This window comes from Lathyrus oleraceus, chromosome 4 (genome assembly GCF_024323335.1).
Source record: "Lathyrus oleraceus cultivar Zhongwan6 chromosome 4, CAAS_Psat_ZW6_1.0, whole genome shotgun sequence".
Lineage (NCBI taxonomy): Eukaryota > Viridiplantae > Streptophyta > Magnoliopsida > Fabales > Fabaceae > Lathyrus > Lathyrus oleraceus.
Genome location: NC_066582.1, coordinates 76,644,015 through 76,716,103, shown reverse-complemented (window position 1 = coordinate 76,716,103; position 72,089 = coordinate 76,644,015). Strand labels below are relative to the sequence as shown.

At 37.4% G+C, this 72,089-nt stretch overlaps 1 protein-coding gene and 1 pseudogene across 4 annotated transcripts; one reads left to right on the top strand and one right to left on the bottom strand.

The window, feature by feature from the left end:
- Positions 1-43,187: 43,187 nt before the first annotated feature.
- Positions 43,188-47,440, top strand: LOC127073515 (zinc finger BED domain-containing protein DAYSLEEPER). Of its 4 annotated transcripts, none has more exons than XM_051014678.1 (2): positions 43,188-43,353; positions 44,246-47,440. In XM_051014678.1, exon 2 carries the CDS (start codon positions 44,267-44,269, stop codon positions 47,261-47,263), a length of 2,997 nt encoding a protein of 998 aa, XP_050870635.1. In that variant the 5' UTR covers positions 43,188-43,353; positions 44,246-44,266; the 3' UTR covers positions 47,264-47,440. The 4 variants fall into 4 exon arrangements, with proteins under 4 accessions (XP_050870635.1, XP_050870637.1, XP_050870638.1 ...); XM_051014680.1 differs by lacking the exon at positions 43,188-43,353 and adding an exon at positions 43,384-43,465; XM_051014681.1 differs by lacking the exon at positions 43,188-43,353 and adding an exon at positions 43,410-43,427.
- Positions 47,441-48,618: 1,178 nt separating this feature from the next.
- LOC127136106 (chaperonin CPN60-like 2, mitochondrial) lies at positions 48,619-50,849 on the bottom strand (annotated as a pseudogene).
- Between the last annotated feature and the right edge of the window lie 21,240 nt (positions 50,850-72,089).

The following is a 72,089-nucleotide window of genomic DNA, read 5'->3' as shown; positions in this document are numbered from 1 at the left end:
TTCTGGCATTGAGAAATTAGGGTTCATGTGACCTTCATCGTGTTCATCATCATCATGAACTTTTTTTCACAAAAATCAACAAACGATGCATCAATAGATTCGTCTTAGCATGCACATCAACAATCCAAACATGATTCATCCTAATTCATACTAACAAATCCAGATCGAGCAAGGAAAGTTTTGTCAACCAAACTTAAAATCCAGATATCTCATTCAATTCTCAATGAAATTCAATTCTACAAAGTTCAGTGTACTCATGGATAGAAGATCTACATAAGCCATAGCATAATTTCATGAAACGCGAGGATCGAATTCTGACCTGAGTTGGAATGCAGAGTTGGATTTGTGATTTTCTGGCCTTGTGAGGTTCAAACAGAAGCTCTAGAGTGATTAGGAAGATGAATGAATGGAGATTCGAAGCTCAATGGTGCTTGATCTTGCTCAAATATACAGCTGCCATGGATGATGTTCAATGTAACAGTTCCAAATTTGGCTCGAATTTGCTGAATCCTTGCTTGCAACACCTTCAATCTTGCTTGTGGATGATGGCACAATGAAGAACTAGGCAAGGTTTATGGAAATTTTTGCAGAAAAATGAAATGAAAAATTGAGAGAATTTGGGATTTTTTGATCTAGATCTGTTTGAATGAATTGTTCCTTACAAATTCAGTTAGAATTATCTATTTATATGTGCTGCTAATCAATTCCTTAATCCCAATTAGCCAAAACCAAAGTGATTAAGTAAAATGCAATTTTAGGCAAAATGGCCAAAGTGACCTTGCATGCATGAAATGCTGCTACAGTGCACGAAAAATTAGCCAAACACCCTCCAAATGTTGTTTTAGATCAAATTCAAGTGATTGGAAGTGTGGCAAATGCATATTTTTGAAATGGACTTTTTCCCTCCCTTTTTTAAATTCAAATCCAATGAAAAATGCCATTTTTGTGTGATGATTTTTGATGAAATGTGATGAATGATTTGGATAGATCATGTCAAAAGGAGATTGTAGCAAAAAACCCCACATGATTTGGCTAAATGGTGTGAAAGTTATCCCACTTTGAAGTTCAAAATTTCTTGACAATGATTTGATCATAACTTACCAACCACAAATGAGAAATGGATGTTCTTGGACTTTTTGGAAAGGTGAGCACAAGATCTTCAACTTTCATGTTGGACAAAATTTCATTTGAAGCTTGTATGATGATGTAAATTTGAGGAGAAGACCTTTCCATTTTTGGCAGTTTGAAATTACAGGTCACTTACTATTTTTGGAAACTTTTCATCTGACCTCAAATTCTTCAATCTTGATCTTTGACATGTCAAATGAGACTTGTATGGACATGAATGAAGCCTTTCAAACCATCTCCCACCTTCAAATCCATGATTTCAGACACAGTTGACCACAGTTGACTTTCTAGGGTTTCAGATGAAATTCAGCTTGACTGTTGAGCTTTGATCATCCAATCCTTGGCCAAATCACTCCAAAATGATCCCTAGATCATATGAACTTGTTGAACCAACCCTAGGGCTTTGCTTCAATAGATAATGCACTTGCTTGCTTGCACAACTGGATCTCCTAACCAATCTTGACTGATGATCTTGCACTTGGGCAAATGGACAATGCAATGTTATGCAATGGACAATGTTATGTTAATGACCTAATATGAAAATTAATGTACAAAATGGGAGGTGCAAATTTGAGGTGCTACACCACCTCTGGGCATACTCTTTGAACGTTTCCTTGTCCTTTTAGGACATGGCCCTCAATTGATCCCTATCGGGAGCTATATCCACATTATTTTTGTATTGCTTGACGAAGGCCTCGCCAAGGTCATTTAAAGATCGGATGTTCGCACTGTCCAAACCCATATACCAACATAGGGCAGCACCGGACAAACTGTCCTGAAAGTAGTGGATGAGTAGTTGGTTGTTGTCGGTCTGAGTCGACATTTTCCTGGCATACATGACCAGGTGGCTGAGAGGGCAAGTATTTCCCTTGTATTTTTCAAAGTCAGGGACATTGAATTTCACGGGGATCTTCACATTAGGAACCAAGCAGAGTTCGGCAACAGACTTGCCAAAAAGATCCTTTCCTCGAAGGGTTTTCAATTCCTTGCGGAGCTCAAGAAATTGATCGTTCATAGCATCCATCTTCTCATAGACATTTGGGCCCTCAGACGGCTCAGAATGATAAATGGTGTCGTCTACTCTTGGCATAGTATGCACGACAGGAGGAGGAACAGCAAGGACCGGGCTAGATGCCTGCAGAGAAGCAAAAGTGGGTGCGAGACCCTTAGGCATGAAATTGGGAGGCATCCCCCACGGAAATCCGGCTGGCATGGCCGTTGGAGCAAAGTGTGCGCTGGCCGAAAGCATAGTTGAAGAGACAATCTCAGAGATGACTGTCCTCTGGGGAGGAGTTGAAGGTGTCGGAGAAGACTGGCTCTGGGCAGCCATGAATGACTCCATCAGGGCAGTCAATCTGGCCACTACCTCCTTCAGCTCGTGGTTCTCTTGTTCCAAATGATCCATCAGTCTTGAAATGTTGGCTCTGGTGTAGTACCGGTGAGTCAGCTTGTCTTCAAAATAAATGAAGAACACAGAGTTAGACCATAGAATAAGAAGCGTGGAGCAAAACCTGCTGATGCACATGATGCATGCAATGCATATGATTTAATTTTTATATCAGAGGAACTTTAGAGTCCTATTTGCAAATATTGGAAGTATTAAACATTTATCATATATGGAAATATCATATCAATAATATCTGGAAAATATTTTTACACCAAAGAAGTACAGTTTTGGTAACCAAATACAATAAAAGAGAGAAGGAAGATGAACATCCTATGGAACCCTAGAAGCAGTCATCTAAAGCTCTGGACACAGGAAGATAAGATGCACAAAGCCTCTTCACCTCCTTCTCGTAGGCTGCCTCCATATCTGCCTTCTCCTTGGCTAGTCGATCGTACTTTCTTTTCCAAAACTTGGAAGGCTGAGGAAGTAGAGAAGTCCATGCATCATCAGGATCATCTATAACCTGATGCTCGAGGAACTCTATCAAAGCATCCTTCTCCTTGATCTGCTGAAGCAACTCTTCTCGTTCACGGATCCAAGCACGTGAACGGTCTTCGTCTCTCAACTCCTCTACTCCTTGGTCAGGGAGGGTTGAAGGCTTAACCACAACCAATGGTGTAGGTCTTGGATACTCGTAAGGCATGAGGTACTCAGAAGCTCTCCTCCTAACCCAAGAAGTATAAGGCTCCAAAGCGATGCAATTCTTCGGACCTAGCTCCTTCCTTCCTTTCCTATGGATCTTGCGCCAAGCGCGGACCATCCTGCCCTTCAAGCCTTGGGGATCTTTACCCTCCTGAAAGAACACACCCTCTAATAGAATGTTATTGGGTTTATCCTTTAAGGGGAACCCAAGCTGACGACGTGCCAAAAGAGGGTTGTAGTTAATCCCACCGCATGTACCGAGAAGAGGCACATTGGAGAATTCACCACAAGAGTTGATAATCTGCACACCATCATACACACGGTTGTACCAAAAGATATCATCATTAGTGAGAGACATAAGTCTCGTGGACCACCGTAGACATGCTTTGTTCTCCTTGAAGGCGACCGTCTGCGGCAAGTGCGAAATAAACCACTTGTACAGCAGAGGCAAACAATACACAATGGTACCACCACCCTTTGCATTCCTCATATGCAAAGAAAAGTAAGTGTCACCCAACAGAGTCGGAACGGGATTAAGAGTAGAGAAAATCCTAATAGCGTTCACGTCCACAAACTTGTCGATGTTGGGGAATAACACTAGCCCATAGATGAGAAGTACAAATATGGCCTCGAAGGCGTTCTCACTCATGGCCTTCCCATACATAGTAGCTTGGGAAATGAGGAACTCAGAAGGGAGACCTTGAATTCCACCTTTGGTAGTCATATGAGCACCAACCAGAGATTCATCTATATACAGCATAGCAACTATCTCTTGAGAAGTAGGAATACTCTCTAAGCCACTGAATGGCAACTGGTCTAGAATAGGTATACCCACAAGGTAAGCATACTCCTCAAGTGTGGGCAAAAGCTGAAAATCCAGAAATGTGAAGCAACGGTACAAGGGATCATAAAACTGCACCAGTACACTCATCAATCCTTCGTCCACTTGAGTAGTCAGAACAGATAGAAGCTTCCCAAAACGAGCCTTGAAACCCAAGGGATCTACTACATAGGATGTCAAATTCCTTAGCTCTTTCAAGTCGGGTTGTTTGAAACTGTACTTCTTTGTATTCCTTCTTTGTCTTTCCATGTCTGAAAATTTGCAAATAGACCTCTTAAGTTCCTTGAAAATTTTCTCATTCTTGATGATATGGATGCAAATGGGTGCATGAATGCATGAATGCAACAATCACACTCAAGGATCAGGCAAAGCACACCAAACAAAGGTCATGGGATGGATCATGTTATCCTTAATATCAATCATCCATTTTGGTGGATTATGATTTACACCTTATCAACACCCAAGTTCCATTGATATTAAGGATACATGAACGGATCAACCATGAATCAAGGGTTTGTTGCAAGTCACGAGCATGGGGTCTCGGTTAAGAACCACCCAAAGGGAGTGTACTAGGGTTTAAACCTGCCAAACATGTTCTACAAGAGGTTCCCATAGTCATCATTCCATCTTTCGGATATTATCGGATAAACGACTACTCGTATTCCAAAAATATTCTCAAGAGAGACTCTTATGAGTGTAGTATCGCGTAACAATCGTATCAAATCTTACACTTGAACGACTTTCGCACTACATCCTAAGAAATAGGTCAAGATGGGCTTGGTAAACTAAGGTCCTTGGCTTCTAAGGTCTATATTGGAAAGAGTAATGTCTAACCACAACTACTTATGTGACATTATTGATCCCAACATGACCTCCACCAAGTGAATGGGATTGCAAGTCAACTTGCTAAGGAATAACTCCACACAAGTCAATAAGACTATGCCATTCTCCTATCCTAAGTGCACTCGAGTTCGGGTATAGAACTCATCTCACAAAGATCACCAAGCATACAAGGAATTAATATTCAAGCAATTCAATCATTACATACAATACAGTAATCCCAAATTGCACAAAAATATGTCACAAAACAATATACAATATGTAACACCCCAAAATTTGTCCTCCTCATTCATGCATTCATTTAGAATTTCATATTGCATTTCATCATGTCAATCAGAATTAGATCCGAAAAAAAAAATTACAAAAAAAATAATAATAATAATAATTTTTTACAAAAAAATAAATAAATAAATAAAATATAATAAAATTTTTTGGACTTTGACCTTTCTCAAAAGCCCACTAAGCTACCAATATTAACCTATAAATACTAGAGTTTCATTGAAACAAAGGCCACACAGAAGAGGAGAAGAAGGAAGAGAAGCAAAATACTCTGAGGTTTCCTTGGAACAAAACCCTGAGGAAAAAGATAGTGAGAGAAGACCTAACGGAGTTCAGAGCAGCCTCCAAACCCCGAAGGGAACTCAACTACACAGAATCACCTCTGCCTCACATAAACCATGAAGATTGTTTTGTAAACCTCACGGGTGCAACTCAATTTCAATCAAGCTCTCCAATCAGGTTTGCCTTTATTCCCATTACCTTTTGCTTTGAAGTTGAATACTCTGAATGTATGAGGTATGATGGATGAATTTCATTAGGTTTTTCGCCCATGGGTTTAATATGTATATGAATGTATAAACAATGCCTTGAATGTTTAACCGTTTAATTTTTGAGTGTATGCCACAGGGTTTGAGTTTTTCTGAAACCATACTGTTGATCATGAAAAAAATGCTTATGGTGTTTCACTAACCCTTTTGTTGAATTTTTGTGAGGGCTCACATGACTTTTGCAGGGATAACTTGCGTGGTTTCCCACTTTATTTGTGGGATAACCCCTGGAGGTTCATTCCGATTACCTGTACTGACTCACTTTTCTTTGATGGCATTAGCTTGGAAGGATCTCAGGGTTTCCCATTCCTCTAATTGATGTTACTTCGGATCTTTATCTGCGTGGTACTTTTACATTTTTCCCGCATTTTACTGCTTTCCTAGCTGGAAGACCTCGATAGGAGGCAACGTTTGAGCCCCTTGGTGGCATTTTACTTTGAGATACATGTTTTGTGTTTTGTATTCATATCCCTGCAGGTAGCGCGGTTCCTTCATCAAGGACTGCCTTTTTGCCCTTGAGCATCCCAAACCCTAAAACCCAAAGCAACACGTTAACTCCTTCTACTACAGGCGAGTAAGTCTCCAAAGGTCGAGCATCCGGTAGATTGCGTAGTAACGTCGTTCGTCCAAAACCCAATCCATAACCCCGTAGTTAGCCGAACTACGTTTTGCTCTGATTCTCAGGCCAGATGAGATACGTAGGCATAAGACGCGATGTCTTAGCGAGCACACACCCCAACCCATAGGTCAGCCGAGCTACGAAGACTCTGATTCTCATATTCATATGAGATACGTATGCAGTGGATGCGACATCCGCGCGAGTCATTTTCATTTAACCCTTTTTTTTGGCAAACAGCACAAGATAAACCCACACCCTTTAGACGAAAACTACAAAAGTGGATCCCGTAGAGTACTACGGATGCGTAGGGGTGCTAATACCTTCCCTTCGCATAACCGACTCCCGAACCCAAGATTTGGTTGCGAGACCCCGTCTTGTCCTTTCCTTTTTCAGGTTTACTTCGAGTGTTTCCTTTCCCTCCTTTGGGATGAATAACGCACGGTGGCGACTCTTCTATATTTTTCTTTCGCCGGTTGTTTTTTTTTTCGCACTGTATTTTTCAGGTTGCGACAGCTGGGGACTTAAGAAGTTGACCTCTTGCTGGTCCATCTTCCCTAAGCGAGTCCCTCCTAGCTTTTGTAGTTTGTTTGTTTGTTGGGTGTTCATGCTTTTGTGCAGTTATTTATTTACCTGCTTTACCTTATTGCATTGTGTATATATCATTGTTGTTTCTGTTGGCTGGCTGCTTGGTGATCTTTGTGAGATGAGTTCTATACCCAAACTCGAGTGCACTTAGGATAGGAGAATGGCATAGTCCTGTCAACTTGTGTGGAGTATTCCTTAGCGAGTTGACTTGCAAGCCCATTCACTTGGTGGAGGTCATGTTGAGATCAATAATGTCACATAAGTAAGTTGTGGTTAGACATTACTTGTTCCAATATAGACCTAAGAAGCCAAGGACCTTAGTTTACCAAACCCATCTTGGCCTATTCGTAGGACGTAGTGCGAAAGTCGTTCAAGTGTGAGATTTGATACGATTGTTACGCGATACTACACTCATAAGAGTCTCTCTTGAGAATATTGTTGGAATACGAGTAGTCGTTCCTCTGATAATATCCGAAAGATGGGATTATGACTATGGGAACCTTTTGTAGAACATGTTTGGCAGGTTTAAACCTTAGTACACTCCTTTTGGGTGGTTCTTAACCTAAACTCCATGCTCGTGACTTGCAACAAACCCTTGATTCATGGTTAATCCGATCAGGTATCCTTAATATCAATGAAACTCGGGTGTTGATAAGGTGTAAACCATAATCCACCAAAATGGGTGGTTGATATTAAGGATAACATGATTCATCCCATGACCTTTGTTTGGTGTGCTCTTAATTTCTCTCCAGACAGTGCAACCTGACAGATGTTCAAGCGGATCCATCAATTCTAATTGACATGCCTTTGCATTGCATAACATCATCTGCATATTTGCATCCAACATCTCATGCTTATTCATTTGCAGGGTATTCCCTTTCAAAACGGGGGTGCCTTAAAACTGAACAAGCAGTGCATCGCATACCATGCATATTAACCCTTGTCTGTTTTGCAGGTGTCACCGCAGTGTCTAATGTTTGTTCCCTGTATCAGGCAGTTATTAGTCCCAAGCAAGTTCACAGATACCCGACAAAGGAAAATCGTCCACGACTAGCGATGGACCAAGTACAGAAAGAGCTGGCTGATATGCGTGAAAGGATGGATCAGTTCATGACATTGATGACTGGTATGGTAGCAGGTCAGGAAAAGCTGAGGGAATTGGTTGAGCAACCGAGACACGATTCGGAGGTGGAGATACCAAATGTTGAGGGAAACCCTGGTAACCCTGGGAACGCTGATAACCCTGTGAACACTGGTAACGCGGGTATCGCAAATGCTGATGGAAACCCGGGTAATGTTGGCAACACAGGGAATGTTGGAAATGGTATTGGCGGAAGGTACAATGTGAATCAAGGAATTCAGATTAACGGGCACCCCGTTACTGAAGATTATCAGTGTGATCAATTTTCTTTGCACGACGAGGCCCTCGAGACCACTCGCCGTATGGATGAGCTTGCTGAGAAGCTCAAATCTTTGGAGTCTCAAAATTCCTTAGGCTTTGATGTCACAAATCTTGGTCTGGTTCAGGGAGTAAGGATTCCTCACAAGTTCAAACCCCCTACTTTTGAGAAATACAACGGGGCTTCTTGCCCACGCACTCATCTCCAATCTTATCTGGGAAGGTTGGGAGCTCACACGGAAGATGAAAAGCTGTGGATGTACTATTTTGAAGACAGTCTAACTGGAGCTTCTCGTGAATGGTATTCTCATTTGTCTCGTACTACCATCAAGAGCTGGAAAGACTTGGCAGAGGCTTTTGTCAAGCAATATCAATACAACTTGGACATGGCTCCAAATCGGACCTTGTTGCAAGGTATGTCTCAGACTGCCAAGGAAACCTTTAGAGAGTATGCTCAGCGTTGGAGACAGATTGCTGCGTCCGTCCAACCCCCTATGTCTGAAAGGGAGATGGCAGACATGTTCATGAACACTCTTCAAGGCAATTATATTGAGAGATTGGCTGCTTGCCCGTCAATCAGCTTTGCAGAGATAGTAATTGCTGGAGAAAGAATCGAGAGTCTGTTGAAGATGGGCCGAATTCAAGACAATAGTGCTTCCAACTCATCAGGTCCCAAGAGACCGTTTGCTGGTAACGGTCAGCGAAGAAAAGAAGGCGAGGCAAGCGTTGTGTATGCCGGCAAAGGCAGGGGTAGAGGACGCCCTAATTATTACCAAGATCAAGTGGCCGCAGTCACTATTCCAACACCTGTTCCTCAACCGCAATATCATCCGCAACAACAACCCAGGTACAACAATCAACAACAAGGAGGTAATCCGGGTCAGCAGAGACATTATCAACAACGTCCAAGGCAGACGGACCGGGTCATCGAGCCAATCCCAATGCCTTATTCAGTATTACTTCCCAAGCTGATTGACATGAATCTGGTTACATTGAGAACTCTGGCCCCACCAATCGATCCCGATAATTTGCCTAGAGGTTATGATGTCAACGCCAGATGTGCTTTTCACTCCAACGCACCTGGCCATACTACAGATAATTGCAAGGCCCTCCAGTTAAAGGTACAAGATTTGAGAGATGCCCAGGCTATCAATTTTGCTCCGGTGCCTAATGTTATCCAGAACCCGATGCCGGCTCACGGCGGGCAGGGGATTAATGCTGTCGAAGTGGTTGAAACTGGTAATGCCCAAGGCTGGGGCAAATTTGTGGAGCCAGTCATCAAAGAAGACAAGTTTGGATTGGGGTATGCTCCGGGATCTCAGAAGAATGAAACCGGTACTCTCTCCAGCGGGGGTTTGGTTTCCCCCCACATCGTCAATGCTGCAGATGAAGACAAGGCTGACAGCGACTGTGACTTAGATAGCTGGATTCGCCCGTGTGTCCCGGGAGAAAAGCTCGACAATTGGTCGTCTGAAAAAACCGTTCGGGTTACTCTACTGAAAGAGTGATTTTTATTGTTTTCCTTTATTACATGCATAATAAAGTCTTACACTTTGCCCAAGGTGTAACGACTCATTTGTAGGGCCATCCATTTAGTTACGTTTCGCAATTATTTTTATCATCAATAAAGGACGGCTTTTGCAAACAATTTTGTGTTCTCTTTCTTTCAGTTTTTTTACTTTTTACAAAAAAAATGGCAATGTTTCTTTTTTCGTTTTTTCTTTCTTTCCAAAAAAAATCTCTCATTCTAAGGTAAAGCATGATCCTCCATCATGCAGAGCCAACCACTCGGATCTCACTGCTAACGACACTGCTATGGCCAAGTATGACTTCGACAATCCTATCTATCAAGCCGAAGAAGGGGCTGAGGAAGTTTGTGAATTGCCTGAAGGGTTAGCCAGATTGTCGAAACAGGAGGACCGAGCTATTACACCTTATCAGGAGGTGATTGAGACCGTCAACATCGGTATCGAAGACGACAAGAAAGAGATCAAGATCGGGGCCAGTCTACAGGCCGAGAGGAAAGACCGTTGATCATGTACTTGACTGTGTTAGAAAGGTCAATGGATTGTGTGCTCGGTCAGCATGACGAGTCAGGTCGAAAAGAGCATGCAATATACTACCTTAGCAAAAGTTTACCGACTGTGAACAAAGATACTCATTGCTCGAGAAAACTTGCTGCGCTTTGGCATGGGCTGCTCGCCGACTAAGACAGTATATGTTGACTCACACGACTCTATTGATATCAAAAATGGATCCAGTCAAGTATATTTTTGAAAAGCCATCACTTACCGGAAAGGTTACTAGGTGACAAATGATACTGACAGAGTATGACATCCAATACACTTCACAAAAAGCCATCAAGGGAAGTGTCTTGTCAGACTATCTTGCAGAGCAACCGATTGATGATTACCAACCTATGAGGTTTGACTTTCCTGATGAGGACATCATGTTTTTCAAATCGAAAGATTGAGAGGAACCACTCCCGGAGGAGGGGCCTGACCCTGAATCCAAATGGGTTATGATGTTTGATGGGGCGGTCCACGTCAATGGTCGCGGAGTTGGTATAGTGTTGATCACACCGGAAGGGGGCGATCCAGGCAAAAGTTAGGGAATAAGCGAATGACTGTGATCTGAGTTCATCAGTGTTATATCAGCGTTTCATTCAATCCGGCAATCTTCGAAGGTTAAAGATCGATTAATCATCCACTTCAGAAAGCAAGATGAGCAGAGCATCTTGAGGACATACGAGTCATAGCAGAGTCGAAACTCAGTGGGACCCCGTTTCCACATTTGCCATTAGGATAATCCTCTTTTTATAGCGATCACCTCTTTTCAGGGATCAACTTCCTGATACCCTCGCCTATTCCTGGCACAAATTTTCTCCCCAGTAAGAGTCGAATAATTCAGTTAAAGAGCCTCTTTATTTTTCATTTATCAGTTTGTTTGCAAAAATGTCCGAATTTTTGATAAAACATATCGCATATGAACATAATGGTGGCTTTTGCAGATGATTTGCACAGGAAAACATTTAAAATTGCTTTGAATGTGCTTAATCCCGAACGGTGAATTCAAACCGAGTAATTCCCCCGAGGCATACGTGTATTTTTGGTTGCAGGTCACAGGAACCGGATGCCAAGTCATGAATCCTCATCCCCAAGCGGTTGACAAAGTCTCTCCTCAGCAGAGCATGTTCCCCAACAGAGTTGACAGTATCCAGACTGTCTATCCCCAGTAGAGTTGACAGTATCCAGACTGTCTATCCCCAGTAGAGTTGACAGTATCCAGACTGTCTATCCCCAATAGAGTTGACAGTATCCAGACTATATATCCCCAGCGGAGTTGACAGTGTCAGACTGTATCTTCCTAGCAACAGCGGAGTGGTTGCATACCCAACAGATGAGAGGGTGGTGTTCCCAGTGTTCATCTCATCCCCAGCATTATTTCTAATAGATTTGTTCTAATCCCCAGCTAGAGGACGATTAGCAAGTTCATATCCCCAGCAAAGGTCGTTTCCTACGACATTTCCCCAGGAAGTGTTTTCCCCACAGACTCTCCTCACAGAGCCTCGCCGAACAAAGTTTCCATAGTTGATACTCCCCCCGCAAGGTCAACTTTTCAAGCAGCCAATTTATTTTTGGTGGCTCATTGGTCCCGGCAGACGGATCATTCCCCACAGAGCATTCAAGGATTGATACAGTGATCTGTTCCCTACCGGAGTTTGCTTCCCCAAGCAGATTTCTTTTTACACCATGCATAACATTTGCATTTGCATGCATATCATATCAAGCATACACATAAGCTGATAAACAGGTTCTTCCAAGCAGACTGAAGAATTACTTTACAACCAAGGTCATGAGATCCAGCCAGAGGATCAAGCGTGAGGGATCCAGCCTGAGGGTCGTTTTGAAGATTCAGCCTGAGAATCGTTTTCCAGTGATCTAGCCTGAGGGTCATTTTGAAGATTCAGCCTGAGAATCGTGTTCCAGTGATCCAGCCTGAGGGTCTATTTCGAAGATTCAGCCTGAGAATCGTGTTCCAGTGATCCAGCCTGAGGGTCATTTCGAAGATTCAGCCTGAGAATCGTGTTCCAGTAAGCCAGCCTAAGGCTCAATTTGAAGATTCCCCAGTGAAGTCGCCTACAAGCTTTATTTCCCCAGCAAGCCCAAGTCTAATTGAGGAGTCGTTACAACATGTTCTAGCCCGAAGAATATGTACGAAGCCCAAAAGTGGAATATTCTCGAAGCTGCATATCTAATATGAAGGTTGGGTGTAGATTTCAAAAGAGGGTCAACCAGCGCATGCCTCAGATGCGGGATCCTAATGACGGTAATTTATCATCAAAACAATCCAGATCTAGCCAGAAGATCGAAGTAGATTCAGCCAGAGAATCGAAACAGTTCAGATCTAGCCAGAAGATCGAAGTAGATTCAGCCAGAGAATCAAAGGAAATAGATTCAGCCAGAGAATCGAAACAAAGAAGATCTAGCCAGGAGATCGAAAATCGCAACAATTCAGATCTAGCCAGAAGATCGAAGTAGATTCAGCCAGAGAATCAAAGGAAATAGATTCAGCCAGAGAATCGAAACGGAGGAGATCTAGCCAGAAGATCGAAGAAGATCTAGCCAGAAGATCAAAATCGTATCCAGCCCGAGGATCAAAATTAATATCCAACCAGAGGACTAAATTGAGTATAGGTTCAGCCAGAGGATCGACACTCCAGATTAAGCCAGAAGACTGATTCAGATCCAGCCAGAGGATCGGAAGAAAAATAAACAGCGCGGTGTATTTCCGCGTTTTTGTGGTGTTCTCGGAGCGCAAATTTTCGGTCTATCTTTGGTATTCAACCACAGCTCACCCCATTTGTCTGATAAGCTGTTCGCTTTCATCCTACTCGGGTTAGCTGATGATTGAATAGGGGCAACTGTAACACCCCAAAATTTGCCCTCCTCATTCATGCATTCATTTAGCATTTCATATTGCATTTCATCATGTCAATCAGAATTAGATCCGAAAAAAAAAATTTACAAAAAAAAAAATAATAATAATAATTTTTTACAAAAAAATAAATAAATAAAAATAATAATAAATAAATAAATAAAATATAATAAAAATTTTTGGACTTGGACCTTTCTCAAAAGCCCACTAAGCTACCAATATTAGCCTATAAATACTAGAGTTTCATTGAAACAAAGGCCACACAAAAGAGGAGAAGAAGGAAGAGAAGCAAAATACTCTGAGGTTTCCTTGGAACAAAACCCTGAGGAAAAAGATAGTGAGAGAAGACCTAACGGAGTTCAGAGCAGCCTCCAAACCCCGAAGGGAACTCAACTACACAGAATCACCTCTGCCTCACATAAACCCTGAAGATTGTTTTGTAAACCTCACGGGTGCAACTCAATTTCAATCAAGCTCTCCAATCAGGTTTGCCTTTATTCCCATTACCTTTTGCTTTGAAGTTGAATACTCTGAATGTATGAGGTATGATGGATGAATTTCATTAGGTTTTTCGCCCATGGGTTTAATATGTATATGAATGTATAAACAATGCCTTGAATGTTTAACCGTTTAATTTTTGAGTGTATGCCACAGGGTTTGAGTTTTTCTGAAACCATACTGTTGATCATGAAAAAAATGCTTATGGTGTTTCACTAACCCTTTTGTTAAATTTTTGTGAGGGCTCACATGACTTTTGCAGGGATAACTTGCGTGGTTTCCCACTTTATTTGTGGGATAACCCCTGGAGGTTCATTCCGATTACCTGTACTGACTCACTTTTCTTTGATGGCATTAGCTTGGAAGGATCTCAGGGTTTCCCATTCCTCTAATTGTTGTTACTTCGGATCTTTATCCGCGTGGTACTTTTACATTTTTCCCGCATTTTACTGCTTTCCTAGCTGGAAGACCTCGATAGGAGGCAACGTTTGAGCCCCTTGGTGGCATTTTACTTTGAGATACATGTTTTGTGTTTTGTATTCATATCCCTGCAGGTAGCGCGGTTCCTTCATCAAGGACTGCCTTTTTGCCCTTGAGCATCCCAAACCCTAAAACCCAAAGCAACACGTTAACTCCTTCTACTACAGGCGAGTAAGTCTCCAAAGGTCGAGCATCCGGTAGATTGCGTAGTAACGTCGTTCGTCCAAAACCCAATCCATAACCCCGTAGTTAGCCGAACTACGTTTTGCTCTGATTCTCAGGCCAGATGAGATACGTAGGCATAAGACGCGATGTCTTAGCGAGCACATACCCCAACCCATAGGTCAGCCGAGCTACGAAGACTCTGATTCTCATATTCAGATGAGATACGTATGCAGTGGATGCGACATCCGCGCGAGTCATTTTCATTTAACCCTTTTTTTTGGCAAACAGCACAAGATAAACCCATACCCTTTAGACGAAAACTACAAAAGTGGATCCCGTAGAGTACTACGGATGCGTAGGGGTGCTAATACCTTCCCTTCGCATAACCGACTCCCGAACCCAAGATTTGGTTGCGAGAACCCGTCTTGTCCTTTCCTTTTTCAGGTTTACTTCGAGCGTTTCCTTTCCCTCCTTTGGGATGAATAACGCACGGTGGCGACTCTTCTGTCTTTTTCTTTCGCAGGTTGTTTTTTTTTTCGCACTGTATTTTTCAGGTTGCGACACAATATAATACAACAAAGATGAAAAGTAGGCAAAACCCGCTAGGCAAATGTCCCCAGTAGAGTCGCCACTTTTCTATAGCGGGGTATTCGTTACCATTAGAGATATTGACTAAATCCAAGGTAAACCATACAAGTCGAGTCGCCACCGCACTTCTATTTATCCAAAGGAATGGTTAGAAAGCGAACAAAAACCTAAAAGTTTTATCGAATCAAAAACTAGTAAAAATGTCAGAGATCTGGGTAAGGGGGTTGGTTATGCAATGGGAAGGTTTTAAGCACCCAAAACATCCTAGGTACTCCTAGGGAGCCCTTTTCACATTTGTTGTAAGGTTGGTATTTTGTGAAAAATTTATTTGTGCAAACATGATTGAAGAGATGAGAAGAGAATGTACAAGTTATTTACATTTTGTGTTTGGATGGATAAACCCATTGCCTACGTACCATCTTAAAAAAGATTAGGATCAAAACCTCGTAGTTCGGGGTAAAAATCTCAAAATGAGTTGGTGAATTGATTGGTCCAAAAGCCTTAAGGTCTTTTGTTATCCAAGGGAGAAAACTCAACCTAAAACCTCAAATCCACCATGTGAGGATAGCTTCAACATGCTAGTGAGGGGTTAACCCTATAATAAGCATGGAAGACTCATTGTCCATCACTAAGGATATAGGTGAGTATTACATCTACGTCAAGGATAACTCAAACCTAATAGCTAAAGGTTATGAAAAATTTTGATTAAGGAAGTGGCCATTAAAACCACAAAAAGATATTTGAATGGGTTATATTTACCAATGAAAGGTATGTACAAAATATGGTCAAAGTTGATTTAAAAGTTCAATTCAAAATAAGTGTTATGAAAAGAAAGTTTGAAAATCAAAAGCATAAGGCTTAGGTTTCTAATGTTTGAAAAGAAGTGTTAAATGTTTGCACAAAGGTTTTGGCTTGGGTTAGAGTGGAGGGAAGAAGAAGAATGGCTAAAATCCTAATCATACAAGAGATAAGGGATAAGAAACAAGACCACAAATGGAGTTCCTCTCTTGAGATCATATTGATGATCCAAGTAGCTCTCATCCTTTGGAATATGCAAGCATAATAATAGTAAGCTCAAGCAATCAACACAATCAAACAAACTTCTTAGAAGATCCCCAATGTATCTTGTGTCTTTCACTTTGGATGAACATGGCAATGGTTCTTCAATTTGAGCTCTCATAGGATTCCCTAGCACAAGAGCACACACATCAAAAAGTTTTATGAAGCAAATCAAGAATGGACAAGAGTGAGTTTAGGGGTTTGGTCCTTCTAATCCATATTCACCATTTAAAGTCCTTTTACTCCAATTTGCATAGGGAAAGTCCTAGAAACTAAGTCCATTTGTCCATTTCTTTGCATTTGGTCAACAACAAACAAAACAAAACACAAGCACAATAATATATACACAATTATGTGCTCAAGTGAGCAAAAGGCAAATTGCATTATCATAAACATATGCTCAAGTGAGCAAAAGGGAAAAGCAAATGAATAATATGTACAAGAATAGTAAATTGCATAAATGTAAAGAGCAAGAAGTAAATGTTAATGGTTCATGGTTAGTGTTAGTAGTTAGTGTGCCATAAGGCAAATTTAGCGCTATGTTAAGCAATCGTAATTGGACTTATGTAGAAGTCACAACTATCTGAGGCCGGTCAATAATAATGTAGGCAACAACACAAGTTAGAGGTCTTGATTAGTGAATCAAACTCCAACAACTTGCCATGCCAAAATGAAGATGAGAAATGATCTTGTATTGATTTAGGTCATTTGCATGATTTAGAAAGCAATCTATCCTTAATGCAAAGCCATTCACTTGATCCATGATCAAGATGAATTAGATTTGAATCAAGGAAGACTAAACCTCCCTAATCAATGCTAACCACCAATCTTTAACTCATTGATCAAAAAAAGAAAAAGAAAAAGAAGAAAGAAATGAAGAATTAAAGTGCATTAAATGAAATGGAATGTACTAATCAACAAATGTTGACCAAAGATAGGGGAGATCAAGGTCAAACCATAGAAAACAGAAGCAAAATGAATATTAGAAGTCAAGAAATAAACAAAATATTCTTGACATTTTTTAATATTAAAATAAAACTTGAATTAAAATAATAAAGAAAGGTCAAACTTCAAACTCACTTCAAATCAACTTTGAAAAGTCCAAGTGAATTATCCCAAGTTCAACAAGGTCAAACAAAGTTTGACAAAAAAATTCAGCATTTTTAAAAGTCAGCAACTATTTTTATCAATTAAAAATGCATAAAAATAACCTAATTGAACTAAAATCTCAAATAAATCTCAAATCAATTCATAAATTGATGAGAATATTTTTCATAGATCTATCATCATTCAAAGAGGTTGAGAAAATATATTTGTATTTTTTGAATATCAAAAACTATTTAAAATGAATTAAAAATTACCAGAAAAGAGAAAATTACTAAAAAAAATAGCAAATGATAAAATAAAAAATATTAAAAATCATTTTTAGAAACTAGAAATTAAAAGAGAAATAATGCAATTGGTCCCATAATTTTTGGACCAATAATAAAAGAGATATGAATTTTAGAAAATGAAATGGAATTAAAAATTAAAATAGAAATTAAAATCAGAATTAAAATAAATGGAAAAGCGTGAGCCCTTGGATCTGAGCTCATTAATTGAGCTGGCAGATCCAAGCATCCACAAGCGCGCATCCAACGTGTTCCAAAGTCAATGCAACCACACGATGTATTAAAATGAGTCATAAGTTTGGACAGCTGAGATTAGATCTGGAAATAAACATGGACGGCCACGATTGGATCTGGAGACCAGACAGTGGCCAACGCCATCGTCTTCTCCGGCTAGCTCCGATGAAGATCAAAGATTGCAGGTCAAAAAATGTTAACTAAAATGTACGATCCAGATGCCATTCGAAAGGTGGAGTGATGTACATCACTCCTATGCCACTCAATTCCACTCTAGATCCCTATTAAGAGAGAAATCAGAGATGGAACTTTGGTGGTGTTCAACTGAACTTGATTGATTTCAAAAATTAAGAACACAACAATGATGCCTCTATGCAGAGGATTTCAGATCACACAAAATCAAGGCAAATGGAGCAATGTATAGGCTGTTTCGAAGCAAAATGCAGTTGAGCAAAACCTTTGAATTATGAAGAATTGAGTCACTCTCTTTGGTTCCTTTTGCAAACAGAAGCTTCAATGGATCAAATGAAGAAGGTTTAGGAACTATGGATCTTAAAAATCAATTGATGCAATTGAATTTCATATCTGAATTTTTTTGAAAGAAAATGAAAAGTTCCTTTGGTGAGGGTTGGGTTTTGAGTTCAGCAGGGGTTTAGGCGCCTTTAGGTTGAAGAATTGTGAAGCTATGGCATGGTATTTATAGCTAGAGCCATCTGAAAGTGCATGAACAAAGTGTGCATGGGAGAAGAGGGCCTCCATGCATGGGCCTGTACAGGCGCATGGAGGGCCCAATTTTGATTGGAATTGATTGTTATACATCATCAAATAAGAAATGGACGTGCAGATTGAATGTTAATGGTTCATGCAATGTGTTTGAAATGAATTTCCAAAAACTATGTAGGGTGCAAAACATGCATATGTGAAGTTTCCAAGTGCTATGTTGGAAATTAATGAAATTGGAGCTTGAAGTGTAGGGTGCAAAACATGCATATGTGAAGTTTCCAAATTTGACCAATGTTCAAGCCCCTCTGTCTCAATGATGCAAGCTCCAAATGATAAAATCTTCAACATGAAAGTTGTAGATCTTTTCAAGACAATCAATTTGGACTTAAATTTTGCATCATTTGGATTTTTAATGAAGACGTTATGGGCACTTGAAGTTGGACTTTTTCACATTTCAATGCATTTGGCACAAAGTGACCTATAATGTTTTGCATTATCACATGTATTTCTTTTGAGATTTTGCAATTTTGCTCAACATAACATTTTAAGTAGACACAAAAATATTTCAAATGCATTAAGTCTCATCCCAAAATCATGAAAAATGAATGAGTTATGTTCTTGGGAAGTTGACCTAAAATTAGGGTTTCAGTCAAAATGACCTATAATGTCTTGGAATGGATGATGACCTTCCAAGCTTCAAATCAATTTTTGATGAACATGAAAGTTGTTCATATTTTTCTTAAGAACAATTTTTATCTTGTGATCATATCCATTTGACTAACACATAAAAATTTAGGTCTCGGTGTATTTCAAAATAGTCAAATGAATTGACTGATCAACTTCTCAAGTCCACACTTCATATCTTGATGAATTGATGATTGAGGACACTCAAATAAATTCAAATATGCATGAAAAGATGAATTAAAGAAATTCCTTTTATTGTATTTGACCATGGGCTGAGGTTGCTTCATGAGCAAGGCATAGTTGATGAACAGATGAATTAGGGTTTCCTTGGGAAACACACCTCAAACCCTTTGATTTGCTTGATCAAAAATGATGAATTGAGATACTTGGGAGGCATATTTGATGGATGGGGGCTTTGGGAACCATTACCATGCTTGCTTTCATCTTCTCTTGACCATATCATTGCACAAAGGATCTCCTAGAAGCCTTAGACCTTGTGATTGCTCAAGCTACAAACAAGAAATGTTAGTGACATATTTTTGTGCTTTTGGTTAAGAAATAAATGAGAAAAGCAATAATATATAATTCAAGCATGCTTGGTGATCTCAAACCACTCACAAGAGAGATCCCACCCAAAGGTAAGGAGCCAAGATGCTTATGATCCTTGAGGCCATGCAAATGCCATGTTATGATGCCATGAGGGATCTTAGGGACAAAATTAGGGTCTTACACATAAAGTAAATGACTTGAAATTAAAAGTTAGTCAAATGTTAGTTGATTAGAAGTTAGTATTGCTTTTGCTTTTCAATTGTTTAAGTCATTCTTTGGAGAACACTCAACCATCTATTCATAAGCATGGATCCTTGAACCAAGACATCTTCCAAAGGAAGGAAAAAAAGGCCAAGTTTCCACATAATACCATGAAAGGGGGGAGACTTACAATCTCACTTACTAGAATGTTATGCTTTTGGGTCAAAATTTAGCGCTATGTTAAGCAATCGTAATTGGACTTATGTAGAAGTCAAAACTATTTGAGGTCGGGCAATAGAAATTTTAGTGTTAATGCATGTCAGAGATATGGTATTATGAACCATACTCATAAAACATACCACACTTAAAAGAAAATGGTAAAAGGGTGAACCTAATCTCATTCATACTTATATTGGTTTATGAACCAATTAGCCTTAGGATATAGAGATATCATAGGTCAAAGGAATGGATGGGATAGAAAGGGATTGAAGATGAATAGGGAGGGGAAATGAAATAAACTCAAATTGATCATGGGAGGACTTTTATCAAATTAAAATCATTCATCCATTTTGGGAGATGAAATATACATTTTCATCAATCCCCTAAATCCAATAATTTTAATCCAGCAAAGTCAAATCAACTTTGACCAAGACCCAACAACAATAGTCAAACTCAACAAGTCAACACAAATACCTCAACACAATTTATTTACAATTAAACAACTAAAAATCAATTAAAAATGCATTAAATTAAAATATGGTTGATCAAAATCCTAAAACCTCTTTAAAACACCAAATAAACGGCCAAGAGATTTATCATAGGTCAAATAAGGTCAAAGGATCTTGGAGAAAAAATTTCATAATTTTTGGAAACTTAAAAGTATTTTTAAACAATTAAAAATACGCATAAAAATAATTAAATCATGAAAAATATTAATATTGATCCAAAAAATAATTTTAATTCAAAAAATGAAATAGAAAAATATTTGAGAATTTTTGGTGAAAGTCCCATATTTTTTGGATCAATATTAAAATTAATATGAATTAATGAAAATAAGTCAATTAAAATGAAAATCAGAAATTACAAAAAAAAAGTGGACCACTTGATCTCCCTCATTAATTGAGGTGGCATATCAAGTGGCTCCAAGCACGCGTTCCATGTGTTCTAGAGTCAACAACGCTACACATGTGGTAATCAAAACCAACGCCTAAGATTAAAACAAAATGAATGGATCATGTGGTTCAGAGACACGCCAACACATCGCTGGAGCCAGAGCTCCGGTCTTCTTCTCCGATGGACCTCAACGGACTGGTCCACCTTCAACCATCACCAAAATAAAAAGGAGGACATGAATTTAAAGTAAAAATGCTCAAGAGCTCGAATCTGGCCTCAGTTTCACCTAACTCCAAGTATATAGAAAGATACAGGGAGTTGAACTTTGAGGATCATGATCCGAGTTACTTCAATTTAACCTCTAAGCAACTCAATCTTATTGCCTACATTAGTAGGACTTCAGACAACCAAAAATCAACAAGAATAGTGGAGAATTGAGTGAGAATCAAAGAGATAACAAATTCAGAAATTCACCTTCACTGCAGGTTCAGATTGGCACGATCTTGCTCTCAATTGTGCTTGGTCTTGCTTCAAATGCTTGATGGAGTGGAAATGGATCAAGAAAAGTGATGGAATCTTGGAGTTTCAATCTCAAAACAATTGAGAGATTCAAACTCGATTTTTAATGAAAATCACCAAGCTTATCCTTTGAACGTGAGGGTTTAGGGTTACTGATTCAAAGCTTGCACACCAGGGTCCATAATTCTGAGCATGAGGGGTTCTATTTATAGGTGAAGTGATTGATAATTGCACACTTCTTTCAAAATTCCAAAAATAGAAATATCCTTTGCATGGATGTATGGGTGTGTGATAGGCCCATGTAATGATGCATTTAGGTCCAAAAATGAGTGTAAGCAATGCTGAAGTCATGTGGAAAGGCCATGCATTCGTGTGTGAGAAATGGAACTTCAAATCTTCCAAATGGTCCTTCAACTTTAAGCCATGCACAGGTCATTCATTCTTTATCCAAATGGGATGAATTTGGACTTTTTGGAAAGGTTAGATCAAGAGGAACAACTTTCATGTTGAACACTTTTTCATTTGAAGCTTGGATCATGATGAATTTTGATGTGGAAGTTTGGAAAATCAAACATATCAAATAAATTCTAAGTACCAAGCCATATGTTCACTTCTTCCACCTTGAGTAACTTTTTCTATGGACTTCAAATGAGAAAGGTTCCTTCATAAACGTTGTATCTCTCTCAGAGTCCTTCAAATTAGTCACAAATTTGACCTCATTTGGATTTAACATGAAGGAGTTATGCATTTTAGAAGTTAAGGAAATTCACTTGTTCAATGGTATTAGCCCAAAATTACCTATAATGTTTCCTCATATCACATGCATTTAAAAGTTGAATTTGCACTTCCTCCAAACATAAAAGTTTAAATAGACATGTTGAATTTGATCATGAACCTTTAATAGCTTTCATATCATAAAAATTGATCAAGTTATGGTCTTGGGAAGTTGACCTCCAAATTAGGGTTTAGACAAAATGACCTATAATCTTTAACACAAAAAAATTACTTTCCAATAAAAACTAGATCTTGACATCAACATGAAAGTTGTTTGTAATGTCATCTAGAGTAACGTTTCTCTTGGAATCATTTTTATATGATAAAAAATGTAGGAGATAGGGTCTAGGGAACCCCAGTTTTGACCAGTTGAATTCCTCTGGTCAACCACCATGAACCAACTTGCTAGCTTGATATTCTCTTGACTTTTGGGGCTCATGGAGGATCATATATGCATAAGATGATGAAATTTGAAGTACCCCTTGAAATATTTGACCAATTGGTGAATAAACTTGTTGAAAAAGTCACATAAGATACCCAGATGAATTAGGGTTTCCAAGGCAAACTAACTCCAAACTCTTGATGATTTATTGATAAAAATAACATGTGAAGATCATGGGGATCCATATATGATACTTAGAGCCATAGTAAACCACTTATTTATTGAGATCCTTGCAATGAGGGTCTTAAACCCTAGATAGAGCATAGGTGGGCATGTGCACTACCTACAAAAGAGTTAAACTATACAATGACATACTTTTGGTATTTTGGTTAGTAAATGATAAAAAAAACAAAGTATGATACAATCAAATATGCTTTGTGATCTCTCCCAATGCAAACCCAATTAAAGAGGGGTAAGGAGGATACCAAGGTGTGATCCCAATGCTAATACATATGATGAGAATAACATGAGGGATCTTAGGATCAAAATTGGGGTCTTGCAAAGTGCAACATGGTGTAATTGCTTACCAGCAGATGCTAACCAGTTACCAGAAAGCTGTAACCAGTTATAACTTCAAAATTTCCAATTCTGAAGAAAGTGGAAGAGAAGAACAACCTATCGTCGAAGCCCGAAATGAAGCAAATGTTAGAAGGTCAACAAGGAAAATGGATTTGCCTCAAGGACTTCAAGATTGTGAGTTGTTCCAAGACAACAAAGTCATGATGATAGTGTTTTTATCCATTTTGCACTTACGGGCGAATCCAAACATGTTAATACGAAAGAGGCCTTAAGTGATCCAAAATGGATTTATGCTATGAAGGAGGAGATGGAATCCATTGAGAAAAATAGTATTTGGGAGTTGGTTGATCTCTCGAAAATAAAGAAACCAATTGGTGTGAAGTGGGTGTTCAAAGTGAAAGCAAATCCCAAGGGTGAGATAATCAAGCATAAGGCTCGATTGGTGGCTAAGGGATTTTTGCAAAGAGGATGCATGGACTTTGAGGAGGTATTTGCACCTGTTGTTGGGATTGAAACCATTAGGTTTGTTGTTAGAATTGCAACTAACCATAATTGGCCTATCTACCAAATGAACATCAAATCCACTTTTTGAATGGACCGCTTGAAGATGAGGTATATGTAAGACAACCCCCTGGTTTTATTGTGAAGGACCAAGAGCTGAAGTTTTACAAGTTGAAGAAAATGTCATATGGTTTGAAGCAAGCTCCAAGAGCTTGGAATAAAAGAACTGATGGTTTCCTATAGGATGTTGGCTTCAATAAATGTGTATCCAAGCATGGAGTGTATGACGGATACAAATGAAGGAGTAATTATCCTTTATCTATATGTAAATGACTTATTGATCACAGGTAGCAACAGAAAGTGCATTTCAAAGTTCAAGAGTGAACTTATGAAAGAGTTTGAGATGACCGACCTTAGCCTCATGACATACTTCCTTGGTATTGAGTTCCACAAGTCCAAAAGGGGACTGCTCATACACCAAAGAAGATATGCTCTTGATATATTGAAGAAGTTTGAAATAGAGCATTATAATGCTGCCATTTATCCAACTAAACTAAGGTTGCAGTTGTCTAAGAATGAGGATGAGCAATATGTTGATCCAAATCATTATAGGAGGTTGATTGGATCCTTGTGTTACTTGTGTAATACACGACCGAACTTGGTGTTTAGTTTTGGTATTGTGAGTAGATTCATGGGAAGACTGAAGGTGTCTCACTTGGCAGCAGTCAAGAGGATCCTACGATACGTCAAAGGTTATGTTGGCTGTAGAATTCTCTTTCCCGTAGAAGATACAGGAAGAAAATGTAATTTGCTCGGTTTTACCGATTCCAATTGGTGCAAAGATAAAGATAATCAAAAGTCTACAGCTGGATACATCTTTATGTTCGGTGTGACACCAATATTATGGTGTTCAAAAAAGGAATAGATATTTGCACTCTCATCTTGTGAGGCTGAGTACAGTGCCACTTTGTTATGTGCATGCCAAGCCATGTGACTTATGCATCTATTGGAGGAGATGGGCAGTAGTAAGGGTGAGGTTGTCACACTCCTAGTTGACAATATTTGTAGATCTTCTGAAGGATTTTCCTGAAAAGGAACTTGGATCCCACCATGCTTTAATACCATCTTGATATGAACTTCCTCAGTATTTGAATCCTGGGAAAGTGTGCCCCTGGTTGATTAACTTTTAGAGTGATCGACTTCACCATGTTATTGAGGTGTCTTGCCCTAGTATGAGATTCTTGAATGGTCTTCCCCTTGTCATGAAGGTGATGTCTGGAGAGGGACTTGGATCCCACCATGTTGTGATACGGCCTTGATATGGACTGCCCTAGTAGTTAAATCTTTGAAACATATGCCATTGACTAACCAAATCTCAAAGTGATTGGCTTCATTGTGCTCTTTAGGTGGCCTGCCCCAGTACGAGCTTCTTGAGAGGTCTTCCCCTTATCATTAGGGTTATGGAGGTGATTCAACATCAGTGGGTCAAATCTTGAATTTTTTTTGCCCTTAATCAGTAGGATCTTCATACTATCTACTTATGATTGTAAGGATTCCTAGGTGATTTACCCATAGTCAAGAGTTTTCTTGAAGTAGTATGCCCCTATCATACCTTTTTTATTTGAAATTTCTTCAATGCTAAGTATTGATTTACGAGTAAAATATTACTTTTGGAAAGTAATTCTAACGCAATGCATATGTAAGTTTTTGAAGTCGAGAAATGTTATGAAAAAGGGATATGGTGTATACAAAAGATATCTCGTCATGAGGGTGACACAAATGAAGATGTGAAAATGCGGTTAGCAATGATTTAATAAACATTCCAAGTCAGTTTAATAACGATTTTTTCGAGTATGATTTCATAGTGAACTTACCTTCAATTAGGACTTTTAAAGGTTATAACGTGACCTGGTTCACGGTTTTAGGAAACAAAAGGATTATAAGGCTCAAATTTTGATTAGGACCCACCCCTTATCAAGATCTCCCATAGTAAGTTGAGGGAGGCCCTTCCCAAGATGGCGTTGTAAGGGGACAAGGTATCTACCATGAGATACTTCAATTTAATTATATTGGCTCATGTCTATGAGATGAGTATCATTTTAAGTGTTATATTGCCCATTACTTGTACTTGTTCGCCTGAAAAGCCAGCTAAAGAATCTTGGAATGCCCCGATGATGTTGAGGTCGGGTTGGACCCTTTGGAATGTGTAGCGGTAAATTCATGATCATCAAGCTATGGATAAGCAAGACATCAAATAACAAGAGTCGCCAGTGCGCTTTTATTATTTCCAAGGGGAAAGGGAAAAGTACGAACAAAACCCAAAAATAAGAAGTTTTCAAATCAAAACTAATAAAATGCCAGAGATTACAGGTAAGGGGGTTGGTTACACAGAGGGAAGGTGTTAGCACCCAAAGTGTCCTAGGTACTCCTAGGGAGCCCTTTCTTGTGTGCATATGTATTTTGTACAAAGTGATGTTTTCAAACAAATAGAATGGGGGGATGAGAAACAAATTCATTAATTATATTTTTGTGTTTTACAAGACCTTCGGACTTGTGGCTACGTACCAACATAAAAATGAGGGATCAAAACCTCATAGTTCGTGATACAAATTTCAAAGTGGATGCATTGCTTTTAATCAAAAATTAAGTTTGAAAGGAATGAGGGCCTAGAAAATGGTTTGAATGAGTTAGTTCTTTTTTGCTTTTGAAAATTTTAAGTCAAGTATAGTTAAATTTATTTACAAATTTGATTTAAGAAAAGAATTTTGAAAATGCAATGGCATAAGGCCAAAGTTTCTAATTTGCAAAGGGTCTAAGTTAAAAAAAAGACAAGCACAAGCAAAGAAGTTTTTTAAAAGGAGGGAGAGATTTTGAAATTAAAGAGATGGTGAGGAGATGAAGAGACTAATCCTAAGCATAACTTTAAAAGTTAAGAGTTGAAAAGATATGACCAATGGGCTGCAATCCAATAGACAAGAATGTCATATAGAAACCCCAAATTCCCTTGGACATTAGAATCAAGCAACAAACAATGCACACAATATTAACTTGAAGAGCAAGGCATCAAATAAATATAGCCACATCCAAGCTTTAACCATTCCATTATCTCCTTCATATTTTCCCATGTAACAGATGAATTCCACAAGTCGCAGGTTCAGAATAACAGCTTCACAATGATCATGTTGCAGATGAACTCAAAGGGATCTTCAATGATGTATCAGATGAAATTTCATATTACAAGTACTTGGTTACATGAAAGTTGGCATTGGCCAAGTCCTTTGCATAGGGAGTGTTGCCTAAATTCTAAGTCTAATTGTCTCAGATCAAACCAACAGTCCACACAAGAAGTTTTTTAGGGTTTTTTATTCTTATTATGTACATTAATGGTCAAATACCACACAAGCAAACAAAATACACATAAGCAAAATATATCACAAAATATGGTCCAAATGGACAAGGTGAAAATGACATTAACATAAAGAATTAGAATGAAATGAATAATGACAAATGAATAAGGCTTAAAGATAAAGTGCATTAAAATTAAAAGACTTGAAATTAAATGTTAGTTGTTAATGAGTTAGAAGTTTGTATTGCTTTTGCTTTTTTTGTTTAAGTCATTCTTTGGAGAACACTCAACCCACTTATCACAAGCATGGATCCTTGAACCAAGACATCTTCCAAAGGAAGGAAAAAAGGTCAAGTTTCCACACAATACCATGAAAGAGTGGAGACTTACAATCTCACTAACTAGAATGCTATGCTTTTTATGTCAAAAATTCAGCGCTATGTTAAGAAATCGTAATTGGACTTATGTAGAAGTCACAACTATTTGAGGCCGGGCAATAGAATTTTGGTGTTAATGCATGTTAGAGACATAGTATAATGGACTATGTTCATGAAACATACCACACACAAAAAGAATATGCAAAAGAGGTGGCCTAAGCTTATCCATACTTATATTGATTTTTCAATCAACTAGCCTTAGGATGTTGAGATATCATAGGTCAAATGAAATAGATGCATAAAGAAGGGGAATTAGATGAAGAGGGAGGGGAATGGATCAAAACTCAAATTGGACAAAGGAAGACTTTTACCAAATTAAGATCATTTATTCATTTTGGGAGATGGAATGTACATTCCACCAATCCCCTAAGTCCAATGATCTTAACTTAACAAAGTCAAATCAACCTTGACCAAGGCCCAACAACACAAGTCAAACTTATACAAACAATCAAAATGGCTCAACATAATTATTTGGCACTTATTCAATTTAAAAATACTAAAAATAATGCATTAAATTAAATATGTTTTGTCAAATTCCTAAAATCTCATCAAAACACCAAAGAAATGGCCATGAGATTTATCATAGGTCAAACAAGGTCAAAGGACCTTGGAGAAAAAAATCAGAATTTTTGGAGACTTAAAAGTATTTTTAAACAATTAAAAATATTCACAAAATCAATTAAATCATGAAAAATATTAATAATGAAGATTTTAATTCAAAATATGAAAGATTTTATTTAAAAACTTTTGGTGAAACTCTCATATTTTTTGGATCAATCTTAAAATTAATATGAATTAATAAAAAAAACAAATTAAATGAAATTCAAATAATCAGAAAAAACGTGGACCACTTGATCTCCCTCATTAATTGAGGTGGCAGATCAAGTGGTCATTGGTGTGCTTTCCACCATGGACTTAAGTCAATGTGCCACAGGAATGGTAATCAAAACCAACGTGTGAGATTAAAACATTTTAAACAAGATCAATGGCTTAGAACCTGTCCAGCACACCACTGACGCTGGAACTCCGGTCACCTTCTCAAGCGAGGCTCACCGGACTGGTTCAGTCATCACCATCACTTAAATGAAAAAGGAGGACATGATCTGAAAGAAAAAATGGCATAGAGCACGAATCTGGCCTCAATTTTAACTAACTCCACATATATAGAAAGATATGAGGAGTTGAATTTTGAGGTGTGTCAACTGAGTTGTTTTGATTTGACCTCAAAGCGACTCAATCTTCTTTGGTAGGACTTTAGACAACCAAATATCCAAGAGAATTGAGTGAGAATCGAAGAGAAGAAGATTTCTGAAAAATACCTTCAATATTCTGCAGAACAGGATCTTGCTTGCTTCAAACTTAACTTGATCACACTCGAGGAGCTTGCAGAAGTGGCTTGGCAATGGAACAAAGCTTTGGATCCTGGAGTTTTTGAATCTCCAAACAGTGAGATTCAAACTCAATTTTCAAGTTGAAAATTCTCAGGTTTTCCTTTGAATTGTGAGGGTTTGAAAAGAGAGGGCAAAGCTGGCGCGCAAGGTCTGTTTGAAATGAGCTCAGAGGCCATGTATTTATAGCATTTGGGATTGATAATTGCACACTTGAAATTTTGCTAAATTTGGCAATGTCATGCACAAACTTGCATGGGTGTGTACAAGCCCATGAAGCAATCCATTTTGATCCAATTCCATCTGTACTGAAGTTCAAATGACGCTTGAATGGCAAGGCAATGCAATGTGAAGTTTTGGACATTTGCTTTTTCTACTTAATGCAGACCTGTTAAGACCATACGCATCCCTAGTAAACCTTATCCAAAATGCATGAAATAAGACTTTTTGGAAAGCTTAGATCAAGGGGAACAACTTTTATGTTTCATACTTTTTCATTTAGAACTTGGATCAAGGTGACTTTTGAGATGTAAGTTTGGAAATTTCAACATGTTGAAAATTTTTCTAAGTGTTAAGTCATATATCTCAATATTCCATCTTACTTAACTTTTCATGTGAGCTCCAAATGAGAAAAGTGTCTTCATAAAAGTTATATCTATTTCAAAGACCTTCAAAATGGTCACTAATTTCATGTCATTTGGATTTAGAATGATAGAGTTATGCATTTTTGAAGTTGAGGAAAATCACTTGTTCAATGGTATAAGGCAAAAATGACCTATAATGTATCCTCATATCACATGCTCATAAAAGTTGAATTATCTCTCACTCCAAACATAAAAGTTTAATTATAGATATTTAATTTGATTTTTCAACTTGGAAATATTTCATCTCATAAACATTGAGCAAGTTATGGCCTTGGGAAGTTGACTTTCAAATTAGGGTTTAGACAAAATGACCTATAATGTTTCAACATAGAAAATGATTTTACAAGTAAAACTAACTCTAGGTCTCAACATGAAAGTTGTTTGGAATGTAATTTAGAGTAACTTTCCTCTTGGAATCATTTTCATATGATGCACATTATAGGAGATAGAGTCTAGGGAGACCCAATTTTGATCAGATGAATTCATCTGGCCAACCACCATCAACCAACTTGCTAACCTCCAATTCTCATGACTTTTTAGGCTCATGGTAGATAATATATGCATAATATAATGAAATTTGAAGTTTCCCTTGATAAATTTGATCAATTGGTGAGGAACCTTGTTGAAGAAGTTACTCAAGATACCCAGACAAACTAGGGTTTCCAAGGCAAACTACCTCTAAACTCTTGAAGAATACTTGATCAAAGTAACATATGAAGATCATGAGGACTCATATATGATGATTATAGCCATTGTGGATCATTCCTTGGTTGTGCTCTCGTAACCCTGAGGGTCTTAAACCCTATATATGTGCTTGCTAGATCAATGGGGATCATGCCCTACCTATAAAAGAGTTAGGCAAATGCACAGACATATTTTTGGTATTTTGGTTAGTAAAAATGATGATATACAAGTATGATACAATCACATGGTGCTTGGTTATCTCTCCCAAAACAAACCCAATGAAAGAGGGGTAAGGAGGATGCCAAGGTATGATCCCAATGCTAATGTGTAGCGGTAAATTCATGATCATCAAGCTATGGATAAGCAAGACATCAAATAATAAGAGTCGCCACCGCGCTTTTATTGTTTCCAAGGGAAAAGGGAAAAAGTACGAACAAAACCCAAAAAGTAAGAAGTTTTCAAATCAAAACTAATAAAATTCCAGAGATTACAGGTAAGGAGGTTGGTTACACAGAGGGAAGGTGTTAGCACCCAAAGTGTCCTAGGTACTTCTAGGGAGCCCTTTTTTGTGTGCATGTGTATTTTGTACAAAGTGATGTTTACACACAAATAGAACGGGGGGATGAGAAAATAATTCATTAATTATATTTTTGTGTTTGACAAGACCTTCGGACTTGTGCCTACGTACCAACATAAAAATGAGGGATCAAAACCTCGTAGTTCGTGATACAAATTTCTAAGTGGGTGCATTGCTTTTAACAAAAATTAAGTTTGAAAGGCACAAAGGCCTAAAAATGGTTTGAAGGAGTTAGTTCTTTTTTGGCTTTTGAAAGTTTAGGTCAAGTATAGTTAAGTCTATTTACAAGTTTGATTAAGAAAAGAAGTTTGAAAGTGCAATGGCATAAGGCCAAAGTTTAGTTTGCAAAGTGGTCAAAATTTAGAAACTAACAAGTTCAAACAAAGAAGTTTTTTTAAAAGGAGGAAGAGATTTTGAAATTAAAGAAATGGGGAGTAGATGAAGAGACTAATCCTATGTACAAAATTAAAAGTTAAGAGTTGAAAAGATCTGACCGATGGGTAGCAATCCAATAGGCAAGAATGCCATATAGAAACCCCAAATTCCCTTGGATATTAGAATCAAGCAACAAACAGTTTATACAATATTAACTTTAAGAGCAAGGCATGAAATAAAGATAGCCCCATCCAAGCTTTAGCCACTCCATAATCTTCTTCTAATTGGCCTATGTAGCAGATGAATTCCACAAGTCACAGGTTCAAAATAACAGCTTCACAATGATCATGTTGCAGATGAACTCAGATGGATCTTCAATGATGTATCAGATGATGTTTCAAATTGCAAGCCCTTGGTTTCATGATATTTGATATTGGCCAAGTCCTTTAGCATAGGAATGTTGCCTAAATTCTAAGTCCAATTGTCCAAGATCAAGTCAACAGTCCATACAATAGTCTTTTAGGGTTTTGGTTATTATTATGTACGTTAATGGTCAAAGACCATTCAAACAAACAAAGTATAAACAAGATATATCACACAATATGGTCCAAGTGGACAAAGTTAAAATACATTAATATAAACAATTAGAATGGTATGAATAATGGCAAATGAATAGAACTTAAAAATTAAAGTGCATTAAAATGAAGGACTTGAAATTAAATGTTAGTTGTTAATGAGTTAGAAGTTAGTATTGTTTTGCTTTTGCTTCTTTTTTTTAAGTCATTCTTTGGAGAACACTCAACCCACTTATCACAAGCATGGATCATTGAGCCAAGACATCTTCCAAAGGAAGGCAAAAAGGCCAAGTTTCCACACAATACTATGAAAGAGGGGAGACTTACAATCTCACTAACTAGAATGCTATGCCTTTTTGTGTCAAAAATTTAGCGCTATGTTAAGCAATCGTAATTGGACTTATGTAGAAGTCACAACTATTTGAGAATGGGCCATAAAATTTTGGTGTTAATGCATGTTAGAGACATAGTATAATGGACTATGCTCATGAAACATACCACACACAAAAAGAATATGCAAAAGAGGTGGCCTAATTTCATCCATACTCATGTTGATTTTTCAATCAACTAGCTTTAGGACTTTGAGATATCATAGGCCAAATGAAATAGATGCATAAAGAAGGGGAATTAGATGAAGAGGGAGGGGAATGGATCAAAACTCAAATTGGTCAAAGGAGGACTTCTACCAAATTAATATCATTCATTCATTCATTTTGGTAGATGGAATGTACATTCCATCAATCCTCTAAATCCAATGATATTAACCTAGCAAATTCAGATCAACCTTGATCAAGGTCCAACAACACAAGTCAAACTTACACAAACCATCACAAGAGGTCAACACAATTATTTGGTATTTATTCAAATTAAAAATACTAAAATAATGCATTTAAGTTAAATATGGTTTGTCAAATTCCTAAAACCTCATCAAAACACCAAAGAAATGGCCATGAGATTTATCATAGGTCAAATAAGGTCAAAGGACCTTGGAGAAAAAAATTCAGAATTTTTAAAGACTTAAAATTATTTTTAAACAATTAAAAATAAACACAAAATATATTAAATCATGAAAAATATTAATAATGACCCAAAAAATAATTTTAATTCAGAATATGAAAGAGGAATTTATTTAAATTTTTTTGGTGAAACTCTCATATTTTTTGGATCAATATTAAAATTAATATGAATTAATGAAAATCAAATGAATTAAAACAAAAATAAAAAAAATAAAAAAACGTGAGCCACTTGATCTCCCTCATTAATTGAGGTGGCAGATCAAGTGGACACAAACGCGCGTTCCATGATGGAACCTAGTCAGCGCACCATGCGCGTGGTAATCAAAACCAACGCCTAAGATTAAAACAAACTGAATGGATCCTGTGGCTGGGAGACGTGCCAACACACCGCCGGAGCCAGAGCTCTGGTCTTCTTCTCTGGTGTACCTCACCAGACTGGTCCACCCTCAACCATCACCAAAACAAAAAAGGAGGACATGATCTGAAAGAAAAAATGGCGTAGAGCACGAATCTGACCTCAATTTCAACTAACTCCAAATATATAAAAAGATATGAGGAGTTGAATTTTGAGGTGTGACAACTGAGTTGCTTCGATTTGACCTCAAAGCAACTCAATCTTCTTGCCTACATTGGTAGGACTTCAGACAACCAAAGATCAAAGAGAATTAATGAGAATTGAGTGAGAATCAAAGAGATGAAGTTTTCTGAAATTTACCTTTAATGTTGTGCAAAACTTGATGTTGCTTGCTTCAAACTTGATCTGATCACACTTGAGAAGCTTGTAGGAGAGGTTTGGCAATGGTACAAAGCTTTGGATCCTGGAGTTCTTGAATCTCCAAACAGTGAGATTCAAACTCAATTTTCAAGTTGAAAATTATCAGGTTTTCCTTTGAAATGTGAGGGTTTCAATTGGGGAGCAAAGCTTGCGCGTAAGGTGTGTTTGAATTGAGCTCCAAGGGCTTGTATTTATAGCAATTGGGACTGATATTTGCACAAGCTTGCATGGGCGTGTACAGGCCCATGAAGCAATCCAATTTGATCCACTTGCATCTGTTCTGAAGTTCAAATGAGGCTTGGATGTCAAGGCAATGTGAAATGTGATTTTGGGCATTTGATTTCTTCCAATCATGCAACTCTGTTAAAGCCTTGCGCAGACCTAGCAAATCTCATCCAAAATGTATGAACTTGGGTTCTTTGGAAAGCTTAGATCAAGGGGAACAACTTTTTTGTTGAAAACTTTTTCATTTGGAGCTTGGTTAATGGTTAATTTTATGGTGGAAGTTTGGAAATTTCAACATGTTGAAATGTTTTCTAAGTGTCAAGCCATATATCTCAATATTCCACCTTGCTTAACTTTTTATGTGAGTTTCAAATGAGAAACGTGTCTTCATCAAAGTTATATATATTTCAAAGACCTTCAAAATGGTCACCAATTTCATGTCATTTGGATTTAGAATGATAGAGTTATGCATTTTTGAAGTTTGGAAAAATCACTTGTTCAATGGTATAGGTCAAAAATGACCTATAATGTATCCTCATATCACATGCTCATAAAAATTGAATTATCTCTCACTCTAAACATCAAAGTTTATTTAGACATCTTGAATTTGATTTTGAAACTTGGAAATCTTTCATATCATAGAAATTGAGCAAGTTATGGCCTTGGGAAGTTGGATTTCAAATTAGGGTTTAGACAAAATGACCTATAATGTTTCAACATAGAAAATGATTTTCCAAGAAACAATAGCTCTAGGTCTCAACATGAAAGTTGTTTGTAATGTCATTTAGAGTAACTTTGCTCTTGGAATCATTTTCATATGGTGAAAAGTGTAGGAGATAGGGTTTAAGGAGACCTAGTTTTGATCAGATGAATTCATCTGGCCAACCACCATCAACCAACTTGCTAACCTTCAATTCTCTTGACTTTTTAGGCTCATGATAGATAATATATGCATAAGATGATGAATTTTGAAGTTTTCCTTGAGAAAATTGATCAATTGTTGAGATAGCTTGTTGGAGAAGTTACTTAAGATACCCAGTCAAATTAGGGTTTCCAAGGCAAATCACCTTCAAACTCTTGAAGAATACTTGATCAATATAACATGTAGAGATCAATGGGACTCATATATGATGCTTTTAGACATTGCGGATCAATCTTTGATTGTGCTCTTAGCCATGAGGGTCTTAAACCCTAGATGTGAACTTGATAGATCAATGAGGATCATGCCTTACCTACAAAAAGTTAGGCATATACAAAGACATATTTTTGGTATTTTGGTTAGTAACATGATAATATACAAGTATGATACAATCACATGGTGCTTGGTGATCTCTCCCAAAACAAACCCAATGAAAGAGGGGTAAGGAGGATGCCAAGGTGTGATCTCAATGCTAATGTATATGATGAGATTGCATGAGGGATCTTAGGGTCAAAATTGGGTTCTTACAGCTGCCCCTATTTAAGGACATTCTAACTGAGGAGGTGAAGGTTAAAATCTCCGTATTGACTCAATAGAATGGGCTTAAATAACAACATAGAAACAAATTTTGGTCCCTAAGAGACCTCATGATGCATATGATATGTATGTAAAAAGCAAATTCTCGATGGGGAAATGTTGCCACAAAGGAAAAGAATTCAGAGAGACCGAAGATCCGCAGGAGTATAATGCATTCTGTAAGCAAAACTCACTGGGGAGATAGAGACTCTAGGGGATAATGGGTTATGCATAGGCCAGGCTACGACTAAAAAACTGTTGGGGGACTAGAGGAATTCCATAAAATGGAAAGACTCGTCTGGGGAAACAAAACACCTGCATGGATCACAAGTAGATCAAGATAAAACTTAAGTACTTGAATCAATGCAGGGAAAAGTGATTTCACTAAGGAAAAACGCACTCAACTCAACTGGGAAAGAAATAAACTTTAACACAGGAGGAGCAGAAATTCATTATCCACTACCTGTTACTGGGTAAGGAGATAATAAAAGTCTGACAAAGAGGACATCCGTCATCGGTTAGGATGAACATATCAAGGATGACTCGTTGGGAACCAACATGAGGGAATATTCATTATCGGTTACTGGGTAAGAATAACCTTGCTGGGGAAAAAACTGCAGAAATAGGATTTACAACTACCAGTTACTGGGCAGAAGACCGAAGATGAGAATATCTGTCACCGGTTAAGGTGAACATATCAAGGATAGACTCAAAGGAAAAAAAATCAGTCATCGGTTAAGATGAACATATCAAGGATAGTCATTCCTGGGAATTGTTAAAGAGTATACCCGTCATCGGTTAAGATGAACATATCAAGGAGAAACCAACTGAACAAAAAGTAGGAATTACATCTATCGAATACTGGATAGGAGACCATCAAAGAGAAAATCTGTCACCAATTAGGATGAACATATCAAGGATAGACTCTGTTGAGGGGAAAATCAGGACTTACAACTACCGGTTACTGGGTAGAATACCGCAAAGAGGAGGAAATCTGTCATCGGTTAGGATGAACATATCAAGGATCAACCCTCTGGGGAACAAAATAGGGATTACAACTACCTTATTATTGGGTAGAATACCAAGGATGAGAATATCTGTCATCGGTTAGGATGAACATATCAAGGATAGTCTCAGGCAGGGGAATAAAGATATCTGTCACTAGTTAGGATGAACATATCAAGGATATACTTCCTGGGGAAACGTGAAAACGAATCCGCTGGGGAGAAAAGGTTGCTCTTGTCGGGTATTGGGCAAAAGTGAAAAACATGAGAAAAATATTACCAGTTACTGGGTAATAAACTCTCAGGGTACCAAAAGCATCTATCTAGGTAAGATCTAGAAAGAAACGGTCAATCTGGACTCAACCCAATGAGGATATAGCTCAAGGGGAGTAATTCCATCCAGGTAATCAACTGGGGAGGAAACTAAAACAATGATCATCCACGAGGAAATAACTCAGTGGGGAAAGGAGAAAAGTTAAAATCTTTCTGCTTAAGGGGCCGACACTCTACAATTGAAGGATGACAGACGCCAAACTTGTATGGGGACAAAGTACCGCCATAACAAAGAATAAGAATCTCAGACAATGAATCAACAAATATGATTATGCAAAAATATGTAATCATGAAGTTATATGAGTGTATATGTACATGTATATGTATATGTATATATGATGATTATGCTGACAAAACGATCGCAAAGGATACAAAGGTGTCGCAAACAATTTGAATCATCGGTACAATCCTCGGTCAATCCACAACAACGGGATACAACTATCAGAGAACAGGGAGGTCAACATCCCAAAGGCTCAACATTTCCTGGGGAAATAGGAGATCTGATGAGGAAAGGAAATATTATCGAGTCTGCAGGGAATTTTAGGTCAACACCATATCAAATGGGAGACAACCCTACAGAGGATAAATACAAATAGCTGCTCAGAAACCAGGAGGAAACTCTGACTAGGAGCGAGTCAGATGGCTATTGGCGGAGAAACCAACGCGATCTACTGGGGAAATCGATCTTACTTTGCTGAAGATCAAAACAGAAAATCAACCCTGCTGAGGAACACGCAAACTCTGCCTAGGAAAACAGCAACTCTGTCGGGGAAAAGACACAACCACGCAGGGTACTAAATCAACTAATTCAGTCGGGAAAAGTACAGAAGCTCCACTGGGGATCAAACACTTTGCAGGGGAACTGGATCAACAAACTCGGCTAAGGATACCCAAAGGGTTATCTTCTTGGGGGAACCATGAATGCTCCGCACTTAGGACTTGTTGTTTTTCGGAATGCTGTTGATATTGCTTTTAAAACTGCCTTTGAAAAATTCTTGCTTTTATATGTTTAAGAAAATGATTTTGATTAAAAAAATTTAATTTCAAAAATGATCATAATAAAATTTAAAACTATTGGCTGAAATAAATAAGAGTACAAACAATTGGATAAAGGCTCAACTTTATTTAATAGAATGGTAATCTGTAAATGACAAGACTCCATAGATCTTTACAAAGTTGAAAGTTGTAATTTACATGGAAAAGGGTTACATTGAATACAATTGACCGCTAATCCTTCTACCAACTCTTGATATCCACTATGCTTTTGGCGACTGCTGGAGATAGTGAACCAAAGTCTGACAATGTGCTCAAGATAAGTCTTCAAAACCGAAGATCAGCAGAATGTAGTTACTTGCCATAATCCCTAATTTTTGCATAAGTTGCCCCAGGGTGGGGTACTCAACTTATCGGGAAATTTTTCTGTTTTATGTCTCTAATTTTTGCCTAAATCTCCCTTTCGGGTTTTCGATCCACCGAGATGCTCCTTTTTTGCCTAAGCCGCCCTTTCGGGTTTTCAACTTAGAGAGCTATTCTTTTCTTTTTAGGCAAAGTATTTCTTGATTGCATTTGCGTTCACAGGACGAGTGAACTCTTCACCATCCATAGTTGTAAGAATCAAAGCACCGCCTGGAAAGGCTCTCTTAACAACATATGGGCCTTCATAATTAGGAGTCCATTTGCCCCTAGAATCTAGTTTGAAAGATAGAATCTTCTTGAGCACAAGGTCACCTTCTCTGAATACCCGAGGTCTGACCTTCTTATCAAAAGCTTTCTTCATCCTCTGCTGATATAACTGACCATGGCACATGGCAGTTAATATATCTTCTCTTCTATAAAATTCAACTGATCAAACCTGGTTTGACACCATTCAGCCTCAGTCAACTTGGCTTTCATGAGCACACGCAATGAAGGAATCTCAACCTCTACGGGGAGCACTGCTTCCATACCATAAACAAGGGAGAAAGGGGTTGCCCATGTTGAAGTGCGGACGGATGTACGATACCCATGAAAAGCAAATGGGAGCATCTCATGCCAATCCTTATATGTTACAACCATCTTCTGAATAATCTTCTTAATGTTTTTGTTCGCAACTTCAACAACCCCATTCATCTTGGGTCTGTAGGGAGAAGAATTATGATGTGCAATCTTGAAGTCTTTGCAAAGAGCTTCCATCATATTGTTATTCAAGTTCAATCCATTATCAGTAATAATCTTACTTGGCACACCATAACGGCATATGATTTGATTCTTGATAAACCTTACAACAACTTGCTTGGTTACATTCGCATACGATGCCGCTTCAACCCATTTTGTGAAGTAGTCAATAGCCACCAAAATGAAACCATGTTCATTCGACGCTTTGGGCTCAATCATGCCAATCATATCAATTCCCCACATGGAGAAAGGCCATGGGGAAGAAATAACATTTAATAGTGTCGGAGGAACATGAATCTTATCCGCATATATTTGACACTTGTGGCATTTCTTCACAAACTTGTGACAGTCAGATTGCATTGTCAGCCAATAGTAACCTGCTCGCAACATCTTCTTCGCCATTGCATGTCCATTGGAATGAGTACCAAAGGAACCTTTATGCACTTCATTCATCAATAAGTCTGCTTCGTGTCTATCCACGCATCTGAGCAGAATCATGTCGAAGTTTCTCTTGTACAATACATCACCATTCAAGTAGAAATTGTCGGCTAATCTTCTCAAAGTCTTCTTATCTTTCAAAGATGCCCCAGACGGGTAAATCTGACTTTGGAGGAAACATTTGATATCGTAATACCACGACTTCTCATCTTTGACCTCTTCAACAACGAACACATGAGCTGGTCTATCAAGACGCATCACAGTCAGATTGGGAACTTCATTCCAATACTCCACTATAATCATTGATGCCAACGTTGAAAGAGCATCTGCCATCCGGTTTTCATCTCGAGGGATATGATGAAACTCAACCTTGGTAAAGAAAGTTGAAATCCTCCTCGCATAATCTCTATATGGTATTAAACCGGGTTGATTCGTCTCCCATTCACCTTTGATCTGATTCACAACCAAAGTTGAATCTCCAAAGACATCTAAATGCTTGATTCTGAGATCAATGGCCTCTTCGAGCCCCATAATGCAAGCTTCATATTCTGCCATGTTGTTTGTACACTTGAAAGTCAATCTAGCTGTAAATGGAAAATGCGTGCCTTGAGAAGTAATAATCACTGCCCCAATGCCATTACCATATTGATTAACAACTCCATCAAACACCATGCCCCAATGGGAACCAGGTTCTGGCCCTCCTTCAAGCAATGGTTCATCGCAATCTTTCATTTTCAAGTACAAGATCTATTCATCAGGAAAATCATACTGCACTGACTGATAATCTTCAATCGGTTGGTGAGCCAAATGGTCAGCCAAGATACTACTTTTGATCGCTTTCTGAGATCGGTATTCAATATCATACTCTGATAACAACATCTGTCAATGGGCAATCCTCCCAGTTAAAGCAGGATTCTCAAATATATACTTGATTGGATTCCTTTTGAATATCAACCAACTGGTATGATTCAACATATATTGATGCAGATGCTTAGTAGCTCGAGCCAATATGCAACAAGTCTTCTCAAGCATATAATACCGAGTCTCACAGTCAGTGAACTTCTTACTGAGGTAGTAAATTACAAATTCTTTATTTCCAGTCTCATCTTGCTGACCTAGAACATAACCCATACTATCTTCGAGCACAATCAAATACATGATCAATGGTCTTCCTTCCACAGGCGGAGACAAAATTGAAGGCTCAAGCAGATATTCCTTGATACTATCAAAAGCTTTCTGGAAGTCTTCGGTCCAATCACAAGACTGATCTTTCCGAAGAAGCTTGCATATAGGCGCACATGTGGCAGTCATGTGTGAAATGAATCTTAAGATATAATTCAAGCGGCCGAGAAAACCTCTGACTTGCTTCTCAGTTTTGGGCGCAGGCATCTCTTGTATTGCTTTGACCTTGGCAGGATCAACCTCAATACCCTTCTTGCTGACAATAAAACCTAACAACTTACCAGAACGAACACCAAAAGTACACTTATTAGGATTCAAGCGGAGTTTATACTTCCTCAAACGCTAGAATAACTTCGACAAATGCTCAACATGTTCCTTTTCATCAATTGATTTAGCAATCATGTCATCGACGTAAACTTCAATCTCTTTATGCATCATATCATGAAAAAGAGTAGTCATTGCTCTTTGGTAAGTTGCACCAACATTCTTTAAACCGAAAGGCATCACTCTATAATAGAATGTTCCCCAGTGTGTAATGAATGTGGTCTTCTCCGTATCTTCGGGTGCCATCTTGATCTAATTATATCTGGAAAATCCATCCATAAATGAAAAGACTTTGAATTTAGCAGTATTGTCTACCAACATATCAATGTGTGGCAAAGGGAAATCATCTTTCGGACTGGCTTTATTCAAATCTCTATAGTCAACACACATGCGGACTTTTCCATCTTTCTTCGGCACATGCACAATATTGGCCACCCATTACGGATACTCAGCGGTCACAAGGAAATCGGCATCAATCTGTTTCTGCACTTCCTCTTTTATCTTCACTGCAATATCAGGATGCGTTCTTCTCTACTTCTGCTTGACTGACGGGCATTCTGGTTTCAACGACAATTTATGCTCCACAATCTCATAATTTAAACCAGACATGTCTTGATAGGACCAAGCAAACACATCTGAATATTCTCGGAGAAGATCAATCAACCCCTTCTTCGCATCTGAACATAGTCGAGACCCAATTTTGACTTCCTTCACATCATCCTCGGAACCCAAGTTGACTAACTCAATCTGCTCTTCGAACGGCTGAATGGTCTTTTCATCATGCTCAAGAAGACGAGACAATTCATCACTCACTTCTTCATCACTTTCCTCCTCGGCCTCAAACACAGGGAATTCAAAACTTGGAGAAGGAGAAGGATCATTGTATTCAATGCAGTTAGAAACCAACCTGCATAATGATTTGATATTTTGATTTTAGAGAAGTGAATTTGTGACCAAATATTATGCAGATAGACAATTATATTATTTATTTATGTTTTTTGTGATTACCATTTTCAGAATAAAGTAAAAAGTAAAAATAAAACATCATAGATGTGGATGAATAGAATTAATTTTATTAATGGTCAATTTCAAAATGCCCAAACAATGTTCACTTCTCCCTTAGGCATAGGAGAAGGATTTTTGAAAACATATAAAAGTGTCATACCCCAAAATTTGCCTGTTAATTTTTATGATAAATTGATTCATGCATGACATTCATTTCACATTTGCATTCATTTATTAGCATACATTCTCATATAAATTATAAATTTTAATTTATTTATTATGTGATACAGATATAAAAAATAATAATAATTTTGGTTATCTGTATGATATAAATAAATTTTATATATATAAATAAAATAGTTTTAATTTAATGATAAATAAAAATATATTTGAATTTTAATTGTATAATTAAAATTTTAAATTAATTTTATTTGTTAAAGCTCATTAAGTTATAATAACTATTTTTTATAATTTAGTGACTCTTGTTCCATTTATTCATTATTTATAAATAGTATTTATTTAGTAATTCACGTTTTTTACTTAATAAAATTTATTTATAAGAGTAACATTTTTTTAAAAGCCCATAAATTATAAAATAATTTTGGTTGATATAAATAAGAATAATTTTGATTTTTTTAAATGATGAAAGTAAAAATAGAAATAGGTTTAAATTTTAATTCAATTATGTAACTAAAATTTAAATTAATTTTTATTTGTTAAAAGTCATTTAAATTATGACTTTAATTGAAATACACTGACAGTGTAAAGGGATTTTACACCGTCAGTTAATCATAGACGTCGGATATTATTAAATATAATAAATAAATTTATAAAATCAACAAAACATAAGGAGTATAAAAATATATATAATTTATTTATTAAAATAAATAATTAAATATATATGAGAGAGAGAGAGAGATTTTTTTAATTTCTTGATTCATATAACTACAATCATTCATGCCATAAACATAAAGTGGTGAAATTTTTGGAAAACATAATTTATGACATTCAAAACACAATTGTTTTTGAGACAAAAGAAATATGTTTTTTTAATGATAATTTTTTTTTTGTGTGTATAATCAATATCTTTTAATAACAATATAAATTAATCACTCAAATCAGATAGCATAATGAATAGTAAAACTTTTCCTGAAAAAAATCTCTAATTTTTTTTCCTGAATGAGAAATGGAAGCCCATTTGAGAAAACTTTACAAATTGCAGCTGAAGCTGAAGAACCAGATTCAATGTCTAGCAAGAAGTAGTTGGATCAAATTGAATTTCAAAGAATGTTCATAAAGAATTAAAAAAACTGGTAGAAAAAATGTACCCAAACTATTTGGGCTATAAAAATTGAAAACAAAAAAAAAAGTAACGTAATTGGGGGACCCGCATACATTTGATAGACAACTTCATTCGGTCCTAAACCCTGTTAAAAAAAACAATAATAACCAAAAAAAAAAATCAGAATAAAATAATGATAATAAATTATTAATGGACCTGAAGAGTCCAAATTCAGAGATCCAAAGAGAATTGCCTTATTTCAAAATTTTGAGAAAAAACTCAAAAACTCCGTTACCTCATCTTAACGAAAACCAACCAAGTTTTCATATACCAGTAACCCTAATTCTAAAGTCCAATTAGGTCCAGGCCCAATCTCCATCTTTCTCCGGTGAGCCCTTTCTCTTTCTCTCTCCTCTGTATAACTCTAGATCTCACTCCGGTCATCCTCAGACGCGGTTTCCGGTTCGGATCCGCGTTTCGGCCATCTTATTTTTTGATTTGTAGATCTGTAACCCTAGCTTCGTGATTTTCTCGAATTTGTTGATTTCTTATGTCTCTTTTGCTGTTGGATTTTTCATGAATTAGTTGTTTACCTTTTTATCTTGTTTAGTTTTTTTTTTATGAATTAGAACATGTTTTTGAGTTTTTGTTGGGTCTGTTTTTTTTTGTTATGATATGGTCTTTTAGATTGATTGTAATTGTGTTTTTTTTTTTATAAGTTCATGCAGTGGTAGTACATTGATGATGTAATATTTCAGTTTTGATTTTAACCATTGTTTATGTGAGTTTTGTGGGTAGTACTTGATCGAGAAGCTGCCATGGATTCTTCCACCGATGAGTTCTGATGTTATTGTTTTCATTTATTATTAAATTTTTATTTTTATTATTATTTAATTGGGCCAACCCGACCCATTTGTGGGCCCATAGACACTACACAGTGGTGGATTTAAGATGCTATTGTAAGATGTAAGTGCAGTGTTGTTATATGTTATTGCTGTTTTGTCTGCATGCCCCCTTTGAAATTTAGTTTTCTTTTCAGACTCCAGAGTGGGCTTATAACCCCCTTTGAAATTTAGTTTTCTTTTCAGACTCCAGAGTGGGCTTATAACCCATTCTAGTCTAATGCAGATTGTATGCTTGTTAATATTTAAATTAAATGCTTTGCATGGTAGTGTTAACATCTGCTGTCTTTGTGATCTCATGTTTTCTTCATGGCTATACTTACTGTGTATAATTTGTATTCACCATTAATCAGCAATTGTTTATTCTGTGTATTGTAGCTGGATACATATTGAAATAAGATGATTACTGTTGACGAAGACAGAGTGGATGCGACCCCTAATCTGAAAAATGCTCCAGTCGGGGCTGATTGTCTGCCAGACAGTGATCTCTCTGATTCCAGAGTAGAACCCGACGCTGGAGTTCCTACTTCTGAATTACAGGCTTCTGATGGTGATGCAAATGGTCGGACAACCAATCATGAGTTGGACAACACTATAGAACCTCCTAATAACATGCCAGAGAATTCAGAATCACTGGCCAATGAACAGTCGAACAATGCTGATGCCTCAGACAACAATCAGCAAGTTAATTATGAGGCACCACCCAGCAATCCATCAGTCGAGTCTGAAACACCCTCTGACAATCAGCCTGTTAGTTCTGAGGCTACTCTTGACCAGAAGTTCTATGCTGAGGTTAATTCCGAGGAGATTCCAAATGATGGTGGGGTTGTAGTATCTGAAACGCAGCACAGCAATGAGGTGGCTTTGCCAGAAACTCAGCATAGCAATGGAATGGAAATATTTGAAACACAGCAAAGCAATGAGGTGGTCATGTCTGAGGAACAGACCATCAATGATGTGGTCATGACTGAAGCCATGACTGAAGCCATGACTGAAAATGAGTTGGCCATTTCCACAATTGATTCCAACCATCACCTTTCCCATCCTGAAGAAACTCACTCTCATAACCATCACTTTGCTGATTTCCATATGATTCCTGAAGATCAGCTGCCTCAACCTGAATCTCTACCCAATTGTGATCCACTGCCGTGTTCTGAACAACTTGAAGACAGCCACATCAGAGACATCAAACCAATGCATCATGATCATCTTGCTCAGTATGATACAGTTCCCAACAATCATCTGGACCATTCTGAGGCACTGTCCCCCGGACAACTGGCTAATTCCCAAATGTTGCATCACTATGAGCTGGAAAATAATGAAACACTGCATGAAAATCAGCTTGTTAATTCTCAAGAACACTATGGACTTGTCAATGCTAACATCATACCCAGCTATGAGATAGTAAGTGCTGACACTCCTTTGAACTGTGAGGAACCTACCCCAGACACTCAGCCAAACAAAAGGAGGAAAAAGAAGTCTATAGTCTGGGAACACTTTACCATAGAAAATGTTGATCCCGGATGTAGAAGAGCGTATTGCAAGCAATGCAATCAAAGTTTTGCATATAGTACTGGTTCAAAGGTTGCTGGTACCAGCCACCTGAAGCGCCACATTGCTAAGGGGGTATGCGCAGCTCTTCTGCGTGGCCAAGATCAGAACACATGTGCCCCCCGAGCAAGGGGAACTGGTGCTGGCAATGCTAGCAGTACACCAAAGCGACGCTATAGAACTGGGGGTTCTCCCTACATAATTTTTGATCAAGATCGTTGCCGCCATGAGATTGCTAGGATGATCATTATGCATGATTACCCCCTCCACATGGTTGAACATCCAGGATTTGTTGCGTTTGTCCAAAATCTGCAGCCCCAATTCAATATGGTGACCTTTAACACCGTCCAAGGAGACTGTGTTGCAACTTTCCTGTCGGAAAAACAAAAACTTCACAAATATTTTGAAGGACTACCAGGACGTTTCTGTCTGACACTGGACATGTGGACCTCAAGTCAGTCTGTAGGATATGTATTTATAACTGGACATTTTGTTGATAGTGATTGGAAGTTGCAGAAGAGAATTCTCAACGTTGTGATGGAACCATACCCTGATTCTGACTCTGCTATCAGCCATGCTGTATCTGCTTGCCTTTCTGATTGGAATTTCGACGGCAGGCTGTTTTCTATTACTTGTAATCGTGCACTCAGCGAAGTTTCTCTTGGAAGTCTCAGATCATTACTCTCTGCAAGAAATCCACTTATCTTCAATGGTCAGTTGTTGGTGGGAAGTTGCATTGCCAGAACTTTAAGCAGCATTGCAAATGATTTGCTGAGTTCTGTACAAGATCTAGTGAAAAAAATCCGGGATAGTGTAAAATATGTGAAGACATCAGATTTGCATGAGGAAAAATTCCTAGACCTCAAACAGCATCTTCAGGTCCCCAGTGAAAGGAGTCTTTTTATTGATGACCAAACCCAATGGAATACAACATACCAAATGCTGGTGGCAGCTTCTGAGCTAAAGGAAGTGTTTTCTTGTTTGGATACTTCGGATCATGATTACAAGGGAACTCCATCTATGCACGATTGGAAGCTAGTTGAAACACTCTGCAATTATTTGAAGCCACTTTATGAAGCAGCGAACATTCTTACCACTACAACGCATCCCACTGCCATTACCTTCTTTCATGAAGTTTGGAAATTGCAGCTGGATCTTGCCCGTGCTGTTATGAATGAGGAGGATCCCTTCCTTAGCAAACTTATTAAGCCCATGCAAGAAAAGATTGATAGGTACTGGAGAGATTGTAGTTTGGTTCTTGCAATAGCTGTAGTTATGGATCCTCGCTTCAAGATGAAGCTTGTTGAGTTCAGCTTCACAAAAATCTATGGTGATGATGCTCATGAATTTGTCAAGATTGTTGATGATGGAGTTCATGAACTATTTAACGAGTATATGGCTCTTCCCTTGCCACTGACACCGGCTTACGCAGAAGATGGAAATGTGAAGAGTAACGGATCCCCTGGAGGAACGAGGTTATCAGAAAATGGATTAACAGATTTTGATGCGTACATCATGGAAACTAGTAGCCAACAGACCAAGTCTGAATTGGACCAGTACCTGGAAGAATCCCTGCTGCCCCGGGTACCAGATTTTGATGTATTGAGTTGGTGGAAGCTAAACAAACTTAAGTACCCAACTCTTTCGAAGATGGCCCGGGATATATTGTCTGTTCCGGTTTCGAGTGCTCCTGCTGACTCCATATTTGATAGTAAAAGCAAAGTGATGGACCAGTATCGAAGTTCCCTGCGACCAGAGGTAGTGGAGGCCCTTGTATGTGCCAAAGATTGGATGCATTATGGAGCAGCAGAAGCCTCAAGTGCACTTGTGAAAATTGAATTCTAGATTTAATTTGTTTTGGTTCAGGGCAATGTTTTAACCTGAGTGGTGGCTGAACTCATGATGGTAGGTTCTGTTATTTTACTTATAGATATTAGTTCCTAATAATTTTCTATTAACATTGAAAAGGATTTTGGATGGTTGGACTTAAATAATTAAGTTATAGCCTTGAGGTGCGTCAAATCCATTTTTGTGTATAATTACTACCTGTTTAATTACTTTTCTCTCATCCTGATTAATCTTTCAATTTTGATTATTTTAGAATTTCTTCTCTAAATTTAAACCAAGGTCATCTACATCTTTTAAATCTATTTGATGGTTCATCTTAGATGCCACAAATATTTTATTAAAATTTACAACAACAAAAAATAGTAAATCTATTTTTAGACTTTAGTTCATATTAGTTGACTCTTTTTCTAAACTGATGTTTTTTGAGATCTTTATGTTCTTCAATCAAAATCTTTACGCTCTATCTCTTAACTCTACTTTCTTCTGTCTTAAAGTTTAATTATTCTCAAAACTATTTCTTTATCACTTCCTCTTACTACTTCCCTTTCAATATTTAAAGTTAATTTTTTTTTTTGACTTCAATATCAATTAATTTTGTTTATTCATGCATTCCTGCACAACTGATAATTAAATTAATTTTTATTTTAATTGATTTTAATATTGTTTTAAATTTCTCTTATACAATTGTAAGTTTGTAGAAGTAATATTTTATATTTGTTGTGTTTTACTGAAAAAAAATTAAGAGTATTTGATTAAGAGATCTTTCTAAAAAATAATCAGAGATCTTTGATTTGAATTCGATTATTAATTTGACAGTGCTACTTTCTTTTCAGACGTGACATTTTTAGTTTTTGATAGATCGCAGAAACTGAAAGGCCACTCTTTATTTTGAAAATACAAAAATATGGTAAACTAGTTCATTATTTACTAGATAGATGTAGGGGTGGACGGCGGTCGGTTATGGGTGGGTTCGGGCCCGAAATAGCTAACCCGAGCTAATCCACGGTTGAAAAAGTTAAATCCAGTTTCATCCAAAACTAAGTTCGATTTTATCGGTTGATGGATTATCGATTTATACGGTTCATTCGGTTGGGTTGAATCGATTTGGACCAATAAATTCTAACATGAATTCTATCATTCCTATAACACTAATCACATGAATACTCATTAAACTTCATTCTATATAATTAAAAGAATTAATAAACCATAAACTATTTTCATTATATTACATTTTCATCATCATCTAAGTGATAAAGTATTAGCATTATATTACAATTACATTATCATTCAAGTAATAACCTGATATACAAGTTCATTATAAGCCAAAATATTCTCAACATATTTAAGAAAAGTTAGTAGTCCAAATCATCCATATTTGCCACCCTTTGAGGAGGTTTGTTTTTATCACTCATATTTTCTACAATAGATGCCTCGATTGTGGTCACTAACAACGATACACTGCAATAGAGCAAAAACTAATTTAACATATAGTAATGTGTGAAATATAAGCAGAGAAAAAATTGCATTGTAAGATATATGATTTTACCTGGCAACATCTACCAAAGCTGTTCTAACAATTTTAATAGGATCTATAATCCCAGCCTTCACCATATCAACATAAGTTCCTGTTTTAGCAGAATAAGCACCATAGTTAAACAACCTTCTTTTTACTACAAAATCATTTTTAATGTTAAGGTATCATAAACAATACAGCATCACAGCCTTCACTGTTACTAACCTTGAGCAACATCGAAACCCAAATTAAGATTATCTTGTTCCAACAATTTGCTGTAAATTAAAGAACCATCAAAACCAGCATTTGCAGCTATTGTAAACGTAGGTGCATGTGACAAGTCATAAGCATTGTTGGAAAAAATGAAAAAATTTCGAGGTAAAGAAGTGAAAATAGAGAAGGGTCTATATGTGACAAAAAAAGAGTGTGAAGTAAACAGCACAAACCTTGAGTGCATACTGAATAATCTGTACTCCTCTTCTCTCATCCTCGTTTTTAGTTTCAAGATTCTCCAAGACTTTGCTAGCATATAAGAGAGCAACTCCGCCACCTGGATAAAAGGATTACATACCGACTTTTAATAGATAAACAAGGAATCAAATAATGTGAACAAGAATATGAAACAGATGATTTAGGCAAAATCAGGGTGAGATGGTGAATTTGACCAAATTTCAGTGGCACCAGGATTTTGTTAAAGCTCCAAAGTGTAACTTAGTCAAAATCATGGTGGCTCGATGTGATTCTGTAGCATTGTAACATAATAGAAGAAACAAAGAACAGTTATAATGGTTCAAGCCACATGCCTTTTTTGCAGTGCCGAGCATTTCAGGTCAGACTTTGTTGAGAGCTATGACGCGCTCTTCTGTGATAACCTGTTTTCAAATTCATTGTGATCATTTTCAGCATAATATGAAGTAATCTCGAATGCTAGACCTCGGGATGGTCGTCATTGAATAATTTAACAGAAAAATAGTACAACTATAGAAGGAGGCCAAGCCCAAACACAACAACTGATTAATAAAATGTAGATAGAGAATCACCTCTCCTCCGGTAAGAATCGCAAGATCATCTAGAGCTGCCCTTCTATTATCCCCGAAACCAGGAGCTTTTATAGCACAAACCTAAAATACAAGAATTTGAAATAAGGTGGACTACAAATATATACAAAATCAAGTTTCAAGTAGCTCGAAAATACATTGGGAAAGTCTGGCATTACTTCTGACTTGCAAAATCTGACAAAATAAAAATAAAAAACAACAAAACTAGAAAGCAAAATTCAAGTTGCATGTAACAGCAACAAAGAACACAAACTATATGTACATAAAATGTTGAACAACAATAAAGAAATCCAAGTTACTTGTACAATAATCTGAAATCAGGGTGAAAACAAAACCAATAATCAAGTTTGTTGAACCACGATGTAGCAGGAAATATAACCAAGATGAACTCATTAATCACTTTAAGCCCAGCACGATGCTTGTTGAGTATGAGCATAGCTAATGCATCACTATCAACATCTTCTGCAACAACTAGGAGTGGTCTTTTATTCTGATTAAAAAAATAAAATAGAAAAGTAAATCATGAGAATATTCAAATTGCAAATGAAAATAAGCACAATGAATCAAGATTAGCTTATATACCGTTACTGACAGCTCCAATACTTTCAACAGTGAATTCATGTCGAAAATTTTCTTGTCATGGATGAGGATAAATGGATTCTCCAATTCCTAACAAAATGGAAATCACCTTTGTTAACATCACAAATAAAAATTAACTCCCCCACAAAAATAAACAAGTTGAATGAAGCCTTGCATTTATATGCGATGCATGTCATATACAATTGAATAAACTAAGCTAATACAATAACTGATTGATCATACGACTTATCATGAAGCCACAATCAAATTCTTATCCAAGTAAATCAATCATACAATAACTAACATACTAGTGCATTTTTGAGAATTTTTGTAATATATGTTAGTATCAAAAGAATAAGTCCGTGCTTACACATTTCTGGGTCTTCTGGTCTGTAATAAAATAAGGAGATATGTAGCCTCTAGTTAACTTCATTCCTTCCACCACTTCCAACTTATTTTCCAAAGTGTTGCCATCCTGAAAACTTTAAAATCTTAGACAACTCATTTTCAGGTCGGACTTTGTTGAGAGCTATGCCGCGCTCTTCTGTGATAACCTGTTTTCAAATTCATTGTGATCATTTTCAGCATAATATGCAGTAATCCACAATTCCATAAACAGTACAAATTCATTGTGATCATTTTCAGCATAATATGCAGTAATCCACAATTCCATAAACAATACAAATTCATTGTGATCATTTTCAGCATAATATACAGTAATCCACAATTCCACAAATTCATTGTGATCATTTTCAGCATAATATGCAGTAATCCACAATTCGTTGTCCACAGTGATTATGGACACATTCCTTATTCCCCATTCCCTTAAAATCTCTTCAACTTTTCTACCAATTGTCTCACCCTTATGATTAAGAACTAAACAAAAACTTAGAATCCTATTTTCATACTTCCAATCATTGTTAATGAAGTGTGCAGTTAGGGTCATATAACTAAGATTCTGAATGGATGTCCAACAATCAGTGGTTAAGGCTGTTGGTGCAAAGGTAGAATAAAAGATGAATATTCTATTAAGAGAATGACGGCTACAAAAGGATTAAAAGTTACAATGATTGACACCCTATTTATAAGCTAAAACTAGGGTTACTACAATAGGATAAAATACTAAAATACCCTCTAACAAACTTAGAGGCTAAGAAAATAATACAATTTAAATATGAATTAAATCTAATAAAATCTAATACCATCCCTTAATTCATATTCCATCAAAACTTGTAACACCAATTCCATCCCTTAATATGAGAAATTGGTCAGTCTTGATAGCTTTCGTCAGAACATCTGCCAACTGCTTCTGAGTGCTGCAGTGTACAACTTCTAACACTCCCCTCTGAACTTGATGTCTCAGAAAATGATACTTGGTCTCAATGTGCTTGCTTCTCCCATGCAACACTGGGTTTCTGGCAAGATTGATTGCAGACTTGTTGTCAATCATCAGCTTCAGAGGTTTGTTTACTTTAATCTTCAGATCCTGCAATAGATTCAGAATCCACACAGCTTGGGATGCAGTAACAGCACCTGCAATATATTCAGCTTCACAAGTTGACAACGCCACAACAGGTTGCTTCTTGGAACACCAAGAAATGGGACCTCCCAGAAATTTGAATAAGTACCCAGACGTACTTCTTCTGTCAACTCTGTCTCCACACCAATCAGAATCTGAATAACTCAGAAGTTCTGACTCATCCTTTCTTCCAGAAGGAAATAATACTCCATACTTCAGAGTTCCCTTGATATACCTCAGAATCCTGACTGCAGCTTGGTAATGGGACCACTTAGGTTTACTCATGAACCTACTAACCATCCCAACTGAATAGCAAATATCAGGTCTGGTATTGCACAAATACCTCAGAGAACCAACCAACTGTTTGAAGGTTGTAGCGTCCACATCCTTTCCATCAGAGTCAGAATCCAGTTTCTGATTTGTATCAGAAGGTGTGACAGCAATCTTACAATTCTCCAGTTCAAATCTCTTCAGAAGTTCTAATTCATACTTGAGCTGATGCAAAATAATACCTTTCTCAGAGTATCTGAACTCCATCCCTAGAAAGTATGTCATTTTGCCTAGATCAGTCATTTCGAATTCATTCATCAGAACTTTCTTGAACTTGGCTATCTCCTGTTCAGAACTTCCAGTCAGCAGTATATCATCAACATATAAACATACCAGAGTCATATTTCCTTCAGAAGTATGCTGAACATAGACACCGTACTCCATCTCACATTTCTGAAAGCCTTGCTTCTTGAAAAATGAATCAATCTTCTGATTCCAAGCTCTGGGCGCTTGTTTCAATCCATATAGAGCTTTGTATAATCTGTACACCATCCCTTCCTGATTCTTTTTCACAAATCCAGGAGGTTGTGACACGTAAACTTCTTCTTCTAATGGACCGTTCAGAAATGCAGATTTTACATCTAAATGCATCAGAGGCCAATTCCTGTTAGCAGCTATTGCAATCACCATTCTGATTGTTTCATGTCTTGCTACAGGTGCAAACACTTCAGAGTAATCCAGCCCAGGTTTCTGTAGAAATCCTCTGGCTACCAACCTTGCTTTATGTTTGCCAATTGAACCATCTGGCTTTAACTTCTGTTTGAAAACCCATCTGACGCTGATGGCTTTCTTGTCTTTTGGAAGTTCTGTCAGCTTCCAAGTCTTGTTTCTCTCTATAGCATCAAGTTCTTCTTTCATGGCCTTCAGCCAGAGCTTCTGCTTAAGAGCCTCTTCTGTACTTATGAGTTTAGAGTCTACTAACATGGCACACTGAATAACTTCTCCTTCAGAGTCTACTTCAGTGTCTTGCAGCATGTCAAATTCTGCATATCTTCTGGGGATGTTTCTGACTCTTTGTGGTCTCTGAGCTTGTTCAGAGTCTTCAACTTCAGAGTTTCTACCTTCAGATGGTTGACTTCCTCCAGAGCTTTGACCATCTGAAGGTTCTGGCATATTTCCAAAGTCTGAATTGCCACCAGAATCTGGATTACCATCAGAGTCTGGGTCATCAGAGTCAGGATCATCAGAGTCTGAAACATCAGAGTCTGCAACATCAGAGTCTGGAACATCAGAGTCTGGAACATCAGATTCTGGATCACTATCAGAGTCAGAATCAACGTCAGAATTTACTCCAACCTCAGAAATTCCGAACTCTGACCTTTCTTCAGAAGTTCTAACATCAGAATCAGATTGAGACTTATCCCAATTCCAAACTTCTGATTCCTTCACAATCACATCTCTGCTGAATTCAATTTTATTGGTTTCTGGACAATAGAGCTTGTATGCACCTGTACTGTGGTACCCTATCAGAATCATCACTTTGCTTCTATCATCCAGCTTCTGTCTTCTGGCTTCTGGAACATGTTTATAGCAAACAGAACCAAACACCTTCAGATGACTAACACTTTGCTTATCTCCAGTCCACTTCTGTATTGGAACTATTTCCTTCAACTTCTTCGTAGGACATCGGTTGAGTACATACGTTGCAGTGGCAACAGCTTCTCCCCAGAGCTTCTGAGGAAGCTTCTTCTCCTTTAGCATGCTTCTTACCATATCAAGCAAAGTGCGGTTTCTCCTTTCAGCAAGACCATTGTGTTGAGGGGTATAAGGAGCAGTAACCTCATGCTCAATTCCATTCTCCTCACAAAACTTCTGGAACTCTTTGGAGTTATACTCATCTCCACCGTCAGTTCTAAGAATCTTCAACTTCTGACCACTCTGATTCTCAGCCTTCATTCTGAACTTCTTGAATTCATCAAACACCTCGTGTTTAAACTTAATAAGGGATACCCATGTCATTCTTGTGAATTCATCAACAAATAACACAAAGTATTTATTCCCTCCAATCGATGCTACTGGAAATGGACCACACACATCAGAATGTACAACTCCCAAGGCATGTTTTGCTCTTGGAGCAGTTTCTGACGCAAATGGCAATCGTGGTTGTTTTCCTTTCATGCAAACTTTGCATGACTTTTCAGGCTTCTTAATTGCAGGAATTCCATGTACCAACTTCTTTGAATTCAGATGTTTTAAGCTTCTGAAATTCAAATGACCAAATCTTCTGTGCCACAGCTCACTCTCCTTCTCAGCACTTGTTGCACTAAGACATTCTGAGTCTGCAGTTCTGACATTCACCTTGAATGTTCTATTCCTTCCCTGTTCTGACTCCATAATCAACTTCTGATTGCAGTCATACAACTTCAGAAGATTGTCCTTCATGGTAACTGAGAAACCTTTCTCAATTAATTGTCCCACACTCATCAGATTGCTTCTGATGCCAGGTACATACCACACGTTCTGAATCAATGCTGTTTTCCCATTGTTCAGAATCACTCTGACATTTCCCATACCTTCTGCATTAAGATATTTGTCATCAGCACATCTGATCTTTGTCCTCTTTTCAGAATCAAAGTCAACCAGCCATTTCTTGTTTCCAGTAAGATGATTTGAACAGCCAGTGTCCATATACCACCAGTCTATCAGATCCATATCATCGGATTCAGAGGCCATCAATAGCACAGATTCGTCATCAGAACTTCTGGCTATATTTGCTTCTTCTGATTTTCTCTCCTTGTTTGACCAACAGTCTCTAGCAAGATGACCGAACTTCTTACAGCAGTAACATTGGATTTTCTTCTTGTCATACTTCTCTTTTCCCTTCTGAGCATTCTTTTGTCTATCAGAGGTTGAGCTTTCTGACTTCTGACCACCATCAGATCTTCTCCTGGCTTCTGACTGCTTCTGATACCTCCTATCTGAAATTGCTTTCAGAGCCTGCTGCTCTACTTCCCTTTCAGAAGTTCTCTCAGTCAAACGCAACTCTTGCGCTTCTAGACTGCTCTGCAGCTCTTCAATTCTCATGGTGCTCAGATCTTTGGAATGTTCTATTGCTACCACAATGTAATCAAATTGAGAGGTAAGGGATCTCAATACCTTCTCCATGATTGTTTCTTCAGAAAGAGTTTCTCCACACGCTTTCATCTCATTAGTGATCAGAATCACTCTAGAGATGTATTCAGAAACTTTCTCATTATTCTTCATGTTGAGATTCTCATATTGCTTTCTCAAGGACTGAAGCTTCACCTTCTTCACTGATGCGTCACCACCATAACATCTAACCAGTGTGTCCCACGCAGCCTTTGCTGTCGTTGAATCTGCAATCTTCTCAAACACATTTACATCAACACATTGATGAATGAAGAACAATGCTTTCTGATCCTTCTTCCTTACTTCCTTCTGCGCGTTTTTCTGTTCATCCGTCGCATCTGCTGCTACCGGTGAAGGAGAATTGCGGTCCAAAACGCAGCGGAAATTAAAATTTCTCCTTTAGAGATCCTTACGAATGGTCATGATCAGTGATAGAATATTTACCTCTTGTGACGGTTGAAACCTTTGGTGCAGATCTCTTGTGACGATCAAAACCTTTGATGCAGAACCACGGAGCGATCACGAACGTTGAACGATGACAACGTCTCTACTCAGTCCACACGAACGGGTTCCTTCAATCTCAGTGCTAGCTGGTACGAATGAAGGCTTTGAGTGAGAGAGAGAGAGAGTGATAGAAAACGAAAATAATGCAACCGCAAATTTTGCTTCTGCACAAGGGTTCTATTTATAGAACCACTTGTGTGGGCTTCAAGCTAAAAGCCCACTTAAGTGTATTTTGGCCCATATCTTATAATATGCCCAAAATCACTTAAGCTCATGGTACCTTACCATATTTCGTATTCTACTCAAGTACATCGTACCTTACGATGCTCTATAACTCACTTAAGGGCACCGTACCTTACAGTATTCCTTAGTTACTCTATCTCTCATCAATCCGTCCTTTGTGTGTGACCCTGTAGGTTTTCGTGACGTTGGCAATTATATTAAATCACGCATTTAACATAATAAACAGTGAGCGGTATCTAGCAACACATCACTGCTACCCAAGACACGAAAATGTCAAGTGATCTGACAATTCCTTCTGTGATAATACTTATGTGTATAATTACCCTTTTGCCCTTATGTCTATATTGAACACAAGGTATAGACCGTGTCATCCTCGTACAGTTCAATATTGGGCCCATAGACATTTATCCTGTTACGCAGGATGGGCAAATTCCATCTAGGACACTCATGTCCCTCAGCATGCTTTGTGGAGTACCCATCAACTGTCTTTATGGTTATCCAGTTACGGATAACGTTGGATCAGCAATAAAGCACTCGACTCCACATCTAGGATCCATAGTGGTTTCAGGTCGAAGAGTGGAATACACTATTATCACCATGAGAATAACTTATGACACCTTGCATAACTTTCTATATAGTATTCTCATAGCGGGTCAATCCGGTATAAATATTACGCCTAATATTCATACCTATGTTTAAGACTTGATAACTCTTTATCCATGATCCATGAGATGTGATCATCAGTCTACAAACATAATAGTCTTAATGCTTTAATGTTATCCCACTTCACACTAAAGCTCGACTACGGATACTTTAGGAATAGTGTCCTTATGTTTAATGTGTTCTCATGATTAAGTCACACTTAATACATTAAACGAACTATCTATTCCAGGGACTTTATTAATCAACCATAATAAAGAGAATGCCTTTTATTATTCGATACAAGTACCAAAATGTATTGGCCTCTAGGGCTTACACCAACAATCTCCCACTAGCACTAGAGCCAATCAGGCATACCCCGTATGCCCATTGATCTAGTATGGCCATCATGCTTCTGCTGCGCAAGAGGCTTTGTCAGTGGGTCAACTATATTGTCAAGTGTAGGTACTTTACATATTTTCACATCTCCTCTATCTATTATCTCTCGAATGAGATGATAACACCTAAGTATGTGTTTGGATCGTTGGTGAGATCTAGGCTCCTTGGCTTGTGCGATAGCACCATTGTTATCATAATAGAGACCAATGGGATCCACAATGCTAGGGACTATGCCAAGTTCACTAATGAACCTTTTTGATCCAAACAACTCCCTTTTCTGCATTTGAGGCAGCAATATACTCGGCCTCGGTTGTAGAATCAGCAACTGTATCTTGCTTTGAACTTTTCAAGCTCACAGCGCCACCATTTCAGCAAAACACATAACCATTGGAATCATTCATATTAAAGCGTCTCAGCACCTTGTCTATGTACTCTGACTTAGGCCAAGCATTTTATGATCTATCTCTATAGATTTTGATTCCTAATATATAGGCTGCTTCACCTAGGTCCTTCATATATAAGCATTTCCCCACCCAAGACTTTGCTTGTTGCAGGGTAGGGATATCGTTTCCAATAAGTAATATGTCATCTACATATAATACCAGGAATACGATCATGCTCCCACTAACCTTCTCGTAGATACAAGGCTCATCTTCGTTCTTGATGAATCCATATTGTTTTATTGTTTCATCAAAACGAAGATTCCATGAGTAATACATCACCTTGATCAGATATCCATATATCTAAGGTAGGTGACGTATCCTGCCTGACCTACGCTGGTCTTGTTCTACTTGAGTAGGTTGCTCTTACACAACTGCTTGTGTTTCCTACTCCAATTCCTCCATAGGTGTGTCGATGCTTTGTGACTCTTGAATTTCTTCAAGCTCTACTTTCCTCCCACTGGTTCCTTTGGAAATAAAATCCTTTTCTAGAAAAACTCCAGTTCGAGCGACAAACACTTTTCCCTCAGGAGGATTGTAGAAGTAATACCCTCTTGTTTATTTAGGATACCCCACAAATAAGCATTTGTCAGATTTGGGCTCAAGCTTAGTTGAAATTTGTCGTTTCACATAAACCTCGCAACCCCAAATCTTTATGTAAGACATATGTGGTTTCTTACCACTCCATATCTCATATGGTGTCTTCTTAACCTTTTTGGATGGAACACGGTTAAAGTGTGTAAGCTGCTGTCAATGTCCCCAAAAGGAGTTTGGAAGATCGGCGTGACTCATCATGGATCGGACCATGTCTAACAGGGTTCAATTTCTTCTCTCAGATGCACCATTCCATTGGGGTGTTCCAGGAGGAGTAAGTTGGGATAGGATCCCACACTCTTTCAGATGGGTCAAACTCTAGGCTTAAATACTCACCACCTCGATCTGATCGAAGAGTTTTAATATTCTTACCTAGTTGGTTTTAACTCGTTGGGTTTCACCCTTTTAGTATTAATGTTATTAATAGGCATTTTGAGATCAAGGACATATAGTCCATTGCTCATTTGTGCAGTAGCATAGAATATATCATTCAAATAAACTGAGCAACAATTGTTCTTTATTATAAATGAAAAACCAAACTTGTCCAAACAAGAAATGGAAATAATATTCCTGCTAATTGCAGGTACATAATAACAGTTCTCTAACTGAATTATAAAACCACTAGGTAAAGTCAATACATAAGATCCTACGGCTAAAGTAGCAACCTTTGCTCCATTGCCAACTCGTAGGTCAACTTCACCTTTTGCCAAATCTCTACTCCCTTTCAGCCCCTGCACATTTGTACAAGTGTGAGAACCGCATCCAGTATCTAATACCCATGATGCAGAAGTAGATGAATTAATAACAAAAATACCTGAAGTTGAAGTCTCTACTCCATTCTTCTTATCTTCCAGGTACTTTGGACAGTTCCTCTTCCAGTGTCCGGTCTTACCGCAATGGAAGCAGGTGCCTTCTTTTGCTATGCCTCCACTAGGCTTTAAAGCAGCAACGGTGGGTTTGGGTTTGGCAACTTCCTTGCCTTTCCCTTTATCACCCTGCTTAGTGGGCCTTTTGTTCTGTCTCTTTCCATTTCCGATCATCAGAATGGACTTCCCTTTTGACTTCAGATTCTGCTCGGCAGTTCTTAACATGGCGAGCAGTTCAGGAAGAGATTTGTCCATATCAATCATATTGAAATTTAGGACAAATTGACTGAAACTATCTGGCAACGATTGCAAGATCAAATCAGTTGCAAGTTCCTTTTCGAGGGGAAAACCCAATCTCTCAAGGTTTTCCACATACCCAATCATCTTGAGTACATGGGGACCTAAGGGGCTCCCTCAGCTAACTTGCTTTGGAAAAGGGCTTTTGAAACTTCAAACCTCTCATGCCTTGCTTGCTCTTGATAGAGCAGCTTCAGGTGTTCGATCATATCGAACGCTGACATGTTCTCATGTTGCTTTTGCAATTCTGAGTTCATGGTAGCCAGCATGAGACAAGCAGTTTCATTGGCATCATCAACATGCTTCTTATAAGCATCTCTTTCTGCCTTAGGTGCAGAACTAGGAGGTTCCTCTTCAGGAACAGGTGTCTCCAAGACATACAGCTTTTTATCATGTTTGAGGACAATCCTCAGGTTTCGGTGCCAATCCAGAAAATTTGTCCCAGATAATTTTTCCTTGTCAAGGATTGATCGCAAGATGTTGTTAGAGGTGTTTGCTGTCATGGTTATCTACATAAGGATTAAGAAAATATAAGTATCATTGACATATTTAATTAGGCCTTTAATCAAATATGCTCCCACTATTTTACTCAAAACAAATGACCCTCATCATTTGATTCGGAAAATCCCGTTGGAAGATTTTCTAGTGGGTCGAGATCCATATTTCACTTCGTTCTAAGTCCGCGTAGGCGGATTACACAAAACTAGGTTATTTAGGTAGGAACTCCTTCCAGTTGTATCTCATACAACTCTCGAAAATTTCAGTTGGGTGAATAACTCCTTATTCCAATCCATCATATGGATTATTCCCAACTCTTGCTTCTAAAACATATATGATATTATTATAATTAAGTTTGACCCATTATCTTAGCAGTTGGATATTACAATTATCCCATCGCACCTTACTAATATAGAACATGCACCTCGCTTTGGCGAAACCTACATTATCCGATACTAGTCTTGATGAGTGCTAAAACTTGGAAAGCAAACATATATAATATTATCATAATTTGTTTAGTTAAGTTTGACCCATTGTTTTAGCAGTTGGATATTACAATTATCCCATCGCACCTTACTAATATAGAACATGCACCTCGCTTTGGCGAAACCTACATTATCCGATACTAGTCTTGATGAGTGCTAAAACATGGAAAGCATAAACTTAATATTTTAGTTTGAGGGAATTGCAATTGTTATGATCTCACCGGCTTATTTATCATATAAATCGTCTCTCACATGCATCAACATACATACACATGCATCAACATACATACATAATGAAACAGTTATGGCCCCTAGCGCAATTGTTCTCCCAAGCCAATGAGAGAACCTAAGCTAACCTAATAACGATCTAAGCTTCTCCAAGCAAGATCTTCAAGGTTGTCCTCCTTTAGTATTGAATTCTTCTCTAAGCTTCTCCAAGCAAGATCTTCAAGATTGTCCTCCTTTGATCTTCAAGGTTATCCTCCTTTGATATTGAAATCTTCTCTTTCTTCATAAAATTACATTCCAGAAGAAACTCGTTTTACATACGAGGGTTTGAGATGAGAAAAGAATTTACATTAAGAGATCAAAAGGAGAGGCACGACACGCAGGTCGTATTTAAAACCCAAAACAAAATAAAGGACAACTAAGGCCATAACTGATCACCACAAGGCAATAATAATAAACACATTGTTATTATTAAATTTTAATTCCTTTAATTAATTAAAACCAAATTAAATTTCAGCGACCGATCACACTACGCAGAGTTAATTCCTTTAATAAACTTAATATTTCAGCGCCCTTGTCCAAAATTTTAATGAACAATTCATTTGAAATGGACATTGTTTTTGCATTCACACAACTCTTGCGCAGGCACAAAACAGAAAACCCCAAAATTTTTGACTCTGTGAGTGTGACGACCATCACAGGCGTGTGACGACCGTCACAGGCCATGTGAGTGTGACGAGCGTCACAGGACACGTTACGACCGTCACAGGTCAAAAACAAAAACGCCTAGAATTTTGTGAGTGTTACGACCGTCATGGGCGTGTTACGACCGTCACACATCCAGTTTGTTACACTTGTTACGCTCGTCACACGAGCTTCACGCGGCCAAAATAACAGAACTTTGAAACAGTCTACAGACCTCTTCCAAAAGCCCTAAATTCACAACTCCTTGACGGCACAACCCTTGCGCCGTCACCAACCCTAATGCGCCAATTTCAGACCGTCAAACACACCTCGATTGTTGATTCAGTATGATTGATCAACAGGTCATTGCTTCACCATACTAATGTCGGATTCCGAAGCAAATGACCATTGATCGCTCAAAGGAAAACAATCATTTAGTGTTCGAATGAATGAAACAGAAACAGTATATCACATATACCGTACTTTGCATTAGGATTACTTATATCATATATAAGTTGATCGGTCTCAATTGTGTAACCTATGGACGATCGATGTATCGCTGCTTCACCATACTAATGTCGGATTCCGAAGCATAGTCAACATCAATCATCCAACTCGTACACTCATGATGCCAAATTTAATTACCCGTTTAATTAATTGATTCATTCTGTCTTTTAATCATATTAATACAGAAAATAAACAGCTATCCGATTCATGGTTTCGTAAGTGGCTCTGATACCACTGAAGGAGAATTGCGGTCCAAAACGCAGCGGAAATTAAAATTTCTCCTTTAGAGATCCTTACGAATGGTCATGATCAGTGATAGAATATTTACCTCTTGTGACGGTTGAAACCTTTGGTGCAGATCTCTTGTGACGATCAAAACCTTTGATGCAGAACCACGGAGCGATCACGAACGTTGAACGATGACAACGTCTCTACTCAGTCCACACGAACGGGTTCCTTCAATCTCAGTGCTAGCTGGTACGAATGAAGGCTTTGAGTGAGAGAGAGAGAGAGTGATAGAAAACGAAAATAATGCAACCGCAAATTTTGCTTCTGCACAAGGGTTCTATTTATAGAACCACTTGTGTGGGCTTCAAGCTAAAAGCCCACTTAAGTGTATTTTGGCCCATATCTTATAATATGCCCAAAATCACTTAAGCTCATGGTACCTTACCATATTTCGTATTCTACTCAAGTACATCGTACCTTACGATGCTCTATAACTCACTTAAGGGCACCGTACCTTACAGTATTCCTTAGTTACTCTATCTCTCATCAATCCGTCCTTTGTGTGTGACCCTGTAGGTTTTCGTGACGTTGGCAATTATATTAAATCACGCATTTAACATAATAAACAGTGAGCGGTATCTAGCAACACATCACTGCTACCCAAGACACGAAAATGTCAAGTGATCTGACAATTCCTTCTGTGATAATACTTATGTGTATAATTACCCTTTTGCCCTTATGTCTATATTGAACACAAGGTATAGACCGTGTCATCCTCGTACAGTTCAATATTGGGCCCATAGACATTTATCCTGTTACGCAGGATGGGCAAATTCCATCTAGGACACTCATGTCCCTCAGCATGCTTTGTGGAGTACCCATCAACTGTCTTTATGGTTATCCAGTTACGGATAACGTTGGATCAGCAATAAAGCACTCGACTCCACATCTAGGATCCATAGTGGTTTCAGGTCGAAGAGTGGAATACACTATTATCACCATGAGAATAACTTATGACACCTTGCATAACTTTCTATATAGTATTCTCATAGCGGGTCAATCCGGTATAAATATTACGCCTAATATTCATACCTATGTTTAAGACTTGATAACTCTTTATCCATGATCCATGAGATGTGATCATCAGTCTACAAACATAATAGTCTTAATGCTTTAATGTTATCCCACTTCACACTAAAGCTCGACTACGGATACTTTAGGAATAGTGTCCTTATGTTTAATGTGTTCTCATGATTAAGTCACACTTAATACATTAAACGAACTATCTATTCCAGGGACTTTATTAATCAACCATAATAAAGAGAATGCCTTTTATTATTCGATACAAGTACCAAAATGTATTGGCCTCTAGGGCTTACACCAACAACCGGAACATAACCATCAGTGACAAGATCTAGAACATCTTGAGCACCGAACAGTACACGCATTTGGATCATCCAACGATTCCAGTTTTTACCGTCAAATACTGGAAGTTTGGTGTTCATGTTGCCGTTTCCGTTCATCTTTCTACCTTGCACAGTACACTCAGATTTCTCACACAGTGTTTCCCAACCCACAGAATTAAAATTCTGATCAGATTTTGTTCAAGATTCAACACGAATCTAAGAATCAAAATCAAACACACAAGACCTCACGTTCACTCGTGTTTCCCGTGTTTCCCAATGAATCCGAACCAGGCTCTGATACCAATTGTTGGTGCAAAGGTAGAATAAAAGATGAATATTCTATTAAGAGAATGAAGGCTACAAAAGGATTAAAAGTTACAATGATTGACACCCTATTTATAAGCTAAAACTAGGGTTACTACAATAGGATAAAATACTAAAATACCCTCTAACAAACTTAGGGGCTAAGAAAATAATACAATTTAAATATGAATTAAATCTAATAAAATCTAATAAAGGCTACCCTATTGCAATCAGATTTGAAATAACCTTTCAATCTTGCTTTTTCATCAACAAAAAGTTGAAAACAATCCCTCGCCACAGTTCTCCTTGATGGAATAGTTAATTGGGGTTGTAATTGTTTGCATAATAACTTAAAGCCTTCCCCTTCAACTACCCTAAAAGCATGTTCATCTAGGATCACAAAGAGAGCAATAGCCTTCCTACAAGCTGCCAAATTAAATCGTTGGCTTGCGGCAACCAAGCCACCACCCTCTCCACCGGCAAAGGAGAGGGCAGTTTGAGTAGGATCATTTTGTGGCATCTTGGTACATACTTTTGAATGAGCAAGCATGTTAGATGTCCCATGGGTTTTTGGATCACACAAATATTTCTTATGACAGTGTTTGCAAGCAGCTACTGCTTCAATTTCATTAGGCAATTTAATAAAATGGTCCCAAGCAGGAGAGGATTTCCTAGGACCATTAGCATTTTGTTTTCTCTTCTTTCCAAGTGGAGGAAGTCCAACAACATGAATTTCATTGGCAGCAACATCAGTTGCACCAATACCAGATGTTAATGAAGAAGGTTGGTTTTGAGTAACATTCTCCATTACTGAAAATTAATGAAGATTATAATCAACACACAACCAACATCATCAACTCGTTAAGTGTTTATAGGCTTAGTTTCAAAGTTTGTTAATCTTATTTTTATGTAGTCATATGTCTTAATCTTAAAGGACCTATTGCCTTAAACTTTTAATAAGACATACAAAACAAATGGAGTTACTGTTATTATGCAAAATATTCAACATGATATATCGACATAGGCATACAAAACATACATAAAATAAACTAAACTTACTGTTATTATGCAAATTTCCAGCTCCTTGTATTTCTCCAGCTCCTTGCATTTCTACAGCCTCTTCCATATCTCGATAAAAATAAAACAAATGGAGTTATTAAAACAGTATATAAAATATTAAAGCTCTTAAAAACATAAACAATGATCTAACCTTCCATTAACTCAAAGAACTCTTGAAATTACAAAACCTGAAAATACAAAATCTGAAATCAAGAACAAAGAAAGACTTAGTGTCTAGAAAGCAAATACGAACACAAAAGAACGTGATTAAGAGGGATAAGGATACAAATGATTCTCTGCTTAGTGATGATGAAGGAGGAAAGGACAGTGATGACGGCGGAGGAGAGACATAGATAGCGATTTTGTTTTACTTTTGGAGATGAAGCAAGGTGACGGCGCTAAAGCTTTAGGGTTCAGAGGGGTGGACGGAGCTTTAGGGTTCAGAGAGGTGGACGGCGCAAGCTTCAGAGGGGTGGATGGCGCAAGCTTTAGGGTTCAGGGTGGACGGCGCAAGCTTTGGAGGAGAACTCTGATTTTGTTGGGCCAAAATTCTACTGGGTGTCATAAAATAGTAATGAATTATGTTTGAATATAATATCGGTCGGGCTCAGATTTTGTTGGGCCAAAAAAACAAAACCGAACCCGACCACACACACCCCTCTGAACCCGTTTGCAACACCCGTCCAACCCGTCAAACCGAATTAACCCGACCCGAAACAGCATCCTGCAACCGGTTCGGTTGGTTATTCTCGGGTGGTTTTTTCTTGTCCACCCCTAGATAGACGAACGTGGTAATTGTGATATAGGAGATACTAGAAAAAGATTAATTATTATGCTGCGTAAGAAGTTTAATAGAAAGTTTTGCAGCGTCAATTTATCATTATATCTGTTTATATTATTTTATAGGTCACTAAATATATATATATATATATATATATATATATATATATATATATATATATATATATATATATATATATATATATATATATATATATATATATATATATATATATATATATATATATTTTAATATTCGATATTTATGATTAAATGATGGTGTAAAAAATTTTATATTAAAATTGTATTTTAATTAAATCCTATTGGAAAAATATCAGTATGTTATATAGATGATGATACACATTTTATGATAAAATCTTGATTAAATATGTATAATTTATGAACTATCGAAACAAAATCAGAATTTAATTTTTAAGAATAACATAAATTATTGGAAATGTTTACATTTTATTTCCTAAAACTAAGATAAAAAAGAGGAAATAACAAATAACTGAGACATTGTTTTTTTTTTTTGTTGACAAAAACTAAAAACTTAATTAATATTGGTAATGTTACAATTGGTTTTGGTGTTGGAAAAAAACCACGTTTTGTTTTTAGTTTTAATAGCTTAGTGGACTAATGGATTATCCTTTGGGATTTTTTTTCTTCATTTTTATCCATATATTGTCTCACGTATTTGAAAATTTAAATTTAAAGTTGTTCTCAGATGTTTTAGAAATATGTTTTCATATTTTTTAATCTAATTTTTTTTTTAGATCAACCATTCACTCCAATTTTGTTAAAAATTAATTTGGAGATACATTTTTAAAACTTTTTGAGATCATCTCTAAAAACATTATTGATTGCATTTTAAGCTATTTAAACAATATTATTTCGGATATGCATTTTCGAAATCTTTCCTGCATGCATCTTGGGCAAAAAAATATTGTTCTAAATTTATATTTTTTTTAATCAAAAGTGATTTTTATCTGACTAACGATATCATAATTTGATTCAAACATTAATAAACACGAACACCACAAAACAACATAATGCATTAATTAAAAAAATATATCATAATATTACAAACATTTTTCTCAAAGTATAGAAAATAAAATTAAAACATTCAAATATACAAAAAAAAAACATATCCTACTTCGTATGTCTAATCCTAATCCCCTGACTCCTCCTCTGTTGGCGCTAACCCAAGACATTCTATGACTCGGTATGAATGGCACGTGCAAGGACACTGCTTCATCGCCACCTCTCTTAAACAACTCAGACTCTATGTCCTCATACGTAATCCGCATAATATTTTGACAAATCGACAACACATCAATGACATGATATGGCACGCTCATTCTCCAGGATCTCCTCATGAGAAGGCCTAGGTGGACGTCCAAGAACGTCTGGTGTCATGACAGGGTGTGACACCTATAGAACCAGGTCATGTAACCGTCCACATAAGACCATTGAATTGTAGCTGACATACTCTGATACTTCTCTGCTACCAAATGACTCTCGTAATTCGCTAGTATGTCATCACGATGTCTGCTGTAACACCCTAAACCCCGAAACTTATATAAAAAATATTACTCGACAATTTAAGGTGTCACCAACGATACTCATTTGAAAACACATCAAATCATTTGAAACAACGTAGCGGAAAAATGTTTCATAGCAACTTCATAAATAAAGTAATAAACTTCAAAACGATAAAATCAACATCAACATAAAACATAATAAACTCCTATCTCCGATGTTACACGGTCAGAGCACTAAAAACCACTAATGTATGATAAAACGATAAATAAAAGCGAAGAGTAGCTCCAACAAACCACCTTTCACACATAGCAACAATGATCACTCTTAATCATCTGCAAGATGTTCATGGTGGACAACATGAAGCAAATGAGTGATAAACAACATTCAATATAAATAATGTAAAGAATGTTAAGGTAGAGAACACACACAATATAACACACATTCAATACACAATCAACAACACCATAGTCTCACACTCATTCATAACAACATGCACATATATGTATATGAAGTGCGACTCACGACACAATGTGACACTTATGCATGCGGTATCATTATGGACAACACATGTCCATCTCGCTCTTGAATCCCCACCAGATGACTAGATCACATCAATTTGCTATTATCACCATACGTAATGCTTCACCGATTCCCATCTAGAATCAGCTACTTCCTCATGAATCACTACCATAAGACCAGAGCACACAAACTAGATCGAAGCCTGTACTCCATGATGCATGAATCTCAATGACATGCATTATCACCAAAAGAATCACCAAAATCATCATTATGCATTTATCACCATTATGTACAACATCATTCTCAATACGCCATAATTAATCAATGTTGCGACAACTAACAAACAACAATACATCATCAAATTTATATTCACCCAGCACTCAATCGTGTTAAATCATTATAACATCGATCCATCATTAAGTAAACACAATGATTCTCTAATTAATCATACATGTCATCACATACAATCCTACAATTAACACACGACTACAAGTTAATCATCCCACCAAGTACAACTATGAGGTAGCTCTGCAATGCTTCAAAAGACACCTTGTTTGGACCTACAAAACTAAAGTTATGGCCAAAATCGTTGGACGGTGCAACATGGTTCAAAACAAAAAAAATTCAAAAATTGGCCTACAATAATCAATTCTTATGGGATGACAATCGATTGTCATCAAAATTAATTACATTCTAACTTTCTCAAAAATCGCTTCAAAAGACTATGCAATCGATTAATTGGAACCAGCAATCGGTTGGCATGTTTTTTTTCAAAAATTTAACGCATGCAACCGATTGTCATGGGGTGACAATCGATTGTCACTGGTGATTTTTCCAGAAAAACTCAATTTTAACACATGATCTTCATCCCCTTCATCCCTTATCATTCATATATCACCCCAACCAAATTTTCCCCATTCAATCTCCCCTTGACACAAATTTAACAATACATAATGTTATCACGACAATCAAACATCCTATAACACTTATATAAATCATGGTTCATGGGAATTTGTCATGCAATTAAAACAACAATTTGAACAACATTCATACTCATGTTCCAAGCTTCATACGTTCATCAACAAAAGAATTTCATGTACTCACTAACATAATCGTTCTTACATATTTTCAATCACACAATCACATAATCAAGCACATTCAATCATTGATTTCTCATATTTTAACACAACAACAACACATTAAAAACAGAATCATACAAGCCTAATGAGAGAAATGACCTCTCTTTTTTACCCTATCATGCAATACACCCATGTTGAAAGCCTTTTCTCTCCCCTTACCTTAGATTTTCCAATAGCAAGCTCTCTAATCAGAAATTACTTCTTCCCTTCTTATGCCATAGACTTGTTCTTCTCACTTTTTCTCCAACTCCAATTTGTATGTTCTATCAAACTCTCTCAATTTTAACACTCATTTATTTATAATTAAACATAATTCTTCCACTTAGTTATTTATTTTACTACCTCCAACTTATTCTCTAAATCTCTTCATTGCCCCTTATTTATCTACTACTCATATTTTTTTAATTTAATTAATTACTAAATAATTCTGATATAAAGCCATGATTTTCTATTTTATTTCTAATATTAATTAAAAATACTAATATTCTAGTTATTTCTAATTATTCTACTAAGCACATATATTTTTACCACACCCTACTAATACCATTACACCCCATCAACATATATGATCACATAATTTATTTTAATTAGAACACCTAATAACTAAATAAATCAATAAAATCAATTAATCGAATTTGGGGTGTTAAATATGCAGACGATGTTGTTAGAAGCAGAGTCGAAGGGGATCTCAGAATGATCTACACATATCAAAACCGATGCATGCATCGCTACGGAAGATACTTGCACATCATATTCTTCTCACATGCCAACAATCCGGAGTAAAATGAAATGGGATCGACGTAACACCTCAAATTGAATTAATTTATTCAATTGAATTTTGTTGTTTTATTTAATAATTTGAATGACTTTATATGTTTTTAATTAATTATTTGATGATAACATGTTATATGTGGTGTTTGGGGTTATTATAATTTCAATTAGTTGTTTGATTAAAATAGTATAATATTAATTATATAAAATGACAAATAGTGAGATTTTGGTGGAAGATGGAGTTATGAGGAATTATGGTGTGAGTGGTGAGAAATAAAAGTAAGTTGCGCCAATGTGAAATTATTAGTAGGCTGAAACTAAGTTAAATAAATAGTTTATGTGATGGAATTAGAAGAGTTTTAGAAAATTTGAGTAGTACATGAGTGTAAGACCCCAATTTTGACCCTAAGATCCCTCATGCAATTCATCATAAGCATTAGCATTGGGATCATACCTTGGCATCCTCCTTACCCCTCTTTCATTGGGTTTGTTTTGGGAGAGATCACCAAGCACTATGTGATTGTATCATACTTGTATTTTATCATTTTTCACTAACCAAAATATCAAAAATATGTCTTTGTATTTGCCTAACTCCTTTTGTAGGTAGGGCATGATCCCATTGATCTATCAAGTTCATATCTAGGGTTTGAGACCCTCATGACAAATAGCACAACCATGAATTGATCCAAGAATGGTTATGAGCATCATATATGAGTCTCAATGATCTCTACATGTCATATTGATCAAGTTTGCTTCAAGAGTTTGAGGGTGATTTGCCTTGGAAACCCTAGTTTGATTGGGTATCTTGAGTAACTTCTCCAATAAGCTATCTCACAATTTGATCAAATTTCTCAAGGGGCACTTCAAAATTCATCTTCTTATGCATATATGATCTACCATGAGCCTAGAAACTCAAGAGAATTGAAGATTAGCAAGTTGGTTGATGGTGGTTGGCCAGATGAATTCATCTGATCAAAATTGGATCTCCCTAGACCCTATATCCTACAATTTTCACCATATGAAAATTATTCTAAGAGAAACGTTACTCTAAATGACACTCCAAACAACTTTCATGTTGATACCTAGAGCTAGTTTTTCTTGGAAAATCATTTTCTATGTTGAAACATTATAGGTCATTTTGTCTAAACCCTAATTTGAAAGTCAACTTCCCAAGGCCATAACTTGCTCAAATTTTATGAGATGAAATATTTCCAAGTTGCACAATCAAATTTAATATGTCTACTTAAACTTTCATGTTTGGATTAAGGGTTGATTCAACTTTTATGAGCATGTGATATAAGGTTACATTATAGGTCACTTTTTACCTATACCATTGAACAGGTGAATTTTCCAAACTTCAAAAATGCATAAATCTATCATTTCAAATTCAAAATACATGAAATTGGTGACCATTTTAAAGGTATTTGAAATATATATAACTTTGATGAAGACACTTTTCTCATTTGAAGCTCACATAAAAAGTTAAGCAAGGTGGAATATTGAGATATATGGCTTGACACTTAGAAAAAATTTCAACATGTTGAAATTTCCAAACTTCCACCTCAAAATTCATCATGATACTAGTTTCAAATGGAAAAGTGTTTAACATGAAAGTTGTTCCTCTTGATCTCACCTTTCCAAAAAGTCCAAGCTCATCCATTTTGGACAAGAATTGAATAGTCTGCACATGGCTTGAACATTGCATCATCATTTGGCAAAGATCAAACTTCAAATTTCCATGCACACTTGCCTTGCAATCCAATTTGATTTCAGACTCTCTCACCCTCATTTGTGGACCTAAAGCAATGATCTCATGGGCCTGTACACGCCCATGTAGCCATGCATCATCCATTGCCAAATTTGGAAAGTGATTTGGAAGGTGCAAATATGACATGATCCAACTATAAATAGAGCTCCATATGCTCAAAATTCAACACACATTCGCGCCAACTTTGATCCTAGACCCTTAACCCTTCCATTTGAGAGGATAATCCTGAGAATTTCATCTTGAAATTGAGTTTGAATCTCACTGTTTTGAGATTTAAAACTCCAGGGATCCAAGACCTTTTGTGCATTTCATTCTACTTCTGCAAGCATTCTGAGTGAGATCAAGCACGGGCAAAGGCAAGAACAGTTGAATCCAGACCTGCATTGAAGGTATTTTCTAGAAAATTTCATCTCTTCAATTCTCTCTCAATCTTGCTCAATTCTCTTGATTCTTTGATTGTCTGAAGTCCTACCAATGTAGGCAAGAAGATTGAGTTGCTTAGAGGTCAAATCGAAGCAACTCAGTTGACATACCTCAAAATACAACTCCTCATATCTTTCTATATGTGAGGAGTTAGTTAAAATTGAGGTCAGATTCGTGCTCTACGCCATTTTTTTCTTTCAGATCATGTCCTCCTTTTTCATTTTTTTGATGGTGATGAGTGAACCAGTTCGACCAGGGTCAGCAGAGAAGATGACCGACCTTTGGACGCCGGTGATGTGGTGGCATGGTTCAGAGCCATTGATCTCTTTTAAATTGTTTTAATCTCGTGCGTTGTTTTTAAGTACCATGCCTGTGCCGCGTTGACTCAAGTCTACCATGGAACGCGCGC

Coding starts and splice junctions, on each gene's coding strand:
- LOC127073515 (XM_051014678.1), top strand. CDS start 44,267: ATGATTACTGTTGACGAAGACAGAGTGGATGCGACCCCTAATCTGAAA.